Genomic DNA, 72,089 nt, shown 5'->3' with positions numbered 1-72,089 from the left:
TTTGACCCTGTCGCTCCGAGGACATGGACAGGTTGTTGGGAGGCTGAATGCCACCACGTGTTTACTGGACCCGTGCCCCTCCTGGTTGGTGCTGGCCACTCAGGAGGTGACACGAGGCTGGCTCAGGCGATTCTGGCGCTTCCTTGGTGGAGGTGTCTTTCCGGCCGCCTTGAAAGAGGCGGTGGTGAGGCCCTCCTCAAGAAGCCTTCCTGGACCCGGCTGTTTTAGGTAATTATCGTCCGGTCTCCAACCCGCCGCGCGAAGGTTGTAGAATATGGTGGCATATCAGTTTCCCTTGCACCTGGATGAAACTGTCTATCTAGACCCGTTCCAGTCCGGTTTCCGGCCCGGTTACAGCACGGAGACGGCTTTGGTCGCGTTGGTGGATGATCTCTGGAGGGCCAGGGATAGGGGTTGTTCCTCTGCCCTGGTCCTATTAGACCTCTCAGCGGCTTTTGATACCATCGACCATGGTATCCTGCTGCGCGGGTTGGAGGGATTGGGAGTGGGAGGCACCGTTTATCGGTGGTTCTCCTCCTATCTCTCCGACCGGTCGCAGTCGGTGTTGACAGGGGGGCAGAGGTCGGCCCCGAGGCGCCTCACTTGTGGGGTGCCGCAGGGGTCGATTCTCTCGCCCCTTCTGTTCAACATCTACATGAAGCCGCTGGGTGAGATCATCAGTGGGTTCGGTGTGAGGTACCAGCTGTATGCGGATGACACCCAGCTGTACTTTTCCACACCGGACCACCCCAACGAAGCCATCGAAGTGCTGTCCCGGTGTCTGGAGGCCGTACGGGTCTGGATGGGGAGAAACAGGCTCAAGCTCAATCCCTCCAAGACAGAGTGGCTGTGGATGCCGGCATCCCGGTACAGTCAGCTAAATCGCGGCTGACCATCGGTGGCGAGTCATTGGCCCCGATGGAGAGGGTGCGCAACAGCGTCCTCCTGGATGAGCGGCTGTCTCTAGAAGATCATTTGACGGCCGTCTCCAGGAGAGCGTTCTACCAGGTTCGCCTGGTGCGCCAGTTGCGCCTTTCTGGACGGGAGGCCCTATGCACGGTCACTCACGCCTCGTGACGCCTCGCCTGGATTACTGCAACGCTCTCTACATGGGGCTTCCTTGAAGGGCATCCGAGGCTGCAGTTAGTCAGAATGCGGCTGCGCTGGTGATAGATGGAGCCCCGTGGCTCCCGCATAACACCCATCCTGCGCAGGCTGCACTGGCTACCTGTGGCCTTCGGGTGCGCTTCAAGGTTTTGGTGACCACCTTTAAAGCGCTCCATGGCATAGGGCCGGGTTATTCACGGGACCGCCTACTGCGACCAGATACCTCTCACCGACCCGTGCGCTCTCACAGGGAGGGACTCCTCAGGGTGCCGTCAGCTAGGCAGTGTCGTCTGGCGGCGCCCAGGGGGAGGGCCTTCTCTGGGGGGGGTCCCACCCTCTGGGACGGACTGCCCCCAAGACTGCGGCAACTTCCAGATCTTGACCTTCCGTCATGAGCTCAAGACTCATTTATTCATCTGCGCAGGACTGGCTTAGATTTTTTAAATTTAGAGGGGTTTTAAATCGATTTTAATATTTATATTTCTATTTTTAACAATTGGTATTATTAACTATTGGCATTAGAATAAGTCTTTTAATGATTATTTTAATTTGTATATTGATGTTTTTTATATGCCTGTAAACCGCCCTGAGTCCTTTGGGAGATAGGGCGGTATATAAGTTTAAATAATAAATAAATAAATAAATAAATACAACCTTAAAATAGCAGCTGCCTCTTGGATGAGTTGCAGTTAAAAGGGGAAGCAATACACAAACAAAATCTTGCCATCTGTACAGCCCACCACAACCACGATACTGTCAAATCATTCTGTATGTTCTCCTTTTGAAGAAGGTCCCAATTTATCTTTTGACTCTGGAGAATTTTGCCAATGGGGACACAACTCTCCTTCTTTGTGTCAAAGCAACTTTATAGAAATTACTGACAAAGGATTTTTGAAAAATCCCACCGACTGAGGAAAAAATTGATTTCAGCCCAATCAGCTGGTAACATCATTCATTTGCAGAAGAAAGACGTGGCTTATAAAACCAAAGACAAACAAAGCAAAGTGGGAAAATCAGAATCCGGAATGTCAAGGCCAAACTTCCAATGTGATTTATTTATACTATTCTAGACATTTGATTTCTGAATTTGATCCTCAGAAGAGCTAATCAGCTACACGAACAGGAACAGAATTGTGAGGGCTGAGCCAATTTATATTGTTCAGGTAATTTACCCGCTGAGACTCTTAGATCACAAACTACCCAGAATCCCTCTTTCTGTTTTGCAGTAATACAATCAAGGGACAAGCCTGTCAATAGCAGTATAGCTCAGGGCTCTCCAACCTTGGCAATTTTAAGACTTGCGGACTTCAACTCTCAGAGTTCCTCAGCCAGTTTTGCTGGCTGAGGGACTCTGGGAGTTGAAGTCACAAGTCTTAAAGTTGCCAAGGTTGGAGACCCCTGATATAGATAATTGTAAAAGTTGCTTTCTACTAGATTTTTTTTTCATTTTTAGATACAGACATTTGCTGTAATATTGATTTGAAAGAAATAAACTCAAAGCTGCGGAATTTTTCTTCCATCCTCCTTCCAGGTCTATCAGTGGGGATGTTACTCAGTGGTAAATATTACTTTCAAGCTTTTCTTTAAGTGTGAAGGAACAAAGAGAGGAAGAAAAACAACAACAACAACAGCAATCTACTACAACTAGTACAAAGCATGAAACTTTCCCTGAAATGTGAAGCATAAATACAGAAGGAATATATTTCGGTTCAAGATCCATAACCGGGTGTTCTCATGCATTTCCAGAGAACGTAGGTGCCCAGGACTGGCACCCATCAGTGGCTTCTTTTGGCTTTCTCGACTCCTGACTCCTCAGCCCCACCTTCCTGCCGCAGCCAGAGCGTTCGAGCTACTTAATCTCCTGCAGCTTCAGTTTTATGAGCTTTGCAGAGAAACTGCCTGCTGCGCCAGCAATCAATCTGGCATCAGAGTTTCCTGCCTTTCCTGCCTTGCTTCTCGGATCGTAACCCTTCCCCCCCACAACCGAAGGAGGGACAGTATCCTGCAATGTCACACGGCACTGTAATGTTCTCTTTCCCCCCACACACACACACCACTTATCAGCAGCCCATGCCAATTTTTTTTTTTTTTACAAGAGTGGTAAGTTGCCCTGGCCTTGCCAGTGATGGATTTATTAGCCTTGGGAGCTCATTTCTCTTCTCTGCTTCCCTCATTTCTCACTTCAGGTCACACTGCTGCCATTGCGCCTCTCGTGGGAAGCAGTATAAACATTCCTGAGCCAGTGGTGGCCAGCCATTTCCAGCAAGAGAGCCTCCAAAGAGGAAGGCCAAGATTGATGGCATGGCAGCAGAACCGTTCTGTTCTACTTTTAAATCCCACAGAAGGGGGAGGGGAGTCTTTTTTTAACAGTAAAAAGGTGTTACTCTGAGTGACAGCTCCCACCCACCCACCACCCTTGTGTTTTTTACTTCTCAGAGATTGTGTTTTTCCCTCTGTTCCGCAGGCAATCATTGTGGGAGTATGGCTAAGTATATAAATTTAATAAATTAAACTAAATTATATAAGCGGTTAAGAAAACTACTTTGGACAATAGGTCATAGGGAAGTGAACTTCTGAAGAAACAGTTCATAGTCGTTAAACATCACTCTCCTTTTATTATTAAAAACTGACCCAATTCCCTCCTTCTATGTAGCTGGAATGTGTATATATTTACATTCAAGGAACTGCTGCTTTCATAACTTATTTGGTTACCAATGGAACTAATGTGTGTTTATGCCTTGATTTATGTATAAGCCACCTATTTTCTAAATGTCTTTGGGCATCTTATACTTAAGGAACTAATTTATAAATATAAAAGCATTTAAAAGATACAACTCACACAGTTGATCAGAAGAACAAAGTATTCAAAACAAGATTAAAACAATAGAAATCAAATCAGGCAAAGGAATGAAAGAGAGATCCTTAATCATCCTGTCCTCAACATCTGAGTCTTCAATAGTTTCCTGAGTGACCTAAGGGTGGGACCACACAAATTTCCTGGCAAGGAGATCATTCCAGAGGGCAGGAATTGCAAAAGACATGAGTACACATGACCCTATGAGATGACTCTTTAACCTGGACGACCTGGAATGCACCCACCTTACAGGACCATACTAGCAGGGGTGGGCTGCTGGGGGTTCACAGGGGTTTGTGAGAACCTCTAGCTAAGAGGTTCTGTGCAGTTTGGAGAATCCCCAAATCCCACTCCTGGCTGGCCCTGCCCCACCCCGCCCCTCCCACCCCTCCCAGGAGTCCTCACGCAGCCCATTTTGGATGCAGGTAAGTGCAGGGCATGCACAGAGACTCGAGGAGGGCAAAAAACAGGTCTACTGGAAGTTCGGGAAGGCCGGAAATGGGCCTGTTTCCGGCCTTCCAAAACGTCTGGTTCAGGAAGGCCTCTGGAGCCTGGGGAGGCTGTTTTTGCCCTCCTGGAGGCTCGAGGAAAGCTTCTGGAGCCTGGGGAGGACAAAAACACCCCCCATCGCCATGGTGCAGGAGGCTAACTAGGCCACGCCCACCATGGCCATGCCCACCCAGCAACCGTGCAGAGAACCCCTTGCTAAAAAAATTTAAGCCCACCCCTGCATACTAGGCAAGCAAAGACAAATGAAGATTGGTGGCCTGTCAGATAGGCCAACCTAGTTTCTTCTGATGTTTTGTAGTTACAAGTTCCAGACAATAGTGACGTCCTGATGGAGGGCAAGAGAGGTAGAAAAGGGATTGAAACTTTGCTTTAGCCAGTTACACTGACCACAGGTAGGTATGACATAAGTTTCTGCTTACCTGCCTCAACCATTTGTGACTTATTGCATTATTCAGCCTAATCTTCTTCAAATATGTTGGAATATACTTCTCAAATCCTGAAGCTGTGCTGAGTTGGGGTTATGGGAACCAAAATTCAGCAAACTTCCAGTGGTCAACAGGTTGAAAAAGGCAGTTTTAGGTTCTCACCTTGTCATATTCCTATCACACTATTGCTTTTGCTATTGCAGGGTAAGCAAGATTACCTGGAGTTCAAAAATGGAGGATGAAATAATCAAAAAAATTAGAGCTATAAAATAAGGAAAGATTTATTGCAGATATAAAGTTGGGAATCTTTCCTACCTACATAATGTAAGTTGCATAATTCATGATGGCTGATCCATCTTCTTTATCTCCTATGTAATCCTTTGCCTAACTGTTGGGCTCTTGATCTGTTTGGCTGGGAACCCAGTGATCCCTTTAGAGATTTTAATAAACTTTGCTTTGATTCTGCTTTCAGTGGATCATAATTTTTTTCCTAACAATTTGAACCGTTATGTCACCCTGTTTCTTCTCATTTTGACTTACATTGGTAAATTTTCACTGTTTATGAAACATATTATCTACTACCTTTTGCCATCATCCCTTTAAAATTATAATTAAAAAAAATAACCAAAAAATTTAGTACTTTTATTTTTTACATACTGCTTTATGCTTCAATGTTTTATTCTGTACTTCCCAAAGTCCTCTTTGAGGGTGAAGGGTGGTTTAGAAATATGAAAAACAAATAATAAATAAATGACTATTTGACCATATATTTTCCCATTTTGAGTAAAACAAGGTACCTAAATTCATCGATTTAGCCTTCAGCTTTTGTATATTACTTGCATTGTTCATTCTTGGGCCCAGATATCCAATTTGAAACTGCTGCAAACCTCCCATACAGAAATGACACTCAAATGCTCCAAATAAATGTTGGGATGTCAATCTTTTTGTCTGGAAATGAACACTGCAGTCTATTAAAACTACTAATTTTTGCAAGAAGAGACAATATCTAACATGAAAGTAACAACATATTTCAGCTCTTGGAAATTAGTTGTACCTTTAATATTAAATTTAAAATTTAAAGTCTTGTGTTTAATTTTTTTGTTGCTGTGACTAAAAACCTCATTTAAGGCAACCTGTTTGATGAAACGTGGATGTGTTTGAATAATCATTTCTCATCGTGAGAATTAATTAATGTACTTTGTTGCAGGAATATTGACAGTCTTGCTGTCTTAACATAGTAGGAGATATTAATAAGCAAAAAAAGGTGGGGGCTGTTCTCCATAGGGGAGATTCTGACATGGTTACAATCTTCATTCCTATTATTAGTATTTGGCATCAGCAGCCATACAGGTGAGGTAGAACTAGCCCCATCAAAAGCATCTAAATACATTTATTTAAGAAGCAAAAGATAAAAGCATTTTTAAAAAGAGGCATGCATACTCATTTCATTTCCAGTGTTACAAGTTAATGTTGAAGAAAATTCTGATAATTATGCCCATACAGATAATCCTCAATTTAGAACCATAATGGAGAATAATGGTTGTAATTTGTGTCACTCATAAACCACATGACCAGACTGGTTTTTATGACCTTTATTGTGGCAGTCGTAAAGCAGATGCCACAGTTGTAAAATGTACCCATTGTTCACTATAAGGCTTTTTTTTTTCAAACATCAGAAGTAAAAGGTGATTTCGTGACCATAGGGTGATGCAAATTTTCATAAATGTGGAGAGAGAAGCCATCGGAACTTCATAACCATGTCATAACTACCTTTGGTGAAGTCTGTCTTAACTTCGAACAGACACTAAGTGACTGGTCATAAGTTGAGAACTACCAGTAACGTTTATATCTAAAACTATAATTAATATTGATAATTTTTCTCTTACCTATATTCAATATTATACGGCACCCAAATAACAAAATACTAAAAAGCTTATTATGTAAACATCATTGTATCAAACTACCTTTTGCTACCAAAACTGAGAAAATGAAGATGATCTGTATGGCTAGATTTAATGTTAAAGATTGAGCTAGTTCTATGGCGGTGATGGTCCATTCCTCCTCGTGGTGCCACTGGATACAGCCCACCCATTTTATGTGGTACTAAACCAATCATGGACCCTTATGACAGGCCCAGATGACAGGCTGGTCAGAAATTTTGCCGCAACAAATGGATCAAAGCCACTAGGGTGTTGCTCACAGGCAGCATGTGATGGTCCCACCCAACCAATGTGAAAAATGGTTCAAGAGCGGAACCAGTTACAGAAACCAGTTAGCTCAAAAGAAACCAAAACCATTGAGCATTGCCATTCTCAACATAAGAACACTGACTGGACGCAGCCGCGAGTTAGTTGAAATCCTGAAACACCGCCATATTGACATAGTATACCTTCAGGAGACCAAATGGAAGGGACAGAAATTCAGAGACATTACAATGCTTGCTTCCACCACCAGAGACAAACTACAGCAGCAAGTTCAAACATGGAATGATTGCCTCAACCGTTTCAGTCTCCACCTCAATATCAAGAAAACTGAGGACTTGGAGACTGTCACCACCCCTGGAACACTTCAAATCAATGGAGAAAACCTAAAGAAGGTGGACATTTTTCGGTATTTGGGATCCCATTCCAAAGCAATGGTGACATCAATGGTGAGGTGCGAGCAAGGGTGAATGCAGCCTGGATGCGTTGGCGAGAACTCACTGGTATTTTATATGACAGACGAATGCCAGCCCGTCTTAAATCTAAGATTTACAAGATCTGCCCTAATGCACTGTATGGCACTGAATGCTGGGCAGCAACAACAGAAACCAAAATCTATCTCCATGCCATGGAAATGCGAATGCTCCTTGGATATCGGGCATTTCCCTTCTTGACCACATCACAAATGACATCATTTGAAAACATTTTGATGTGGCACCAATTATAGAGAAGATACGAGAAGATATGGACTGCTCATATGGACATGTCCTGAGAGCAGCACCTTTCACCATTGCCAAGACTGGTACTGACTAGAAGTCGATGGTCAGTGACCTCACAGGTGTCCAAAAGAGAGATGGCAAGACATCATCAACAAAGATATGCACACCATGGGCCTGTGCCTTGAAGACGCAGCTGAATGTGCAAAGTGGTGTTCAATGATCCAAAAAACGGACCCTGCACTAGCGGGAATATGCTAGGAGGAGGAGGAGGAGGAGGAGGAGGAGGAGGAAGAAGAAGAAGGAGGAGGAGGAGGAGGAGGAGGAGGAGGAGGAGGAGGAGGAGGAGGAGGAGAAGAAGAAGAAGAAGAAGAAGAAGAAGAAGAAGAAGAAGAAGAAGAAGAAGAAGAAGAAGAAGAAGAAGAAGAAGAAGAAGAAGAAGAAGAAGAAGAAGAAGAAGAAGAAGAAGGGCCTCTGGTGGCTTAGCAGACTAAGTCTGTCTGTTATTAACACAGCTGCTTGCAATTACTGCAAGTTAAAGTCCCACCAGGCCCAAGGTTGACTCAGCCTTCCATCCTTTATATGGTAGGTAAAATGAGGAGCCAGATTGTTGGGGGCAATAAGTTGACTTTGTATATAATATACAAATGGATGAAGACTATTGCTTAACACTGTGTAAGCCGCCCTGAGTCTTCGGAGAAGGGCGGGATATAAATTCAGATAGAAGAAGAAGAAGAAGAAGAAGAAGAAGAAGAAGAAGAAGAAGAAGAAGAAGAAGAAGAAGAAGAAGAAGAAGAAGAAGAAGAAGAAGAAGAAGAAGAAGAAGAAGAAGAAGAAGATTGAGCTAGTTCTATATTAACATTTTACAGATATACATTTTAATTTCTACAGATGTTCCTCATTTATTCTTTATTCTGTATATCTTCTTCTGATTTTATTAATACAGTTATCATTTTGGTTGTACTTCATTATATCTCTGGTTGTTACACTTACCAGTAAACTATATACACACTTTTTTTTAAAAAAAGTGACCTGTTCCAATAGAAAGCTTTTCTAATCTAATTGGCAACTTTTCCATCAGGTACAATCCATCAAATTCCCAAAAAAGGGAATTCTGCCCTTGTGATCTGTACCCTTTATGCTCCATTTCTTAACTCAATTGGGTAAAATGTGTACCTATTACTGCACAGTGCATCAGGAAAAGGCTGAATTATACAAACCTGGGTTATAGATATATATAAAAAGGGGCCTGTTTCCTCTTAGGCTACAAAGACAGACCAGGGAAGACAAGTTCTTCCTCTTTCTCATTCCTTTGAAATGAGAGCTCCTGCACTTGTAACTTTTTCAAACAATTGAGTAATTTTTAAACTATTTCCAGCATCTCTGAATGTAATGATTACTAGGTTTAAATTATCACCCCAAAAGATGCAAAAGAACTTTGGTTAACAGTTTGTTCTTTTCTTTGTTAAATTTCTTTCCTGGAGTCAAACTTTTAAGTGCCAATTTCCTTGTATAAATTTAATTACATTTGGCTTTTTTTTTTAGTTTGTGCTTGGAGATAATCTTTACATGTATCACCATTCTTCTTATACTATTGAAAGCCCTTCCTTCCTTCCTTCCTTCCTTCCTTCCTTCCTTCCTTCCTTCCTTCCTTCTCTTTCTCTCTCTCTCCCTGTCTTTCTTTCTTTCTTTCTTTCTTTCTTTCTTTCTTTCTCGGAACATCCATGGTAAAAAGGAGAAATTAGCTGAAAATTAGAGATTAGGCAGGCTTAAAACCAACATCCTTAGCTTCAGATATATTTTCCATGTTTAGTTTGTCTCCTGAACTCATGTAGCTAAAGGAGCGGGTGGGGGACAGAAAAGAAATTGTACAGCTCAAACATCAGCTGTTTATTAAGACCACTTTCCTTCCAAGAATGCTGCATCAAAGTAATGCACAGGCATTATTCAACAGTACTACATTTTCCCCTAAATGATGCTTTTAAACAGCATTTGAGTTTAAAATGTGTTGCAGTGACTTTTTCCTGAACAAATTTCCTAGTAGTTTGCCTAAATTCTTCTGCCTTAAATAATGCAGGCCTTTTCCTTGGTAATTTTATTTCCCCAATGAATGTTCCCCAGCTAGTCCTTGGTGTTTTGGGGAAAGTGTGGTAGAAACACAGCCTGGTAGCCATTTAACAAACAAATAATTCCCTCAACACTGTCAGACTATTTACTGAATCTGCACTACTATTAATCGTTTCATAGTTCCCATCACCAATCTCTTTCCACTTATGACTGTATGACTATAACTTGTTGCTGGCAATCCTTATGATTTATATTGATATATTGATCATCAATTGTGTTGTAAATGTTGTACCTTGATGAATGTATCTTTTCTTTTATGTACACTGAGAGCATATGCACCAAGACAAATTCCTTGTGTGTCCAATCACACTTGGCCAATAAAAAATTCTATTCTATTCTATTCTATTCTATTCTATTCTATTCTTTCTATTCTTTTTATTTCTTCTGGGTCCTCATTACCCTAAATTTTATTTTATTTTTGTCACAATAGTATATATAAGCATAAGCATGAAATAACTATATGATATATAAGCATATATATAAGCATAAATATAAAATAACTATACGAATTGGATACCTTCTTATCAAGCTTTGAGCACATCCCACAAAACACTTGCAAAAAGAGAAGTTGTTTTGACAGATGACTAAATCTACCAGTCTTATAGTTTCCGAACTATAGTCCTCTTACAGTCTTTGAAATAGTCCCTCTATCCCACCTTCAGCACCATCCTATATTAGAAATCCAATAAATAATTAAATAAACTTTAATTTTTAAAAAACCTTTATTCTATTTTAATTGGCACTTTTGTGCACTTTTTTATTACATTGCAAACTTCCCAGAGTCCACTATATTAGTGAGATGGGCAGCATAAGAAATCCCATAAATAAATAAATATTAAGGTACATGATTCACATCAGCTGGTGGCATTTAGTAGGAAAGGAGGAGAACAAAGCCCCCCAAAAAATTCTCAATGTACCCTGTACACCCCAAATAAGGACAGTACCATTTGCCTGTATTGTGACATAATATAGACCAGGGGTCTCTAACCTTGACAACTTTGCTGGCTGGGGAAATCTGGGAGTTGAAGTCCGCCAGGCTTTAAGTTGCCAAGTTTGGAGACCCCTAATATAGACCATTGCCTGTAGCACAATAGGATTGCCAACAGGGACAGCTGATGTTTTCTGCCACCTCAAGAACTGATGGATAGCACCACAGCATAAAAAAACCCAGATCTATTCTTCGCAACCGACCCCTGCCCCAGCCACTCATCAATTAAGGATTTGGTTATATCGAACCCTATTAAAAAAAACCAAGAAAGCAACAAGATTTTACATCAAAATAGTGTTTCTCTTGGGCTATTGGGAGGGTGTTTGATTCCCATTATAAGCATAATAATGTTAATAGTGAAAGAAATGTAGGTCAGTTAAAAAGAATGTGACACCCACCGAGTGGTGGTTTTTCTGTTAGGCTTCTGTCAGATTCTCTGTCAGTCTACAGCTTCTGACCAAACTCAACGGCTGGCTCTTTCTGATGTGAGGGGGAAAAATCTGCTCTCAGAAAGGGCCAGAAAGGGCTAATAGAGGAACCAAAAGCACTTTTAAATTGGTGAGAATCTGTGTCATCCCTAGAAGTGATGTGCAATAAATTCCAGTTTAATATATAGCTGGGATAGGAAGGAAAAATGCAATCTGAGAGGTAAGAAAAATATAATCCATTAGCAAAGAAAGACTTAAAATGTGGCTCAGATCTGAGTATCCTGATAAATCAGATAGCTTAAACCAATTCTTCTATCACGAAGGTTATTAATCTTGATATCTGTGACACAGATACGTTTAAACTTACGTAAAAAGCAGGCTTGGGAATGAATGTAAAGTGATAAGGGTTGAACTTTGTCCTCTTGTTACGGTTTTTTATACAAGGATGGGCTCTCGTCATCCAGGTGACAATTAATATTAAACTGAGGTTTTCCAGAAAAAAATTGGGCAAAGTTTTGTCCAGGAAATTGTCAGGAATTAAGTCAAGATTGACTCAAAGGCAAAACACACACACACACACATCAAACTACATCATGTGGCTGTAACTACCTATTGGGGGTGGGGGTGTCTGTCATGACTTCAAATGGTTATTAAGAGTCCAGTTGTTAGTCAAGGATTAGTACTTATTTCAAGAAGAAGAAGAAAAAACAACTAGAACCCTAAGCATACAAAGTAGTATAAGCAGACTACTTTTTGCCTTTATCTCATAAACCTTAATAAAGAAAAAGCAGTATTGTAGTACCATAAAATCAAACATTATATAAAGGTTTTTCATATATGTATGTATGGTTTTACATGACAGTTTCAGTAACGTTTGATCGTATTTCATTGTCCAGCTCCATATACGAACTACATCTGTAAGCAATTCATTTAAAAGTTACAAGTAACATCAGGTCTTCAATCCACTAATTAGAGACGTAAATTGGAAGTGTTAAAGGGTTAGTCCCTTGGCAATAACAACAGGACAGAGAATCCTTTTTTGTTTTTTAGCTGTCAATTTTAATGTTATATCATTCAAGCTGCCTTGATTTACTCATTCATTTTCTATACAAACACAATAGATTAAAGTTTCTAAATTGTTGTCAAGATTCCCAGAATGCTGGCACAAATACAGTAAATCCTTCATATCATTATACAACTAGTGGAAAACAAATTTATTTTCATTCTTGTATACCACCAGCAATAATGAAACAAGTTTCAGATTTAATCACATAGTGAATATGCTGTACACGAGGTGCCCTTGCTCAGATTTATTATTAATGGCACGAATTATGCAAAACATCAGAACTGAGATTTTATTAAAAGATGACTAAACGTCAAGGGGGGGAAAAAGAAAAGAAATGGGCAACCAGATGTCCCTTCAGTTGCTGAGAACATTGAAAGCAATGAATCAACTCAGTCAACATTTTTTCTATGGTGTATATCTGCAGAATTCAGCCCTTGATAAAATTCAGAGAAAAATCCAGCTAAACATGGATTCCTGACTACTGAACTCACAGGTTGCCTTGCCACCATTATCTTTAGGAGTTTTTCAGTAGCAGCTTGGATCAGATCTTAGGAATGTGTTCATGCAGATGCAAAGAAGAACTGAAAAAAAAGCTGCATTTCTTCTAGCCAAGCAGTCTTTCTGACAACACTACAGATAGTCCTCGACTTAAAACAGTTCAGTTAGTGACTGTTCAAAGTTACAACGGTACTGAAAAAAGTGACTTATAACCGTTTTTCACACTTACAACCATTGGAGCATTCCTGTTGTCATGTGATCAAAATCCAGACACTTGCAACTTTTTTTTTTATTTGCATTTATATCCCGCCCTTCTCCAAAGACTCAGGGCGGCTTACACTATGTTAGCAATAGTCTTCATCCTATTTGTATATTTATATACAAAGTCAACTTATTGACCCCAACAATCTGGGTCCTCATTTTACCTACCTTATAAAGGATGGAAGGCTGAGTCAACCTTGGGCCTGGTGGGACTAGAACCTGCAGTAATTGCAGGCAGCTGTGTTAATAACAGACTGTCTTACCAGTCTGAGCCACAGAGGCCCTGATTCATCATTCAACTGATTCATATTTATGACGGTTGCAGGGTCATGTGATCACCTCTTGCAAACTTTTGACAAGCAAAGTCAATGGAGAAGTTACATTCACTTTTTATTTATTTATTTACTTTTTCTTTCGTGTGTGTGTGGTTTAACATTTTTATAGAGTTATAAGATAAAATAAGATACAAAATGCAAAAGTAAATAGGAAAACGGTGGGGAGGAAGCGGGGGAAGAGAAGTGAGGAAGGGTAGGGAAAAAAGAAAAAGAAACATTGACTTCCGACTCTCTCTTGTGGCAGTAAAATAAGGCATTAACATCAAATCACAACTTTTTGTTTTTTCATAATAATATGAACAAGCCATTTCTATAAAGATCTATCAATCTAATCATCAAAACCCAAAATCAAAGTTTCATTCTTTTCCACTTCAAGCACAAAGTTTAGAAGCGGTCTCCATGTGGACATAAAAGTACTTATATTCTTTTCTTTTTTTTTTTTTTTTTATTCAAAAAGTTTTACAAAATTTTTTCCCCCCTTTCCCCCCCCCTCCCCCCTCCCTTCGCAACCCCCCTCCCCCCCCCGACTTCCCGGAACGAGCACAAGGTATAGTTAAAATAAAACAAACATATGCTAAAAATTTTCGTCCCAACTTAATTATACCCTACAATCATCAATTCCTAACTTCCCCAAAAGCAATCAAAATAATACATCATAATCATTCAAAACAGTCTGATAACTCTTAGTCTGATATCTCGTTGAATATAGTCAATCCATTTTTTCCATTCCTTTAAGTATCTTTCTTGCGTATTGTCTTTCAAAAAGGCTGATATCTTCGCCATCTCAGCCAAATTGGCAACTTTCAATATCCATTCTTCTATTGTTGGTACTTCTTTTTTCTTCCAATATTGTCCTATTAGTAATCTTGCTGCAGTTATTAGATTTAAAATCAATTTAGTCTCAATTACTGTACAATCCGTAATAATTCCCAGCAAGAAAAATTGCGGCAGGAACTTTATCTTCTTTTTCAGAACATTTTGTAAAATCCACCAAATTTTTATCCAAAAGGCCTTTATGTCCTTACAAGTCCACCAAATGTGAAAATATGTAGCGTCATCACAATTACATCTCCAACATTTTGCTTGCATTTCTGGATACATACTCATATTCTTTTCTTTAATCAAAATAGTCAATTCTGTCATTTCAGCCAACTACATCAACTTCACTTAAACTACATTCACTTAACAACCATGTTGCTTAACAACTGCAGTGGTTGACTTAACTGTGGCAAGCAAGATTGTAAAATGGGGCAAAACCCATTTAACAAATGTCTTTGAGGCTCAGTTGTGGTCATAAATCAAGAACTACCTACTGGTATATTTGCCCCTTCTTATGTAATAACCTTCTTCAATTTTCCTATTCCACTACCCGGTAATATCACATTTTTGCAGTCATAACTTGCCTACTGTCTATTGTTTTGGTCCTATAATTAGTTTCCACACCATGGCCACATAGTTTAAAAGACCATAAGCATTTCTAAAAAACTAATGAATCATCTGAAACAATAAATTTATGAGAAAGAACAACTAGCCAAAAGGAAGCCAGTAGAATAGAAGTGTGGCTTCTCTATTTTACTAACCCTGTCCCTAAAGATTGGTCAATTTCTTCCAGAAAAGATGCGATGTTCAATATATATGACATAATATGTTTGTTGAACTATTTATAATTTTACATTTATAGAAACATGATACACTTACAAAATAAGTATCTTTTGACATGAGTGTACTAGACATTCCAGTATCCTATTCCAAGCATCAGCTATGCTACTGAACATTTTAAAGTACTCTAACAACTGCTTATAAATAATAATAGTAGGCTCAGCATTTTATAGGGAGTCTATTACATCCTTTACAATGGGATTCTGAACCCCTTTTGGTTGAAAGAATATACAAGTAATTCTTGACTTACAACTACAATTGAGACCAGAACAGAAGTTGCAGTCATTAAGTGAATCACACCTATTTTTTGCCATAGTTATTAAATGAAATGCTGCCTGAATTTTGTTCATATGACTGCAATTATGCCACAATGGTTGTAAGCGTGAGGACCATTTATAAGTCACTCTTTTCAGCACCTTGGTAAAAGTCTGTATCCCGACATCAAAAAATGTTTTTAATGTTAATATTGCAACTTTGACTTTTTTGCAAATAATATATATATCCTTTAAGAATAGAATAGAATAGAATATAATAGAATAGAATAGAATAGAATAGAATAGAATTCTTTATTGGCCAAGTGTGATTGGACACACAAGAAATTTGTCTTGGTGTATACGCTCTCGGTGTACATAAAAAGACATGATATATTCATTAAGAATCATAAAGTACAACACTTAATGATTGTCATAGGGTACAAATAAGCAATCAGGAAACAATCAACATCAATATAAATTGTAAGGATACAAGCAACAAAGTTACAGTCATACAGTCATAAGTGGGAGGAGATGGGTGATAGAAACGATGAGAAGACTAAAAGCAATAGTAATGCATCCTTAGTGAATAGTTTGACAGTGTTGAAGGAATTATTTTTTTAGCAGAGTGATGGCGTTCGGGGAAAAACTGTTCTTGTGTCTAATTGTTCCGGTGTGCAGTGCTCTATAGCGTCATTTTGAGGGTATGAGTTGAAACAATTTATGTCCAGTATGTGAGGGCTCTGCAAATATTTTCACAGCCTTCTTTTTGAGGGGTCTGTAAATATTTTCACAGCCCTCTTTTTGACTCGGGCAGTATACAGATCCTCACTGGAAGGCAGGTTGGTAGTAATTGGTTTTTCTGCGGTTCTAATTATCCTCTGAAGTCTGTCTTGTAGGGTTGCAGAACCAAACCAGACAGTTATAGAGGTGCAGATGACAGACCAGGGATGAAATGTTCCTGGTTCGGACTGGCTCGCCCGATCCGGTAGCGATGGCAGCTGGTGATTTCCGAGAACCGGTAGCAAGAATCCCTGCCCCTGCCCCCTGCCCCTGCTGAGCCGCGCCATCATCAGAGGGGTTTTTTTTTTACTTTTAAAATCAGTTTTTCTTCAACCGAAAACATACCTTTAAAAGTTAAAAAAAAAGCCTTTGATGATCCCACGGCTCGGCTGGGATCGTCAGAACCCTTTAAACTCTTTTTTTAACAACCTCTTCGGCCTAAGAGGTTGTTAAAAAAATTGGTTTTAAAAGGCTGTTCTGGCGATCCCAGCTGAGTTCCTCATCACCAGAACCTTAAAAAACGTGTTTTCTACAAGCTCTTCAGCCAAAGAGCTTGTTAAAACAATTATTTTAAGAGGTTCTGGGCTGCTATGAGGCAACTTCAGCTGGGATTGTCAGAGGACCTTTTAAAATCTTTTTTTCCTCTGGTGATCCCAGATGAGTTGCCTCATTATCACAGGCTTTTAAAATCATTTTTAACAACCTCTTACAATAGTCCTCACCCATGCCCACCCAATGCCCCGTCCCCACTTGCCTTATTGCTGCTCCTTTCGGGCTCGCAAAGCCATGCTTTATATTAGTTGCATCAACTAGCAACTGAATCTGCCTGCCTGCAATCCATTTCCTCAGTGAGCAACTCAATCTGCCTTCTTTGCTGGCTGAAGAACTCTGGGAATTGAAGTCCACAAACCTTAAAGTTACTAAGGTTGGAGACCCCTGATCTTAAAAATATAAATAAAATAAAATAAAATATTTGTGCAGCTGAGATTTGGTGTGTTTCTGTAGTGTTTCACTCTAACTACACAAACCCACAAAATCTCACAAAGCTGTGAGAGAGTCAATTGTGTTGTGTGTGTGTAAAGTGTGAAAATTGGTTTTTGAGATTTTGTGGCTGTGTGAGGTTCCTGCATGTTGCAGGGGCCATTTTGGGTGAAGTGCAGCTGCTTTTACATTGTGTGTGAGTCAGTTGTGTTGTGTTGTGTGTGTATAAAGTGTGAAAGTTGGTTTTTGGTACCTCTTATTGTTTTGTATACTTTGTTTATTATTTTTATTATTTATTGTTATTGGCCACGCCCACCCAGTCATCTGACCACCAAGCCATGCCCACTAATTAAGCCATGCCCACAGAACCGGTAGGGAAAATTTTTAGATTTCACCCCGTGACAGACTCAATAATTCATGTGTAGAACTAGATCAGCAGCTCCTTGGGCAGTTTGAGTTTCCTGAGTTGGCACAGAAACAACATTCTTTGTTGTCCTTTTTTGATGACTTTTTGATGTTAGGTGTCCATTTTAGGTCTTGAGATATGATAGAACCTAGAAATTTGAAGGTCTCTACTGTTGATACTGTGTTGACTAGCATTGTAAGAGGTGGTAGTATGGGTGGGTTTCTCCTAAAGTCTACCACCATTTCTACGGTTTTGAGTGTGTTCAGTTAAATGGCAAAATGGCTCCTTAAATAGGAAAATTCATAATCTGACCTTATTAATTGATCTAAACTATTCCCGTCATATTCCACCAATGCTCTCCAACATCAAGATGATCATGTTAAAGACAAGCTAATAATAGTGATCATTTCTTTTACAAAAAACTTAATTATGTTGGTTAACAAGTATGATCCTAACAGCAATAAACTACTGTAGGGCATGTCATCACTATCCAAGTCCTACTGCCTTTAATGTTTTGATAAACAACTTTTGTTTATCGAACATCAATGAAGTTTGTAATAAAATTACTGATACAGTTTGAAGTAGAAGTAGTTCATCTAAAATGGTCTGCAGAGATCTACTAGGTGATCTACTCCAGCCTGCTTGCTTGTCTCTACCCAAATATCCTCATGAATCCTAACAATCAGCCAAGAAGCAATCGCTTACTGCTTCAACCTTGTTTCTGTACAAGCTGACAATCAACTTCCCCCCTCAGCTCCTGCCTCCCCTCAAACACTGAAAATCTGCATGCCTGGGTCTCTTCCTCCTCCTCCTCTTTCTCCCCCTCTTCCCCCCCCCCAACAGTTGATCTAAGAGAATGGCACAATGGCTGAAAATTGATATAGTGAACTGAATATCTGATAATACAAGGTGTAGTGTGAAAACACTTAGAAAACTAAAAATAGACAATAGGTTTCAACTATTATACCCCAGGTAATACACACACACCCCAAAAGGGTAAATAGGAAACACAATGAAAAATATCTAAGCATGAGATTTCATTGTGTTAGAAATCCATTTGCTCCTAACAACATAGTACTCAGAGATCCTCAGACAGTACCTACTGAATATGCTAAGAGTAGATACGATGGCATAGAGAAAATAAAACAATTCAAGTACTCAATACTTTGATTTTGCTTATATTTTTATATAAAATATGTTTGAAAATGGAAAGGGCAGAAGGCTACAAAAATGTGACCCTATTATAAAATTATATTATTTACTCCCAAATATGAATATGAGCTCTTTAGGACAAAAATGTAAAATTGCGGATGTTGATTTAATTAGATGGTTTCTGCATTTTCCAAATTGTTTTAGTGGTCCATGACTGTTAAAAGTTTGAAAAAGACTGATGAATGAAGTTGCAGTTATCAGTTTGATTATATGGAGAATCTATATATAAAAACCGGTTTTAAAAATGGTGGTGCTTACTGAATCAATTGACAGAGGGCATATTTTCCTTCCTGCATAAATCAACATTCATACATCTATTTTATTTTTTTCATAATCCTTCAGAATGCAATTAACTGCTGTATAGAAGCAACTGCAATATTTACAAGTAGGACATCTATTTGTAGATAAATGTAACAAATAATTACATTTTAATTTGAACCAGCAGCATTTTGAGATTTAAAGATTATTATTTCAGATTCAAAGACTATTATAAAAATTGTTTAAATAATTACTCATTTTTATAAAATTCCCATGAAATTTTTTTTATAGATATTTGTCAATAAATCAATTTGCCATGCAAATTATAAAGCGCAAACGGAAAAAAGAAATTGTTAAATCCCTCTTTGGTTTAAGTAATGGGAACTAGCTTAACATCTGTATCAAAAGTTCACTAAAACTTAGACTGCAGCTTATCCAACAAACATAATATTTCAGAATTGTTAAAAACCAGTGAAGCTGTACAGAAAAGAAATGAGTAATATTATTGGAACTACAACGAGAATAATGTGTCCTTAAAACACATGGTTTTGCAGTGCCCTACAGTTATCATATTTTGGAAGAAATAAGTACACATATCATTTGAGATAGGATTTAATATTTTCAGACGTTCATATTCTTTTGAATTATTCATCTATTGCTGGACAATTGAAATGAATTCCCCATACAATTCTTATTGCTAAGAGACTTAGAGTATTCTTCAACATTGGAAAAATAAATGTATGGTCCCAATTAAACAATGTACAGAAAATCTGGTGCTACCTGTAATTTATAAACAAGTTGCTTAGAGACATAGACAATATATACAAAATTGTAATGAAGTAAGTAATCCTTAATTGAAACATTTTCCGTATGTAGAATGCTATAAACCTATACATATGCATGATATGCTGTCATTTTTTCCCTTTCTTTTTTTCTGTTCTATTTAATTAAATAAAGGCAAAAAAGCCCAGCATCATTTTGTGTTATTGAGTAGGTAAGTACATAAGGCATATAACCAGGAGAAATCATTTTGTATGAGCATTTAAGTAAAAAAGAAAGAATATTAAATCATAAATTAAATTATTTTCTTTTTTTTTCAATTTGCTCTACAGGTTTTAACAGGAGCTGCAAGATGCCAACAGAATAAGTTACCTTTTGCTCTATTATGACTATATAGCAGAGGTATTAAGAACTGGGCTAATGCACAGGTAACATTTTGGCATATAAACTAAAGCAGCACTGAGTCAAGAGTTTTGCTCCAATAGTTTAGAGAATTGATAATTCATTTGTAATGTCTGAAGACATTTATTCAGAAGAATATTAAAAAATGAATAATGTTCTTTCTTCTCCTAGCTGAATCTTTGGATAATCCACAGAAAAAGCTACTTTCAGACTCTATTCAGGAGGAAGAAATCTAATGTATGATATACAGGATACAGAGACAATGGAAAAATACCATAGCCAGATGATTTCCCTGTAGAGCAGAATGGTATGAAGCCTACAAAGATGTTTTGACTGAACTTGGCAAGGCTTATGAGAAACTGCTTGAATTTGGTAGATTGCAGGCTTACATTAACAAATCTTTGAAAAGTAAACCCCCCCCCCCCCCGGCCCCCAGCCCCCAGCACTAGCAGACTCCTAGTGCTGTTTTCTTGGCAAGAAAGCAGAAAGGTTTTGCCAGTTGTTCTTCAGGGATCCATTTTGACTACACGGTCTAGCCTACAGGCCTGATTTTCTCTGCTAGTCTCCTGTCCAAGTTTTAATCGTGCCCAAACTCAGAGAAGGTCAGCCAGGTGCTGCCACCTGCTGAGATACACCAAGCTTCTATAACTTCCATTTCTAAACCAGATCCAGATGGATTTCGCTAATGAATGTAGATGTCAAAGAATATCTGGGAGTTTTCTTAGCTGCTTCCAGAAGATAATTCCTGCTCAATAGGGATTTGTTTGCTATAATCAAGGACCTGATCATTACATTTCTGAAGCACCAAGATAGAATATCTATGGAGATTCTCAATCATCCAGGTCATGGTTGTCTCAAAGGGGCTTTTTCCAAAAGGCAACTGGGCTTTCTTGTTTTCTTTTCCTTTGAAAATGTTTCTTTGAAAACATTTCACTTCTCATCCAAAAAGCTTCTTGAGTTCTAACAAAGCAATGTGATATATGCTCTGCAATGCAGCAAGACATATACAGACCTGGATATTGGGCAAACAAATACATGGCACATCACACTAGAACAAACTCATCAGGACAGGATTAGGCAATCCATCAGAATCTGAAAGACATGAATCACTCTTTTGAAGACAGCAAAATTCACATTCTGGACTGAGAAGACCATTGGTTTTAAAGAAGAACCCAAGAAGCCATCTGTGTTAAAATTGAACAGCCCTCTCTCAAAAGACGGGGAGGGTTATAAGACCACCTGTCTCCTGTTTACAGTGCAGTCCTGTCAGCAGTCCCAAGAAAGTTCCACATCCATTCTGGGTGTTCACTCTGATTCAGGTGACCCCCAAGTGGCCTCAATGGCTCTCAGAGAGCTAACAAACAGATGACTGCAAAGAATATAAATCCTTCCATTCCCCACCAGTTAGTTAGAACTGAAGAAACGTCTTGGATGAGAAGCAAAATATTTTCAAAGAAAGAACCAAGAAACCTCGGTTGCTTTTGGGAAAAAGCTTGCAACATCAAGATAGAACTTAAATTAACAAGTGGCTCAGCAGCCTTTACTGGATACACCCTTAACTGGTTTAAATAAGAACAATTGCCTTTGCAAATGATCAAGATGTCAAAATCATTTTCATTCAGGCGATTTTGCTGAAGCCAGAAATAATAGTTTAATTTAAATTGAAAATCCTGAGAGATACAGCTCAAATTGACAAACTGAATTTAAATAGATTGCTATCCAATTTGATCATCTGCAATGCATTTGGATAGGTGAGCTGCACTTAGAATATCTGGGCTAAAATTAACATATTACATCGGAGGAACCTCTGTTTTTTACTCAAGAATCTAAGAATCTCCAAATGATGATTAGAGTTAGAAGTTTGAATGGCAAGTTTGTCCATTGAACAGTTCATCTCATGGACTGTCTTAGAATCAGCATGTTAGCCACATCTTATAATTGCAAAGTTCTAAGGTCCATTTGTTTGTGGAAATTTTCTTCCCATATTGTTTCTATATTAGCAATAGCACTAATATACTTCTCCATAGTGCTTTACAGCACTATGCCCCCCAACAATCTGGGTCGTCATTTTACTGACCTCGGAAGGATGGAAGGCTGAGTCCACCTTGAGCTGGTCAGGGTCGAACTCCTGGCTATGGGCAGAGTTTGCCTGAATACTGCATTCTAATCACTATTAGCCACCAGAAAGGTTTAATGCTTATGAACATGGGGAATCCAAAACTATGAATGACAAGGTGTATGAATTGTCTTCATGGATTTCCATCACCATCACTCAGAAAGAATTTTACATGCTAGTTTAATCCCAAACTCCTACTCCTAATTATTCTAGATGTTTGTGAAAAATGTGCTGCTATATTAAGCTAATCAGAGCCACAGCTTTCAAGGGCTTTTGTTTAATGGTTTAATATTGATATTTCCTCACCAGCATTTTCCTAGAGAACTCTCTCAGAAGGGTGGGTTTGCAAGACACCATCAAATTTATTATTTCAAGATTCCCATATGGTGCTATTTAATTGGTTTTAGATATATGACTGCAGAGTGAGACATTTCGTTAAAAGGAGGGAAAGATTATATTGGCTTTTTCATTCTGTATCCTTCAGAACTGTTTACATTCACTCACTGTAAGTTATTTAAAGCACCATTCTGTTTAAACATCAGACTGTGCACCAATAGGCAGAGTGAATTAAATTGGAAAGTAAAACAAATTCTGTATCAAGAGACAGCATTGACCTCTTAGCAAGGTTCGGGTTTTGCCCTACATTTTTTCTTGTATAAGTACATTATATAGAGGTGTAAACCATAAAAGAAAAAAATGGCTGGAATTTAGGCTTCTTTGCAGAAACTCAGAACACAGGTCCTCAACAATAGTAGTGCTTCTGTAAGTTCATAGATCTCTCTGAGGAAACATTTCAGTAGTCCTAGCTTGAAAAGCACCAAGAGTATAACAATCGGTTTGGATTGATCAATGTTATTTTCACTGAATACTGAATTTAAATATTAAATGTAAGCACCTTGTTTATTGTTTCAATGTTTTTATTGCATTTTTATTGAATGATTGTAAGCCACCTAGACTCACCTGTGGTAAGAAAGGTGGCATATAAGTTTAATAATAAATAAATAAAATCAGTCTGACCCCCTTTTCTGAAGATTTTAGGTGGGTCATCTGGTTCATGTTGAACTTTTCAGCTCCATAGCTGTCCTGCTTTTGGTTTCACATGCTCCGCACACAATTGCTGTGATAGTTCACAGTTTACTTAAGGTCGAAGAGGTAACGAAATAATACCAAGTTAGAATCTTGCCTGAATGGTTTGGCTTTTAACTGCACCAAGCCAACTCATAAAGTCCCGTAACAAAAGCATATTACTCAACACCATAATCAATAGATTTTGCTTTCTGTCTACAATAAAAAGCAATCTTGTTAATATCAGATCATTACTGGGAAGCACCACATCTAGCCTGACTTAATATTAGCTCTGAAGACTCTGGAACAGTTTCCTGGTCTTGGAGGTTATTGAAAAGCATTACTCTTTTCTTCAGTTCTTGATAGCAATAGCAATACCAGAGATGGTGATGGCGCACATGCCAGCAGAGACGGCTCTGCGTGCCACCTCTGGAGCACGTGCCATAGGTTCACCATCATGGAGCTAGGCTTTCTACTCTTGGTTCAATTTCCTGAACTAGGTTCCTTTTACTCTTTTTTAGAGGAGAGCACCAGAAATATATGATTGCTGGATTTGAGGGGGCCATAAATTTAAATAAATAAATTACCATTCCTTACAGTCCAGAGGTGGCCTCAGAAGAAAAAAAGCACAGCTTTGCTCTCAATACAGGTAGTCCTTGACATATGACCACATCTGAGCTCAAAATTTTCGTTACTAAGCACGACAGTTGTTAAGTGAGTTTTGCCCCATTTTACGACCCTTCTTTCCATGGTTGTTAAGTGAATCACTGCAATTATTAAATTAATAACACACTTTGTTAATCTGGCTTCCACACTGATTTTGCTTGTCAGAAGTTCACAAAAGGTAATCACATGATCTTGGGACACTACAACCATTATAAATATGACACAAGCATCTGAATTTTGATCATATGACCATGGGAATGCTGCAACGGTCGTAAATGTGAAAAACAATCTAAAGTCATTTTCTTCAGTGTCATAATTTTGAACAGTCATTAAACCGTTATTGAGAACTACCTGTACTTGTCAACTGTTAAGGGTGAAGACAGAATTTGCCTATGCTGCAAAGTTGTCCTAATATGTTGTCTATTGTGTTTTTAAAAAAAAGAACATCCTTTTGCAAACAGATGAAGTTATTTATTCCTGGTTTCCTATTCCTGGTCTTCTATATTGGGTTTGACACAATTGTATGAGCAATATGCATAAGAAATTATAATTGAGAAGCATGAGCACTATCTGCCAAGTTAAGAGTCATCATTCCTTCTAATAGAAATAAGAGATTGGAAACCATTAACTATCAGTGTTATATGACACTGTATTCTCTACTCTGGGAGGTTTACTTGTTGTTGTTTTTTTCACCTTGAGCTCTTTCCAATGCACTATCTCCCAGGCATCCCAGCCAGGACACAGTCCAAATGCTCATAATGACTCAATCCTCACAATGAAGCTAAACAAGTGCAGAATATGGTTGTGAGATTTCCAGGTTGTCCTACAAACTCTGTTTTGATTTCAAAAAAGAAAAATGGATGATAAAATAATCCCTGCTGTTTATCATCCTAAAACATAGCAGTTGATTCTGTTCCCATAAGAAGTTCAGTACTTTTTGGACGACAAACAATAGTACAAAATACTATTTTAAATAACCAACAAGCCCTTTGTCTTTCAATGAACTGATGAAGTCTGGTGCAGTACAGAAAGTACCCAAAGACCGTAAGGTCTAGTAGTCCTTCCTTAGCCACAAAAGCCAACTTGCGCGACTTTGAGGCAGTCCGTCTCTTAGCCCAGCCCAGCTCAGGCTGGTTATTGTGAGAAAAATAAGAAGCAGGAACCTTACATATGATGCTTTGAGTTGTACAAAGTAAAGTCTGATTATAAATATAATAACAGTCATCATCTTTCCGATATTGAAGAAAACACAAAGCTTGCATGAACAGAAATACAATGCATCACCCATAGAACTATCTAAATATATCACGGCAACAACACACCCAAAACTGAGTAAGTGCATAGCTCATGCAAGAGAATTTTATTTAAAAATGAGAATGTTTGGACCACCCAAATAAAGTCTCTATGGACAAGACAGGGACTAAAACCTTTGCCCACAAAAACTGCAGACCGGGAGGCAAGCAAACAGTGTCCACCTAATTACAGTATTATCAAAGGAGTAGTCTGTGCTCAGCCAACTCATCTTGCACTCAGATAAAGACACAAACCACGTTTCTTCCTCAGCCCTTCTTTGTCACTTATCCTCCCAAGGGGGAAAAAAAAATGGGTAGCCCTCTTTATTGTCTTAAGTTCACTATAGTCCTATTTGGCAAAGTGAGAGTAAGGAGCCACTAATAGCGCTGGCTTTCTTTCCTTGAAATCATCCCCCAGCCTTAATCTGAGTAATTTCCAGATTGGATTTTCCACCCCCTCCCTAACAGCAGCGAGAGGACAACCACTTGGCATCAGTGAGAGCAAAGCCCAGGCATGTGTTTGTATCCCTGTTGGCGTAGTTTGACCCTGTTTACATCCAGCTTGCTATTCTCTGCAAGGCTACAATTAGCACTGGGATCCCCCCCCACACTCAGTGACCAGCCCCTCCCTTCCTGCTATTCTGTGGGATTCACAGGGAAGAAGCAAAGTGCCAGAGGTCCACACTTTCTGCCCGAGGAAACAGAGCACAGTGAAATATTTTTAGAACAGGTCTTGCAGAAGTGATGCAAAGAGTGAGAGATACAGCAGGGGTGTCAGCAGATCTAAGATCCTGGAGGTGAGGTGAAGGGGATCAGAAAGAGACAAATCAAGAAAAGGATTGAAAATAGAAAGTGAATCTCTCACTTTTTGTTTAGCATTTAGGCCCTGGCTGCAAACATCTGAAGGACCACCAGATGGGAGCAAAGAAATAGAGGTTTTTGTGTATCTTCACTGCTATCTAGTGGTCATCATCTTCATGAAGCTTAGAGTTGCTAGCCCTGCTAGAATGATACAACCCAAATCAGTTGTTCGTACAGAATAAATACACTTTAAAATCCTCTTAGTTCAGATGTTGCTTGGCACCATCAGTGGAAGCAGGTGCCCCTTTTTAGAGCAGTTTCCACCTTCACCCTGCACCTAGACGTACCTAGTCACACTCTAAAGCAGGGATCCTCAAACTTTTTAAAGAGGGGGGCCAATTCACAGTCCCACAGACTGTGGGGGTGTTGGACCGGATGGGTGGGTATGGGTAGGTGGTCATGTGGCTGGGTGGACGTGGCCAATTTAACAGGCCATTAAACAATACACCCAAAGTAAACTTTAATTTGTTATTAAAGTTTAATAACAAATGGGGGTGGAAAGCAGGTTAGTGAAGGGATGTGGTTGCCTTGGGATGTGTGCGAGGGACTTCTGGGGTGTGTGTGTATGTCTGTCTCTCTGTCTCTCTGTCTCTCTCTCTCTCTCCCCTTCCCTCCCTCCCTCCCTTTCTCTCTCTGGAGGCCAAAAACGGGCCTGTTTTTGGCCTCCTCAGATGGGGGCCAGTGGGTAGGTGGGGCAATGTGGGCGGGATAGCCTCGTGGTCCTGCATGGGCTGGTTTAATGGCTTCGGCAGACCGTATCTGGCCCGTGGGGCATAGTTTGAGGACCCCTGCTCTAAAGGCATGTTTCTGCTGTGAAAGGTGTGAGCAGTACTTTCTAAGGGCAAATTCTAAATCTGTATTAAGAACTACTGTATGCAGATTTACTATAGAAGCAGTTCAAAATCACTGATGGTACTTTCTTGTTTTTTTTAATCTCATAAGTCTAAAATTATTTGGGATTCAGACTAGCGCTAGGGGAAGAATTAAGCATTCCTAGAATCCAAACCAAAGCAATTCAAAACATAATGCAGAAGTCTGCATTAAATTTCCTGAAGTCTTCCACCACATGTATGCAACTCGACTGTTTTAAAATTTGCTGCAGCCTCCTATTATTCGTATCTGTACCATATCACTGTATCTGAGATGAAAATCCCCCCAGATCCTATCCACCATTAAGTACAATTATTATATAAGATCAACTCTGATCTTTAACTCTTTTAAAAATAAAACTTTACCTTCTCCTTTCTCCAGCATTGGGAATTAAAGACACATTCGTTAGGTAAGGAGCTTACCGCTTAATTCCCCTTGGACTGTATATGTCTGTCTCTCCAATTAACCTGCACTATATTTTGAACAGAAAAACAAACAAAATGCTTTTTTTAAAAAAAACTTCATCCAGATTCCTATTAAGCCTTAGAATATCGTCATGGATAATTAACTATCTTTAGTTTTGGGGTTGAAAACCCACTTTCAGGTATAGGTGGAAATTCACATTGTAGATTGTTCTATGTAGTGCAGCATTATACATTTGGGAAAAACAGTATGCTTTCTCCTTGACAGTTTTTTTTTCCCCGAGTGCCCCCATTTGAGTTGAGAATCACGTAAGATTTTGCTTACAGCATAAAGACATTTTGCCACCAGAGAGAAGTCAGCATGTTGTGCATAGTCCAGAATATTGATTCATTCTTCTGTAACATTGAGTAAGTTAACAGAACATAGATAAAAAGATTAACAGGCAGTTCCCTAAAATAGTTCCTCTCTCAGCCTTTTGTCATATTATATTATGGCTCTATATACTGATTATTTATTTATATAGACATAAAGAACACCTGACTCCAAATGACTCTGCACAATTTGTATTATAACACCTGGAACAATAGACAGATGATATACATCTAGAGAGAAAGTGTGTGTGTACACGGTGTGTGTGTGTTTGTATATGTGTGTGTGTACCGTATAGCATTACAGAATCTTACTGGGGCTCATCAGCGACCTACCCTAAAGCCTGGGAGAATAGCCCAAGTTTTCAGTGCCTTTCAGAATATCATCAGAGTGAGAGGCAGCCAGATCTCTGGGGGATGCTGTTCCAGAGAACAGGCACCGCAGCAATGACCTGTACAAGAAACAGTTTTCTGCATTTACATTCTCCTATTTGGGAAGAGTTGAAAGGACTAAGTGCTGTGCAGACATAGCCTTTCACTGCTTTAGCAAAGGTGGTTTCTGAAATTAGCATTAATGCCAATTGGGGGAAAAAAGATAATTCATTGTTACAACAGAAGGATCCTTATTGAACATACATTTTTGGAAAACCGAGACTTGATCCATTTCTGTGTTAACTGACTTTCCTCTTCAGGCATCACCCTGTTCTAGAATCTATAGAGTTTTTACATTTAAAATGTGTTTTCAATGCAACCAGGAGTTGAGTGCTCTCCTGCAGTGCTATAATTACAAAGGGTTCTAGGAAGGTTCTGTAACGTCACCAAGCTCATCAAGCCACTGATAGACTACAAGTGCTATTTTGTCGAACACGGGCCTGAGCCTTCTGGGTGATTTGTAGAAAGTACATGTAGTCCATACAAAATCCATTTCTTGAAAGCATAGAACTTAGCAAAAAAAAATCAACAACAACCACGCTTCCTATACCAGGGGTCCTCAAACTATGGCCCGCAGGCCAGATATGGCCCACCGAAGCCATTAATCCAGCTTGAGTGAGCTGCCCCGCCCACATCACCCCACCTACCCGCTGGCCCCCACCCGAGGAGGCCAAAAACAGGATGCACAGAGTCCTTGGGAGGCCAAAAATGGGCCCATTTTTGGGCAGCAGTGGTAATGGAGGCTAAGGCCTCCCCTGCCTCCAGAGACAGAGAGAAGGAGACACACACAAACAGAAGTCCCTCACACACACACACGAAGGCAGCCACATCCCTTCACTAACTTGCTTTCCACCCCCAGGAACATAACAAATTAAAGCTTAATTTAGGTGTATTGTTTAATGGCCTGTTAAGTTGGCCACATGACCACCTACCCATGCCCACCCAGCCTGTCCAGCCCCCCAACAGTCTGAGGGACCGTGAATTGGCCCTCTGTTTAAAAAGTTTGAGGACCTCTGCCCTATACCAACAGCAGTGCTGCATGTGAAAACATGCAGTTGGATAAAGAGACACTTGCTAGTCTATGTATGACAAAATTAGTTTCATGTGGGAATTCCAATTAATTCTGATTATGTTCTGGATGCACTTAGTGATGATTATTGAGTAATAGAACTTTATGATGTTTTCGGTCTAATTCTTAAAAAGTGCTTTGGAGACTATTTAATGGCCCCTTTGTGTCTTCTTTGGGGATCACACAACTGCCTTCTGTAGTTGCCATATAATCCTAAGAAAAGGTGCAGCTGCTTTAAAGAGTTGCAGACCTTGCATAATATCATTTGCACTTGAAGCATCTTTTGAAACTGAATCTGAAATACTGCAATGTAAGAGATGACCAGCCTGAGCCTGAGAGTAGGATCAAATGTGTCATCAGTTTGGAGTTGCTATGCTCCCACAGACTTAAGTCCTGCCCCCCCCCCTCATGATTTCCTTATTTAGTGCCAATTTGCCTTGGCTGTTAGTAGATCAGATTCTTGTGTATAGGTAGCATGAAATAAACTCGCAGTACTGGTTTCTTGTGCCTGACGTGCATGGCCCTATTCAATAAGCTTCCAAAATATATATATTAGATTTGCTTGAGCATTTACAAGCGCCTATCAAATGAGATTTGGCAAATAAAAGAACAAGCCAAGGGAAAATAAATGGGCATGTCTGCCAAATAGACTGTAATTAATCCTTAAACATAGGGATGAAGCTTTAGGCTACACTCCGGCTGTTCATGGGTAACTTTTATACTGCAGATCTAGATCAAGTTTTAAAAATGGAATGAAAATAAAATTTAGGGGGAGAAATGGTTAAGAATCAGATATAAATAATTGCTTATTTGGAGGAAAAGATTAAGTTCATCGTTCATCCATGACAGTTCTAATTCAGGATCAATTTATCTAGAATATAGCAGTCAGATCCTTTATGGGACTTTACTAAAGAGAACACAGTGTTGTGGTGTGGTGAACCTCAGCTTAATTCTAGGACCAGTTCAAAGTTCTACTGTCAACTTTTAAAGCTTGAGTCAATACCTGGTGTGCCCCATCCTTGCTAAGGAAGCACAGTCTCTTCCCAAAATCCCCAAAGCTTCAACCAAAAACTGTCTACTATTGACCTCACCCCATTCCTAAGAGGTCTGTAAGGGGCGTGCATAAGAGCACAAGCGTGCCTACCGTTCCTGTCCTATTGTTTCCTTTTGTTATATTCAATTAATATAGTTATTACATACTCATATTTATAGATATGCTTATATATTGTATAATTATTTCATACTTATGCTTATATATACTGTGTGACAAAATAAATAAATAAATAAATAAATAAATAATAAACAAATAAACAAACAAACAGCTAAGCATGACATGACTACCTGTTGTGAAACAGGCAGCAAAACCTTCATGGATAAGGTACTTGCCCTGGTTACAGAAGCTGATTTGAATCATTCATAAAGGTCAATCACGAATATGTTAAGAGAAGAGTGTGCTACCTAGATGCATGCTTGCTATGGCCGGAGAAACAGATGAGGGAAGTCCATGCAAATGTAATGATGTTGATAGGGCCAAGGTGCTCTGGAAGGATGACGCATTAAGGATGATGCAAAGCTTCAAAGGGGCACATTGTCTCAGCACAGCTGTGACTGGCACATGGCTTCAAAACAGCTCCCTTCTTTGGAGCCAAGAGAATGTGCCACTGCCTTTCTGCAAATACACAGGACACGTGCAGAAGCCATTTGCCAAGGCAGGGTGATGGATCGAGATGGATTCAGCTTGACCCTTTAGCAAGGCAGAATGGCGCCACTACACATGTGCCTATTAAGCATTTTTCCCTGCCTGAGTCTTCTTCCCTCAAGAAAGTACATTTTTTCAGTTTTTTTTTAAAAATTCAGCATTGACTAGCTCCCAAATTTGGCTTAAATTTTAATTTTGCCTTATGATGGAAGAATTGTTCCCTGCCTGCTGACTATTTTTAATGACAGTGGTAGTTGTTCAGCTAATTGGATTGCTTAAGATTACATCGCTTTGCTTATCCTTGTTATATAGCTGCCATAGCTAGGTCAACGGATGGTTCATAAGTGTGAGTATTAAATAGTAAAACTACACACATGAATTTTTTAAAAACATCAAGACAGAATTAAATATGAACTTGAAAGTCATTTGGGAGGGAGGGATTGTTTCTTTACCGTAAGAACACTCTTTTCCCATCTCATCCCTAGCCACTGTTTCTCTCCAAGGATATTCTCAACACTGCCTTGAGGTTTTGGGGTGTTTTCCCAACTGTTCTTGTGCCACAGGAAGGACAGCTATCAGGAAGAAGAGGCTGCAAAGCTCCCTTGTATTTTAGGTGGGCAATTCTCTTTATGTTCTCTCTGGCCAGAGGTTATAGCTGAGCAGTGGTTCTCATAAGGCTCCAGTCAGACTTGCACACAATAATAAACAATGCAAACCCCTCTGATCATATGAGTCATTTAATCATCTTGCAGAATACCAGGAGAGCCACAAACACAGCAAAGATTGTAGCTCCTCTTCAATGAAAAGCCATATTAATAAGTTGACGGATTTTTTTTTCACCAAATATAAGCTATGAGCTTGCATATGCTTTCAGTGTGCATGTTAAGTTGTGTATTCCAGAGTTCAGAGCTGATGTTTTCCTTAAAAGCCAATATGGATCCTGAGATAATGCCACACACTGACAGCATCTAAGCAATAATGTGCCTGTTGTTTCTTTTCCTAGGAATTAATCATCAATTAAAGACTGAGTTCAGACTACCCCCACCCTGGTGGCGTTTAGGAAGCTATTAAAAATGGAACTTTTTCTAAGAGTAACCTCCAACCTCTTGTTGTAACATTTTTATCATACGTCAGTATTGTTATTGCAATTTGAGTTGTACGTTGTTTTAATTCTATTGTTTTTACTGTGATATTAAAATCCAACCATTAAGAATTACGAGATTTCAGCAGGATGAAAACTGAGTACCATAAGTTAGTAAATGGTAACCAAAGATTCACATGATTTCAAATGCAGATATTGTTGATGCTATTGCAGAAGCCTCTGAGCTGTCCGGCCAGCCTTCCTCATCCAGTGAAGCCATATCACTGGAGAGCTGCTCCTGGACTACGCTGAGGCTATGCCTCCAGGGAGTCTTGCTCACTGCTTACTTCACCCAACTGGAAAGCTGAAATCTGAGTAAAGCTGGCTGACTGGTAAGTCACCATCAGTGAATTTTTGCCTTTAAGAAAGGGGGTATCAAAATTACAGTATTGAATATTATATCTGAATATATATATATGCATAAATATCCTTGTCATAGCATACTTTTACACAGATATGGAGCTAATCCATCATTGGTCATCCTTTTGGTCCTTCTAGCCAGCCAATGGTAGAAGGCAAGAGGCAACAGCTAGACGGCATCAGATCTCCATCCTTTCTCTCTGCCAACCATATTTGCTTTTAAATAGAGGAATGGATTGAGTGGTAGGGAGACAAATCTAACAGAGCAACAACCAGCCCTTGTTGGAGTATGTGTGTGGAAGTAACAGAGAACTCCCTCAGAAGGACTGAGAAGGACGGCATGGCCACTAGAAAGGCATCTTATGGGAATTTCAGTCAGTAGGAAAATATCTGCCCTGTAGCTCCAGAGGAAGCACTGAAAAAGTGTCATTATAATATTAGTAGAAGACACTCAGCCAAAATTTAATCAGTTCAGCCTGCCAAGATCTGAACAACTCCTAGAGCATCATAGACACCCAAAGCACAACCGCAATCTAAGACTGACATCGCCTCTGGGTGTGGAAGGAATTGACTGTTTTGGAGAGGCTGTTCAAGGCACATCCTGATTTCAGAGCCATTATCTTGTCCAGCTAGATGCTTCTTTCTCCAATACCTGAAAGATTGCCATTTTTACAATAATTTCATTCTATTCTCCAGCAAATATTGATGTAAATACTCTTTTTCATTTTTCTTTATATACAATATATACACACACACATTACCAATGGGGTTGGGATTGCTCTAGTTTCAAAGAGAAAACAGTGGCAAAGTGTCCAATTATAGCTAGGAGAGAACTGGATATGAATAAACCAACTGCAATAATGAGAATGGCCAAATAAATTGGGGTTTCTTAAATCAAGAGATTTAAGTTTCTTAGCCATACTTCCACTGGTAAGCATACTTTACAGAACTCAGTTGGAAGTACAAGTCACCTTGCCTTCTCAACATATTTCCCAAGAAAGGATATAAATTGGCTGGGAATATCCAAAATGGTTGGGGTGAGTGATTGCTTCTTGAGGAAGGGATATACCACCATCTCTTTCAAAACAAGCTACTGATTACTAACATCTTTACCCAGCCTTGTGTCACCTCCTGGAAGGTTTACCAACAAGGAAGAAATCCTGGACATAGTGATGGACTTGCAATGGTCAAGTATCCTTTTAACTTCCTCAGGAATAAGAGATTAGGACTTCCATGGGAGTTAAGGTGAACTGAAGATGGTTCCGTAACACAATAAAACTGTTATGAGTTATTAGTGAATTATAGCTTGTCAGAATCATCTTAATAATTAACTAACATGTCCAAGAATTGCATGTTTGGGCAATCTCATAATGAAAACATGCAGAAGAATATGAAGTTTATATGTGTGTTTCTGGTTCATTCCCATGTTATACATGACCTTATATTATTGCCCTATGGGCATGGGAACTCCCTTGCATCTACCAACCACATCTGTCCATATATGCTGTGCTGTTTATTTCAATAGAATGGAGCATTATATCTATGTCAGGGGTGAGCAATTAATTTTCCCAAGGGACCACATGAGAAACTGGGACTGCTGTGGAGTTGAACCAGTGTAACTATATTCAAAGTGTGTCACCTCAACTCCTCAGAGGGCCAAGCACTGTGCAAGCATAGAAAAGCGCCTTTTCTCCTTACCTCCTGCAGCCACCAGCTGACTGAGGGAGCGCATGGGAGGCTGTGCAGAGTTTGACCTGACTTGGCTTCTCTCTTTCCCTCTGTCCTCTTTACATCTGATTTCTAATTTCCAATTGACCTCAAATGGGCCAGACAGGAAGAACCAAACAGCCAGATGTGGCCCGGAGTCCATTAAATGTCCAGGTGAGATATATGCCATGGACTGATGCAATTCTTACTTAGCATAGTTAAAATACAAGAGTCCTATAATCTATTTCGTCCAATGTCTTGCTCCAAGAAAAGACTCTATTTCACTAATAATTGAGGGGGAATATCTCTTCAAAGATTTCAAAGCCACAAAGAGAAAGAATTCCAACATCTTTGTCAACTTATTCTTTTGCTTGATTATACGTATCAGGCCTCATTTTTTATATTTCTTACACATACACACACGGACACGGACACACACACACATCCCACTTAAAGAGTTTTTAAAGTGGCTGTCTAAGTATACAAAACCATACGAACAGTTTGAGAAGCCCATGAAAAAGCTACACTTGTCAAAGAAAGTTTGGCTGTGCTTCAGGGCTACATTGCACTTAACAAAACTAAGTTAGGATACAGCCTGTTTATTCCTAAACCTAACCAGACATCTGTAATATTACAGGTTATTGTTTGGTGTTTAAATCTACACTTATCTAGTAGTATTTGAACATATATTGTTTGGGGATGGCTGGATGATACACAATGTGCTCACCGGAACACTGAAGCCACTGAGGCTATGACTTATATCCCACAGAATTCTATTGTTTTAATGTTTCTGCAGTGGGAATGTGTGATTAGATTAATCTCTCACCAATATCCTCTCAAAACAATTGATAAAATGGCTAGATTAAAATCCAAGACTAGACTAGCAAAAAAAACCCAAAAACCTCTGGTAAGATCACTGCCAGTCAGAATAGCTAAGTCTTGGCTAAAATTCCATCTTCTTTCTTGTACTGTTTTCTGATCAGGACACAGACTTTTCTAAAATAAATGTGGTTGCTGAGAAAAAAGCCAAATAGTTCCAAATAGCATTAGCTAGTTAGGAGCTTAAACTAATGATTACTTCAAAACAAAAGTAACAGCATAGCTCCCAACATTTTTAGCTGGCACAGCTGTTAAAAAATCCAAAACTGAAAAGCTAGAACATTTCTTTGCTCTGCAGCAAAGGAACAAATGCATGTAAACAAGGGTTGTATACACTACAGATGTCAATACTGATCAATGAAGTATCAAAACAAAAGACAAGAGCAATTATCAAAGCAGATTTCATTATCAAGAACAATGAATTGAGTCTTCCATTCAAGCACTAACTTTTCTTTTGCTAGGAGTAGAGGGTCAATGGGGAGCCTAGAGCATCTGTTTTCTTTGCCTCAGCCAGGAAGCTAAAACACATCAATTCTGATTTTATCAACAGTAACCATAATTTCCAAAACCCAAAACCAAGCCAAAAGTTGCCTTCAAAGTCAATTTCTGAAATATTGGAATTGTGTGCAGTGTAGAGTGGTCATTTTTTCCTCTTCAAAATATCAAAAGCACTTTATCTAGAAAGTAGGAATGATAACATTTGCCATCTACATTGATTTGTCATGATGCTTGAATACATGGAAGGTCCATGCAATGGATTTTAAGTCCTGCTCTTGCAAGTGAACGGTAAATGCCAACCGTTAATTTAAAGGTCTCCAGCTATAGCCTGGGGTAGACGAGAGACAGTAAAGGAATACCACTGTACTCACCAGTGATTGCTGATACCATAGTGTCCTTTGTAGAGGGGTATTCCCAGTCATATCCAAGATTTCCAAATAAGGAAATTGGGCATTGTGGGGGAGATGCCTTCCCTTTAGCCTCCCTGTAGCAGGTTCATGGAATAAGAAAAAATAGATGTCTGTCTGAGTGCTCTGGTTGAAGGCTGCTCTATGTATGTATGTGTGGGGGGGGAGGGGGTTATGTAACCAGAGACCCCCACTTGTTTGTTTATGCTGTGACACAGGCGTCATGGCTTTGCTCAATAACTTTTAACTGCTGCCCTGGCATTCAGTCAGCCCAGTAAATTAAAAGGTGGTAAGATTTCTTTCTCCTGGCTACAGCAAGTTTGTTTATGTCCATGGACATTGATTTTGGAATAAGAAGAGAAAACTATCTGGGGTTTGGGGGGAGGAGAGTAAGAGGATGTCAGTTGTTTCACCCGTAGAGACAAACAGAACAATGAATTACCATAATTACTATATTTACAGGGATATTGTGGTGGCACTGCCAACTTTTCCCTCGGAGAAATGCAGGATCATTATCCACTATGTTTAGGGTATTTTGAATGCCCTCTCAGCCCTTAATTCCCCTAGGAGGCTGAAGTCCAATCCCACAAGCTTCACAGATGTGAAAGAAGATTGTGGTTGCAATTCTTGTGGGCAAACAGGCACCAATGAAATCAGCAAGACATAATTCTATGGTAAACTTAATAAGAACACCCATAATTTCACCCCATGAAATCAATTCTACCTATTTCCCCTGAGGTTATCATGTTTACAATCAGTAGAAAAGTCCCAGTTTCTCTCAGATTTCTGCTAAATTATGTAAGTCATGCCAGAATGGGTAGTCAACCTTTTGAGCCCTATTGGCTACATACGTAGTTTATGAGATTAGGAATCAAAGCCACAAAAGCATCAATACATCTTACTAGTTATTGGCTTGCATAGTGCATCCTTCCTGCTTTTACACAATCTAATTAAAGAAAGCTCAGATAGTTCTGAAATAGTTTTTTGGTTTTCTAAACCCAACACCAAGGATACTTTTATATCTAATAAACTGACTTTAAAAGGAAGCAAAAATATATAACATAATCTTCAGGGAAAATATTAGAGTGCAACCCATATATTCTATCCTTCGCACAGAAAACAAACATGGTAAATAAAAACAGCAGGAAAGATGTCACTTTTGCTAATTGCAGTAAAGATAAAAATAGCATCACTGGTTCGGTTGGTTAATGTGTTGTTCTTGTTTCAATGAACCTAGCGACTCTGGACAGTTGAAAGACAAAAAAAGATATTGCATTGGACCTTAAGCTGTTTCTTATTCATAGCTTTCCAGTCAGAGCTGTCCAGCCCAAAAGCTCCATGCTTCTCTCCTGCTTTAAGGTAAGAAATATGGCTAGAGAATGCTTTCTGATTTAATTTCAAGGATACCTATCAGGAATACTTCCAAATATATTAAATGTGCAGAATTCTCAATGCTGATCTTTTTTTAAAAAAATTGTAGCATTAACCTTTTCTTTTTTAAAAAAATTGCAGTATTAACCTTTTCTTATCCTATCATTGTTTAACAGTAGCTTCAAGAATATGATGTTACAGGTTTGCAGGAAAAGTCTAGATGTAATTCTCAGAAGTGAAAGGAAAAAAAGAGGCACAGAAGTAGGAAAATGAGATTACTTTTTATTTTGGCATATATCAAAGCAATTTATATACAATATATAGGCAGTGATTTAAAAACTTGTCACTTTGGTTGCAGAAACACTTTTTTTAAAAAATAAAAAAATAAGTTTTTCTTAAAAAGAGCACAAAATATTCTAAATGTATTTTCAAAAGTCTCAATTTAAATAAAGGAAAGATAGCTATTTCTCAAGCACTGCAGCAAGTCCAGGGGCTACCAATCTAATTACTGGAGCAACTGAGTGCCTGGATTGTTACGTTACTAAAGAGTATATTCACACATATCAAGAAAACTTGATATGCGTCTTCTTGTCCTTTACTTCCAAAGGCCACTGGAAAGTCAAAGACATGATAGGTCCTACCCAAGGGGCCATTTACAGTAGTAGATCTAGATTCTGAAAAATGATGGCATTAAAGTCTTCCTCTCTACTTTCTATCCTGTGCCTATCCAGGCATCCTTACAAGCAGAAGAGCAAAATATTTCCTGTTCTACATTAAAAGAACAGGCAATCAGAACAGGATAACGGTAGGTTAATCCATGGCAGCATACAGTACTTATGTTGTCTAGTGAAGTCTTCAGTATAACTTCAAATCAGCATTAGATAAACAGGTAGTATTATGCACAATGGAAATATTATGAACACTCTGAATCACAAGCTAAAGCTATTACATTTTAGAAACATAGAGTTTTATGTAACCAGAAGTATCTTGGAGAATGAAAAATCACTGTGATTATTTCCAAGTCCTGCTCTCAATTTTCTACAATAATGATCAAATTTCACTGTAGGAAATATTGTAACCAGCAAGCATATATTAAAATTTTTGTAACAAAAACTAGTGACTTAAGTGATTGCTTGAATATCTATACGCATAAAGCAACGTTAGTACTGGCCTGCCATTCTAACTTGGCCTTCATAGTCTGCAAAGCCTTCATTTTTAGAGTTAAGATTCCCTTTCAAGGCTACTGCTGTGGGCAACCAAACATCAATTCAAATTAAAAAAGAATTCAACATGTAACTTTTAAAAAATGTTTTATCTCTTTTCCTTTAAAAAAATAATTACATTCTTTTTTCAAACTCACTTTTTCTACAAACACTCACATAAAATCATTAAAGTGCTCCCCATCGATCTGTTTTTAGCACATGGGGAGAAAAACCCCAGAACAATGGCCAAATCTTACTCTAAAGAGTAATTTTAGCAAACTCTGCAAACAGCGTAAGAAAATTGGCATGGCCAGGCATTATTTACTTACAGGTTATAGCTTAGGATATCTCAGGTTTAAAAAACAAATAAACAAACACGAAAGCAAATAGCATATGCCATAGCTCATCAAATTTTCACTGTCATACAAAGTTTTAACTCATCTTACAGCCGTGAAGGAAGGTACTGTAGATGATAACATAAATATAGTTGAAGTATTTCATGTATACTGAAGAGGAACAGGAAAAGGATTCCATTGGCAAAAGGACAATAGAATTAATTCTCAGCAACTATCCCTGGAAATAGGTAAAGATCTTGGCAGAGAGTGCTACAGTACTCTGACATCTCCTTACAACGATGAAACTCTGTGCCAGGGGCATGGCCTTCACGGTGTTTGATCAATCTGTTCACCTGCAAGACAGAATGTAACGAAAGATTATCTAAAAACGTACACAGCTGCAAAAAAAAGAAAATGTACTTTGTTTCACACCCATTACATTGTGTCTCAGAAATTCTGCCGGACCATTTTGGGTGTGCTGCAAAACTGGGCCAAAGAACAGCTTGATTATTTTAGGTTTTGGCTGAGATAAAATTCAGTGGGGAATACAGTAAGTATTGTGCACCTTTTCCTCTGCACCTTCTATGCTTTGACAGACTTATCTCTCCAGCATCCTCTTTTGCTATGTCTCTTATCTTGCTCTTGAAGTCAAGGACATCAGCAACAATTATAGCTAGATTGGGGGAGCAACATACTCACCCTATCTTTCCAGGACTTTCCTTTCCATACCTTCCTTAGTTACCATGGCTGATATCCTTGACTTTAAGAGCAGATAAAGAAAGAAAAGCTCTGAGAAGGTAAGAGGACAGAAAGGCAGACCAGTTGGATATGCTACCTTTAAAGCGATGGGACGCTGGCAGTGGTAGTGATTATCCAAACAGCATTTCCCACTCCATACTCTCTCCTCAGTGCCTTCCTTCCCCCTACCTGTCATCCCCCTTCTCATACTGCTATCTGGAACACAAGTGTTTTGATTCATGTATGGACTATTAGAGACTAGTTGGGTTTTTTTTTTCTGCATATCCTTAGTGCAAACTACTTTAAATTTAGATAGAACATAAAAAGAAATGAAGCATAGTATCCCTGCCCACCTTGACTAGCATGTCAGCCACATGCGTGTTTCTGGCATCCTCAGCAAACACAGAAGTGAGAGCTTCTATATACCATGATCCACGTTTGGTATTTCTCATAGCAGCTGTACCTATAAAAAAAGCAAACCCAATTAAAGGGGAAAGAAATAGAAATACCTTAGCTGCATAACAGGAGAAATAATGTGATAATATGACAGCACTTGTATTATCTAAAATACCTTTCAGGCAGGCATATCCACAGATCATATCAGAGCAGGTGGGGAGGCGTAATTTAGGATTTTCCTTCTTGTTGGCATCACTCTCTTCACAACCAGGAGAATTGGCTCGGTCATTCCCATCTATCTGATCCACTCCCCGGTCTGTCTCATCTAAGAGAAAAAAGATCAGAAGATCAAACCCATGCAGCTCTATTATATATCTTTGTTAAATGACATGCATACTCATTTAATCCTCCATTAAATGAGTATGCATTTCTTAGATACAGACTTTCATATATGTATTCACTAGTCGTCCTGGTGTCGCAATGGTTAGAATGCAATATTGCAGGCAAACTCTGCCTGCAGCCAGGAGTTTGATCCTGACAGGCTTCAAGACTGACTCATCCTTCCATGGTCAGTAAACTGAAGACCCAGATTTTGGGGGGCAGTACGCTGACATTGTAAACCGCCCAGAGTGCTGTAAAGCACTATGGAGCAGTATATAAGTCTAGGTGCTATTGCTGTGTGCGATATAAACCAACTTTTCTTAAAACAGACCTCTTATTAAAGGTAAAGGTAAAGGTTCCCCTTGCATATATATGCTAGTTGTTCCCGACTCTAGGGGTGGTGCTCATCTCCGTTACAAAACAGAAGAGCCAGTGCTGTCCCAAGACGTCTCCGTGATCATGTGGCCAGCATGATTAAACCCCAAAGGCGCACGGAACGCTGTTACCTTCCCACCAAAGGTGGTTCCTATTTTTCTACTTGCATTTTTTACATGCTTTCAAACTGCTAGGTTGACAGAAGCTGGGACAGGTAATGGGAGCTCACCCCGTTACGCAGCACTAGGGATTCGAACCGCTGAACTGCCGACCTTTCGATCGACAAGCTCAGCATCTTAGCCACTGAGCCACCGCGTCCCCTAGCCTTCTTATTAACCTTATATAGCATTCACAAGCACAGAAATACAATGTAGATAAGATTAAAAGTATATGCAACAAAAATAAAAGTAAAGAAGAGATATGACTGGTAAATTGCAGTCCTTTAGTTTACTTAGGATATTTTCTATCAGAAGCTTTTGTTGGAAGTTAAGAGATTGGCTAGAAAAGGGAAGCCACCTACTGGAGAGACAGGCTGGCTTTAGGGAGAGGTCAATCCATGACTGATCAGTGCTTGCAACATCTAATCAAGAGGTACTCTACACACTACAGGGTTTGCTCTATGAATTTTCTCATGACTTAAGTCCACGCTTGACTCTATGATTTGAGTTAAACTCTGAGAAAAACCAAAAGCCTCCCCAGTTAATTAATAATTTTTGTTTCTTAGTCATGATCTTCACAATAGCAGATCCCTGAAAGTCAGATGCAACCCTTAAGGCCATTTATCAAGTACCGTTCTAACTCAGAAGGGTATTAAACATAATTGTCCCATTCCTCCTGCATAGCTTTTTTCTGCTCTGCCCAGATGATGTAAGAATCCTTTCTAGAACCCCAATGGGACTTACTTGTGTCTTGGTAACCCTGGTATATAAACAGGACTATCATTGAGCAGGTCTCATATTTTAAATATCTGGGCATAGTCTCTCAAACTCGGGTACCCAGAATGCTCATGGAAGCTATTTTGCCCAAAATGAGCAAGCATTTTGTTGCCACTGGGAATTTTTTATTTTTAAATAAAGAAGGATATTGTAGCTCCAACTACCGGTAGCTAAAGTTGGTACAATTTATAGAGAAGAGGATATTTGTAACTCAGAGTTGGAACTATGAGGTTCTTGATGCTCTCTGAGCTTGATGGATTTCTTGCAGACATTTCATTACCAAACTAGGTAACATCATCAGTGCTAGAAGACAGTGGGATTTGCTCTCGTTTTATATACTAGTGGCTTGCCCTGTCAGTATTGGTGGGAATGATCCTGGTGGTTCCCTGTTTACTGTTAGCTTGTTTGTCGGTGCTGGTACCGCAGTCAGTACATCAATCAAGGAACTACCAATGCAGACAAATAAGTTAACACAATGCCTAATCAAGGAACTACCAAGACCCCTCTCACCAACACTGACAGGGCAAGCCACTGGTATATACAATGAAAGCAAACGCCATTCTCTTGTAGCACTGATGTTATCTAGTTTGGTAATAAAACGTGTCACAAAACCACCAAGTTCAGAAAGCACCAAGGATCTCACATTTGTGGTGATCAGTGGAATTCATTTTCCAACACTGTACTTGTGGACCTTGTCCAGTTTAATGCTGGGAGATGAACCTTAAACTAAAGCAATTTTACTGAAGACACCAACATTAATTACTCTTCTCTATCACTTATTCTCCCTAGGCCAGTGATCCCCAACCTTTACAGCTTGGTGGCCCAATGGGGGGAGAACCGGCCCATGCAAGCAGAGGGCTGCTACACCTGTACATGCGTCGACCTGCCACTTATGCAAGTCAATGCGCATGTGCACTGGCCAGTTGCTTTTGCAGCCCAGTCTCAAACAGGCTATGGCTTGGTAGTGGGTCACAGCCCGGGGGTTGGGGACTCCTGCCTTAGGCTATGAACAAGTCAAAACCATTAATAGGCAGTATACAATGGATATTGGGTGCCAATCTGATTTAAATGCATCACTTTTTTTAAAAAAATCATGAAAGTCTAAAGGGCACAGTAAAACTCAGTACTTAGTTTTTTCTCATAGAAGGGCTTTTATTTTGGCTCAGTGCAATACTTTCCCTTCAACTGAACTTGACGGAAGATCTTTCCAGAACAACTGTGGCCTTGTGATGATGGACAAGTTAAAACTATTAAACATAACCTTCTCTACTGCTCATTCAACGGTGTTCGCAGTATTGATATTCTTTATTCTCTAAATTGCCAAGCCATACAGATCAATTTTATATTTCTTGATTACTTTCTGAGTATCTCCTATAATACTGCACCAGCAGTAAGATTGGGCAAGAACTGATTAATGCTACATCTGTATTTTTACTCCAATTTTTTATTTTTAGTTTTGCAGTCTCTAATGCTGTAAACTTTTTCAGTATCATCTTACTATACAAACTACAATTGTCTTAATTTTAATTGAGCATTATTTTCAGCTGTAAAAACATGAAATCTTACTCACTGGAATTCAGTCATTTCATCTTATACACACCAGTTATCTTAAAACTATAAGCTATTAATTTTGCAGCTAGTTCTGTAATTTTTAACATTTTCACTTTATGCTAGACTTAAACATCCTGTTGTATTGTCAGAACCAGCCATCATAGATCAGGTTGTAATAATGGGAATTCTGAAGGCACCATATATTCCTAATATAGTATGAACTACATGGAGAGGAGCCTACAGGCTACCTTAAAATTACCAATAAAACTGCTGCCAACCTCCCTCCATACTTATTGTATCCAATTTCCAACAGTTAAAGAAAGGTCACCAGTGTTTCTAATACACTCTTTGTGGTTGCTATTTCCAAGACAGCATTAGGAATTTTCAGCTGTGGGAAACCCTCTATACTTATTTTTTTTAAAAAGAATATATGAAGGGAAAATTTTCCAATCAGTATGGCGCTGGTTAAAGAATGTACACATGCATGAAATCCTACATACAGGCTTTTTACAAATAAGCTAAGAATACAACTGGAATTAAAAATAAAAGTTTTCAATACTGCTCAGATTTATTATTGCATCATGTATGCTGAGAATTCAGTTTTGAGTATGTATACAGAAATACTTAAAACAGTCCAGAGCACTTCAATCACCTGTTTTCAAGAGTATACGTAACTAGATATATGTATCATCATAAATGCCATTATCTCCTTTAATACTCATCTAACAACCTGTCAGTTTAAGCATTTATTTTAAATATTGTTTTAATAGTTTTAAATACCAATAGTTATTAATGTATGGTACACTTTAAAGACATCATAGGCATTCTTGAAAAATGAAAAGGTAAGCTTTTGAGGGCTCTAAAATTGGAGGCAGGATTTAAAAAAATTATTTTTCTATTTATGGAAAATATATCAAAGCGAGAAAAATGAGGGGGAATAGCTGATTTATAACCATAACTTTCATCAGAGGTTTCAAATATTAAGTCTTTCTTATAGTCTTTGCTCCACACAAGTGATTTTTTAAACTAAGTAACCATATTTTCAAGAGCTTCGGATGGAGAGAAAACTTATACTCGGTATACCTTTATATTTCCTTTCTTTTAATTATTCTTTCAGCAAATCCAAATTCAGCTAATTCTGCTCCAAAAATCTTTCCTTTTCTATTCAGTCCAGACAAGTGTTCATTTTACTAATAGTGTAAGTTCCTCCCCCACCCCAAAAAATGGTTATTAGGCTATTAGGTTATTTTCAAAGCTAGTTTTATCATTATTTACTTCCATTTTATCTTGGGGCGGGTTTTTCTTGCCCATTGTTCTTGTTGCATGCTAAGTATTAATAAGGCTATACATACAGCTGGACCCACAGTGCCAAGTGTTTTGAAATTGCTTTAGGCACATATTATTAAATTGTATACTTACCCTATTGCTATTTATATTTAATATAATCAGTTTGAAACCAGTTCATAATGGTGAAATCATAAGATGCCCCTAGAGAAAGTAAGGAGCTGTTGCTGACCTTTGCTATTCTTAACTAAATTAACCTTCCTTCTTTTCCCTTTCCCTTTAAAATGAAATAAATCCAAGCATTCAGTATTTACTGGCAGCAAGACTGTAGAATAGACATAACCACTCCATTCCAGCTGCAAGGTTACTAAACAGCAGGAGCCAGTCCACACCTACTGGGAAGGAAACAGCAGCTAGTGGACAGATGAACGCCTCGCAGTAGGAGTTGCAATATTGAAGCAGCAGCAGTGTGCTATGGAAGATTGGATCAAAGTAGGACAAGCAAGAAGCCTCCATGCATTTAGACAATGTAACAATATGGTAATCAAAATAAGTATCAAATATCAGGTTTGCATAATGACATAAAGTCGTTCTTTATTTTATAGTTTTAGTAACATAAAGCTAAACAGACCAGCTAACACAGTTTCTAAGTCAAATGTTTAATTTCTTGGAGATGAATTCACATGTACATGTGTACAAGCTAGGTTATAAAAAAAATCTTGATTTCTCCCCCCCCCCCCTTTGGTACACGAGCAAATAAACTGTTTAAATAAAATAAATTTCCATAATGAATGTCAGAGAAAAGGAACATAGATCCTTTGTGTGTTTCTTCTAAGGCCTTCCATTTCAACCTTAACCCTAATCGAAGAAACTGAGGCTATGTTCACAAATCATGCTATAGCATAAAGTCGTTTGGAAGATTCTAGCTTAGCACAAGATGTTCATCTAATTACTCTGGCTTCTGAGTCATAGTTTACGGCTTAGCACACTATGCAAGTCTACTTTCCTGACTTCTGTTACAAGTTCAAGCCATTAAGTGATTTAGGGTTTGGCTTGGGCTATCTTTCTGTACATTATTTCCAACTAAATTAAAAGATTAGCCCTGAGTTTATTTACTCATGTTGTCCTAGCTAAATTTCTTGATCCAGTTTATTATTCACTGAAAAACATTAACACAGGTGATGTAAAAAGGAAAAACAGACTAAAATAGTCAACTTTAAAGTGCAAATTAACAAATTAAATTAAAATTGGGTCAAAGAAACAAATGTAAATTCTACTTGCTTTACTACACCCCAAAATTATCTTCAGGATAATCCGCAGAGGCATTTTTGAACAACATATTTTATAAGCCTCTTCAATTTTTATAATTATACCAAATAAATAATTTTGAAATGTTTAAAGTAACCTGTTTAGTCAGAGTGCTTGATTTCCCAGTGTAAGGATATGATGAGGTCCTTTTTTACTTATACCCTTGGTCATTTCCTAAATACTTCTAGAGAGATTTCAGAAAATATTCATGCTAATATGAATCCTGGCATCAATGGGTTTAGATCTGTATTTGAAAGCAAGACAGTGCATAAAGCTGCTATAAATAACTGAAGGATTCTCTTTAATAACGTATTTTATCCACAAAGTATAGTATGCTTTTTGGCATTATCAGAAGTCTGAACTGTTTCATATGGCTTTTAATTCACAGCTTATTGCTATTAACAGACACCACAGAGAATTTGGTATTCATGTATTTTATGTACTGGCTTTATTATTTTTAATAGAGATACTGCAACCTCTAGGAGTTGTGCGGTAATGCAGCAGTACCAAAATACTGTAAAATACTACAATAATAAAAAAATATCATTTATTTAACCACAAACTAGTGCATAGCCCAAGGGATTTGCATCCAGTTCACGGTTGTTCTGTGCAAGGCACACACTGGATTCCTGCTTTCTCTGATGAAATATCCCTGGTTTTAGCGGTAAATTCCACTTAGTTATGATTTGTAGCACTTGAATTTCAACACAAAAGGGAATATAATAATTATGTTACAAATTAGTTCAAATGTTTATGCAACAGATAGATATTATGAAACTTTGTGTGCCTTAAATAAACTTTGCTTAAGTTTAACAGGTTTATTTTATCAAGAAGTGTTATTGTAATACCAAAGTTTTCTTTACACATACCTCAAAAGCATATATTACCTTAAACAAGGTGTCTGCAGCCCTGGCATAGTAATAGAACACTAGCTCTATTCTGGTTTTGCACATCAGAGCAGCATCGGTATTCTCCTAAGATCTGAAACTTGGCTAAAAAAAATAAATTTAAATTTAAGGACCATTTAAGTGCCCTGTTAAAAAGGTCCAATCAGTTTTTCAAACTTTATTCCCTATAAAACCCTTTTCAAGCCTAAAATGTATTTCCTACAAAAGGCAAACATTTAAGGCAAGCCTCTGGGGAACTACATAAACAGATTTTCTAGGCGCTGGTTTCTAATTTACTTCACAGAGTTCATCTGTACTGCAGGCATGCTGTCTGAAGGTTCATCAGAGGGAAATAATCTTTAATGCGAAGGGGAGAAACTGCGGCCCTCAAGATATTGCTGAACCCAATTCTCTAGAATCTCAACCTTCATAAGTAGCAATGGGAGCGCTAATGTTGCTGTAGGTATAAAGGATGGAAAAAACAAAGCCTTAGATATGTACTTACGTAAGATGGAGTCAATGCTCTCTACTTGGCTTCATGGAGAAATTTAATATGGCTGCCTAGATGAAGTTAGCTTCATCTCGGCAGCCTTGTTCAGTTTCTCCATGAAGCCAAGTATCCTGCTGACACTACTAACAATTTCTAAATCTGAATCACAGAAGAAAATTTAGACTTATATATTTATTAAAACATTATTCCTTTCCAAGATAACTCTACCCACAGTTAGATAGGGGTCCTAATTTCAAAATATACATCCAGATTCTTTCACCAGAATCATCCTGCCAATACTGGCTTTCTAGGAAAAAGTGATGGTTCCCTACTTTTTTGAGATGAGGGAGTTGAAGTCCAGAAAATCTATTTTACAACAATGGCCTTATTTTATAGAACAGCCTCTTTCCAGAAATTAGGTGCACCAGCTTTTATCTTTCCCTAAGCTGGATAAATTGAAGCCTTTTATAAGACAGCATTTAGGGAATAATTTGGCATTATGACGTCTGTTGGCTTATTGGTCCACATTATTCATGTTGATTTTATTTTTCACTTTGGATGTTTTTACTTAAAATCCCGGGAATTCTTTAAGATTATGTTTGTGTTTAGGAACCAAAACATTTCCTACAAATTCTAATCAGCTGAAATATCTGCTGAATCATCCCCAGCCCTTACATCAGTTATAATCCTTTGATTATAATATAATCTGGCTAAAATCAGTCTTACATTCTATATCCTTTTTTTCTTACATTCCTATAACTTGTTTAGATTCAAGGAGCTTTGATTAGAAGTGACATGTTTTAAGATGTCTCTGGATCTTAACAGTATTTTAAATTCAGCTGCTCCCCCATGCATCTGAATCAAACAAAAATGCAAAATAGCAAACTTTTTCAAACTATTCATAATGTTTTACACAAGGTGATCTCAGATTATTATTTATTCAATCTATCAAAGTTCAGCACAGGTAGGAAACACCAGAGTCCAGGCCAAAGAGAGAAAGAGAGAAAGTTCCAGCACACAATCTCACTGGAGTGCGGTTAGTAGGGCTAAGCGCCCCCCATATACATGCAAGAAGTGGAGATTACAAATCTCCTTCTTCTTTTTTCCATGTTACTGTAAGGTCTGCAAGTTGCTGACCAAAGCCATGCACAGCGAGAACCACTTACAGAGAGAAGTAGTGGCAACAGCAAGGCAGGGAGGTGAAATGGGTTCCGCTTATACCTGAGAGAAGTAAAGAGGAGAGGTGAGCACAAGCGTGCACAAAGGGGAATGTTTGTCGTGAATCACAGGTCACCCTCCCCAGTCACTTACCTCCCCGACACGCCTGGATGAAGAACATTTTAGGCTTATTTTGAAGACTAGGACAATTTGCATTGTCAAAAAGACTGAAAATTTCCTGCAGCTGGAAAAGGAACAAGAAGAAAAGGTAACTGAGTGTTTTAAAAGGAAATTGTTAAGTTGATTCTTATCATTTTACATTTTTTATTTTATTACTTTAATATTTTACTGTATACTGATTCGAAGAATATAAAGGCTGCCCTATTTTTTAGTTATTACAATGCAAGCATAGTATCTACTCTGCCCAGTTTTTCCCCCTCCATTTGTCTCCCCTTCACCAAAATGAAGGGGAGACATTCCATTCTACTTTAAGGCAGAATCTCATAAGAGCAGCTAGAGCTGTTTAAGGCTTGACTATTTCCATGATAGCCAGTCTGATCCTCAGATTCCCTGCATGATCACATTCTGAAACAAAGAAGGGATCTGCATATGACTGAGTTACCTGAAGTAGCTTCCCATCCACTCCGTAGACTCCACCCTCTCTGCCATGCGAAAGAAGTGATACTATGCAGGAGTCTACGTTTTGGTGAACTGGATGCTTGGAAAAAATTTCCAACTGTTCTTTCATTTCCTGAGGACAAAAAATTATCCCTAATCAGCAATCTCTTGAACCATATAGGCAAACAAAATTGGAAATTAGAGGAAATAACCGCCAAGCAACATGATAACTAGGAGATAAAGGATTCAGGAATGATCAAAATTGAAAACGTATGAGCATAGTTTCTAAAAGTGCTCATGATGCTATATCATTTTTAATCAAAAGACTCCAAGGAAATTTTAATTTTTTAAATTTAAATCTGAAAATCTTTGTTAATGATTCAAATATATATTTATATGGAAATAAAGAAATAAAGTTGTGATAATGAAACAATCAAGAAATGAAAGTCAAAAACAGTATTATAGATAATTAATTTTAAAATTTTAAAATATAAAAAGGAATTCTAAGAAGGTATGTTTACTCTAATATAATCTAGATGCCATCTTAAAAACAGCCAATTCTGGAAAATAAATTCCATGAAACATATGCAAACACTTGTCACAACTGTCACATTTTTCAACTTACCTGTGCAGTCTGATCATGTTTTACAACCACCTGGTATCCAAGATGCTTGAATAGTATATCTAGAGCAGCATTGTCTACTTTTCCTCCAGACCGCAACTCTAGATCAGTCTCACTCTCACTGCTGAAATTCACATTGCTAAGGATAAGAGCCAGGCCTCGTGGGTGAGATTTCAACTTGTACGCCTATTAAACACAGATTTTATATATATAAACCTCAGAAAACATATATATATATATATATATATATATATATATATATGTATGTATGTATGTATGTATGTATATGTATATATATGTATGTATGTATGTTACACACACACACACACACACACACACACAGAGAGAGAGAGAGAGAGAGAGAGAGAGAGATAGCTTCGAAAATATACCACTCTCTCTAGCAGGGGTCAAAGCAAGTCAAAATAGTTCATATTTCCAGACTGTACAAAACTATTTAAAAAAAAAAAAACAAATACCTGTAATTTTCAATACATGGAAATAAATAGTCCATGTTTAACCTTAACGGGAAATAGAGTTTGGATATGATTGTGTACTCATTTAGGTCTGGAGTAAGATTTGTTAAAGAGGATCAGTATAACTGTTTATTTTTATATTTGATCTTAGTTAAAGCAATTGCTGACAATTTACTTTTGCAAAATTATGTTGAAAGAACATGCGGGAGAACCCCCAATGCTTTTATTCAAAAGCTCATTATCTATAAAAAAGCCTTCCAAGTCTTCTAGTGATTATTTTTTTTCAGCTTGCAGAACTTTTGAGGGAACAATGGCAATCTGTGGAACAGAGTTTGAGAAACATTCTTCTTGAGTCATCAAATACACAATTAACAGAGTTGGAAAGGACCTTAAAAGTTCTTCTAGGTGGCTCGAGTAGAAGACCCTATCAACCCACACTGATTAACCCTACCTCCCCTCCATTTTTACTCTGATTTTCAGTTATGGGGATACTCAAGTTTTCCACATAGCCCATTTATTTAACTGTTTTCCTGCAAAGAAAAAACTCCTGACATATTAATGCAAAACAGCAAAAGAAATTATCAATGTCCACTTTCCAGTTTACTTACCAAGTGTGCATGTGTGCGATAAAATTCTAGAGTGCATGGTTTCACCTGAGAATAGTGAGGGCCATCTCCATCATCTAATGAATGCTCCATAGGCAGTGCTGCAAACCAAACACCAATATGTAAAGGGGTCAAAAGCAAAGCAAGCCACTGTATAACAGCATGCTTTAGATTTACAATTAGGTGAGAATATTTAAGAAAAAAACTACACAGTATATGCATTTCTTAATCTAAGCATTTTACCTCTATCGAAAGTATTAAAAAATATTCTACAGATAGTCCTCAACTTTCAACCATTTGTTTAGTAACTGTTCAAAGTTAAAGCAGCATTGAAAAAAACTGACAAAATTTCACACTTACATCAGTTGCCACACCCCCATAGTTATAGTCATGTCAAAAAATTCAGACACTTGGCAACTGGCATAGATTCCTGTTGCATCGTCCTGGGGTCATGTGATCACCGGTTGTAACTTTCCCTGCCATTTCCGACAAGCAGTCAATGGGGAAAGCCAGATTCATTTAATGACCAAATGATTCACTTAATAACTATGGCAAAACTGTAAAATGGGGCAAAAACTCACTTAACAACTGACTTGCTTAGCAATAGAAATTTGGAGTTCAATTGTCATAAATCAGGGATTACTTGTACTGTAATGCAATGTTTCTTATTGAAATACTGAAATCTAAGTGCTTCAAATTTAACCATCTCACACTCTATTGGAGTTCCATCAAAAATTATTTCTCAACTGACCTTTCCTTTAAATAACAATAGCCATTTGAACTAATTGAGCTATTTTGAATATCAATAGAGTAAGGTTACCATGGATGAAGTACAAATTGAAAATGTGAAACTTCAACAAAATTTGTGCAGAGTATGAAATATTTTAAAATATTGTATATTATAATATCAGGAAGGGATAGGTCTTCTCATTGGGAGTCATTAATAAAGTCACTGCACCACCTTAGGACAAACTGGTATTTCACCAACACTATCTTTCTCCTCCTTGAGGACGAGACACAAGCAAATCAGACAGAAGTATCGGGCAACAAGGATCAGGATTTGGGGGTGGGGGGGAGGAGAGGAGATCTGTAGTTGGATTCAGCACGAGGGCCCAGTGTTTTCTTCCTTGATTTACGATGGTCTACAGCATTAAACAACTCTAACTCATGTATTCTGAACACATGTATAACTTTTAACATTCTTTAAATAGCTTCATATTCTTTCATTTTCTGCAGTATATATCTATATTATTATTATTATTATTATTATTATTATTATTATTATTATTATTATTATTATTATATTTGTATACCGCCCTTCTCCCAAATTTATATCACAACACGTTAACAACGAAAAATGACTAACAACAGCCAATTAACTTTTGTGAATATGTCTAGGCTACAGTCATAGCCATGGGATATGAATAGTAGACTCATCCAATGAATAATCTATATAATTATTAGCTAGTAAAACAGTTTGCAATTTAAAATCTCAGTGGGATACAGCTAAATCCTGAGCATTAAATTTGGATTATTTTTCATTATTTTTCCATTATTCCTTCAAAAGCTATAATTTTATACAGGATATTGATTTCTGTATATCCTTCAGTCAGGACTCTAGTCTGGGAGTTCCAGAAATAACTCAACCAGGATCGGTATTAAAAGAAAAGGCATGGGCAACAATGTGAAAAGATGTCAATCTCCAAAGTATTTTCTCTTTTTTAAAAAATAATTTATAAAATAATTTAATATTTTATTTTTAAAAAACCATCTTTGAAAGAAACACATTGGAAATCGAATTTTAAAAATTATTCAGATGAATCTAATACCAAAAGAAAAAAGTAAAAGAATGCCTTTCCTCTCTTAGAAATTGCAGGCAAACTTTTTATTCAAAAAATTGCATTAGGCTAGGATGTTTCAGGGACTAAGCCCGAATAATACTTTACTAAATCCCTATCCTTGATTTCAGAATATATGTATTGCATCTCTTTCACTTAGGATATCTTTAAAATATTAAATTATGGGGTTTTTTTCTTTTTGTCAAAGAGCCAGTACACAGTCAATGCCTCTTTGATTTTACAAGCAACCCCAATATCTCTGAGCAAACTCTTTCACAGAACTGCAGCACAGATTAGAGAACCATGAGATTTCAAAATGCTTGAAAGGTCATACCTATCTTGTAAAGTTAAGAGAAAATAATTTATGTAACCAAACAGTAAAAGTAAGTAAGAGTATTAAAAAAAACCACCTAACATTCATTGGTGTATGAGTTTTTATTTATCTATCTGCTAGTGCTATTACATGAACTTTACAGTATGGGGAATATGGTATAAAGCAAAAATTATGTAAGATACTCCCACATCTTACCACCCTCAGACAGAGAAGACCTAAGTACACAGACCACAGGACACAAAGGTCCAGATTTGTTCAAGGAAACAGACTAACACACGGAACTATTTTTCACGGCCTGGAATGAAAATAATAATAAAACTTCCCTGAATATCTCTTGGGTCTATTGCCACTGGCCTTTTAGAAACAAACAGTACTTCATGCTCAATGTTCACATTAAAAATACTGAGACTAAATTTTTTCAGACTTGTTCCTATTAAAAGATTTGGAGCTTTTTTTTCTAATATACTAATTTTAAAAATTATTCAGATGAATCTAATACCAAAAGAAAAAAGTAAAAGAATGCCTTTCCTCTCTTAGAAATTGCAGGCAAACTTTTTATTCAAAAAATTGCATTAGGCTAGGATGTTTCAGGGACTAAGCCCGAATAATACTTTACTAAATCCCTATCCTTGATTTCAGAATATATGTATTGCATCTCTTTCACTTAGGATATCTTTAAAATATTAAATTATGGGGTTTTTTTCTTTTTGTCAAAGAGCCAGTACACAGTCAATGCCTCTTTGATTTTACAAGCAACCCCAATATCTCTGAGCAAACTCTTTCACAGAACTGCAGCACAGATTAGAGAACCATGAGATTTCAAAATGCTTGAAAGGTCATACCTATCTTGTAAAGTTAAGAGAAAATAATTTATGTAACCAAACAGTAAAAGTAAGTAAGAGTATTAAAAAAAACCACCTAACATTCATTGGTGTATGAGTTTTTATTTATCTATCTGCTAGTGCTATTACATGAACTTTACAGTATGGGGAATATGGTATAAAGCAAAAATTATGTAAGATACTCCCACATCTTACCACCCTCAGACAGAGAAGACCTAAGTACACAGACCACAGGACACAAAGGTCCAGATTTGTTCAAGGAAACAGACTAACACACGGAACTATTTTTCACGGCCTGGAATGAAAATAATAATAAAACTTCCCTGAATATCTCTTGGGTCTATTGCCACTGGCCTTTTAGAAATAAACAGTACTTCATGCTCAATGTTCACATTAAAAATACTGAGACTAAATTTTTTCAGACTTGTTCCTATTAAAAGATTTGGAGCTTTTTTTTCTAATATACTAATTTTAAAAATTATTCAGATGAATCTAATACCAAAAGAAAAAAGTAAAAGAATGCCTTTCCTCTCTTAGAAATTGCAGGCAAACTTTTTATTCAAAAAATTGCATTAGGCTAGGATGTTTCAGGGACTAAGCCCGAATAATACTTTACTAAATCCCTATCCTTGATTTCAAAATATATGTATTGCATCTCTTTCACTTAGGATATCTTTAAAATATTAAATTATGGGTTTTTTTTCTTTTTGTCAAAGAGCCAGTACACAGTCAATGCCTCTTTGATTTTACAAGCAACCCCAATATCTCTGAGCAAACTCTTTCACAGAACTGCAGCACAGATTAGGGAACCATGAGATTTCAAAATGCTTGAAAGGTCATACCTATCTTGTAAAGTTAAGAGAAAATAATTTATGTAACCAAACAGTAAAAGTAAGTAAGAGTATTAAAAAAAACCACCTAACATTCATTGGTGTATGAGTTTTTATTTATCTATCTGCTAGTGCTATTACATGAACTTTACAGTATGGGGAATATGGTATAAAGCAAAAATTATGTAAGATACTCCCACATCTTACCACCCTCAGACAGAGAAGACCTAAGTACACAGACCACAGGACACAAAGGTCCAGATTTGTTCAAGGAAACAGACTAACACACGGAACTATTTTTCACGGCCTGGAATGAAAATAATAAAACTTCCCTGAATATCTCTTGGGTCTATTGCCACTGGCCTTTTAGAAACAAACAGTACTTCATGCTCAATGTTCACATTAAAAATACTGAGACTAAATTTTTTCAGACTTGTTCCTATTAAAAGATTTGGAGCTTTTTTTTCTAATATACTAATTTTAAAAATATTTGACATTTCTAAATTTACAGGCCCAAACTAGTAAATAGATATATTACAAAAATAGCAATTTTTTATTTTACATATTTGTTCTTATGTCAGATTTGGTACATTCTGCTAGTCTATGAAATAATGTCAGTGCTGTGGCAGAGGCAGATTATATTATAAATTTACCATTATTCTGATATAGTCTTTTCTGGGATACACAGGATTCAGGCACTGGAAACGGTAAACTTTGATCATAGCAATGAGGTCGCTGAAAAAGACCAGAAAGAACTATGAAAATATCACAAAATATCACTGTGTTCATCAAATAAAACTTCAGATGAGAGATGGGGACAAAAGATAAAAGAAATTCCACTATTTATGATAGTGCAAATATGTGTACATATGCACAAGGATATAAATTATTCCGTAAAGCCAGTCACTTCACAAAATATAGTCATAGAATGAGCAATAATCAGAAACTATTGATAGTTCTGCCCACAGTACTTACCATGCAATACAGATTCCTATTGAATTAAATTTGACTGCTATACTTCATCATATTCCGTCAACCAGATGCATGCACAATTGTATTTATGTACTGCCTCCTATAATTCTGTAATGACTCAGATCAGAGTTATCTTTGTATAAAAATATATACTCTTAATCTGGATCTTTTTAGTTTTTACAGAATCTCCTCAAAGAACATTTCTAACAAATGCATTTAGATAACACATATTTCATATATGAAGAAAAATGTTATTTTTGTCTTGTTCTTTGTTTTTCAAAAGTTTAAACAAACCACCTAGAGTCAGTGGGAATCAGGCAGTATATAAATGTAATCAATATTTATTTATTTAAATAAAAAAATATTATTATATCTGTTCAAAACCTGGTCACTGCTGCCAATTCTTCAGCTGGTATTGGCCTTCATATGCACCGAAGTAAACCTCCATTTCTGCAGAACAGATATATTCTATTTATTTATTAATTAAATTTATATGCCACCCTTCTCACTGTTGAAGCAACTCTATCAATGTCTTTATGGAGATGTAATGCATAGCGAATGGTCAGTTTTCTTGTTTTTCAGTCCAAACTGTCCAGTTCAGCTTGTGTCCAATTACTATCTGTTCTCAATAACGTGAACAGTAAAGTTGCCGTTCTTTAGCTGGTGTTGTTATTATTAAATTAATATTAATTAGTATTAACTAGTAATAGTAGTACTACTAGACAGTGCTCTCTGACCTGTCCTAACAGAATGAAAAGTGAGAATGCAGGGTTCATGTTCATTCTCTTCAAAAATCTCAAATGGAATTCTCTAAATTTTAAGCAAGTCACTCCAGATTTGGAAAAATACATTACAAGAACTTTACTGAACTTGCTGGTACCTTCCATGTAACTTTAGTTCTGTTCATTGTCAAATCTGTCCTGATAAGGCTGAATAGCTGTAAATATAGATTTATTGCAGAAGAATTCAAAAGTATCCCTACTTTGGGTTATTTTCACTATCTAAAGTAAAGAGTAAAATGCTATTTCTTAAATCTACTAATGATAAATTCATATTAAGCCAATATACAAATAAGAATGGCTGAAATACGGTTCTTTCACTTATAATCTTAAATCACCATAATAAGTTTCAAAATAATTTCTGGTAAATACTTCTCAAATATAAGAAAAATACCTTCACAGCAAGAAGTGTGTGCATACCATTGTACAGTCCTAATGAAATACATCAGTTCTAAAATTTGCTTGCCTGAAGATGCAATGAGATCCAAACCTCTCAATGCTTGTAAAACTATTTATAATGAAAACTAAGCCAAATATCTTCTCTATGAAACATTAGCTTTCTAAGTTTAGGAAGTTTAATACACAGGATCAAAGGGGACTGAAAATATCATACTGGTATTGCATGAAAAAGCAATATGGAGTCATTAATGCTAAATGTGCTCCTTAATTTTATATTTTCTCTTTCCTTACCTTTACAGCCTCAGTCCTATGGCAGGGGATAGTGCTCAAGAGCATTTCTTCCAAGTGCTGTTGTTTAGTTTCTCGTAAAGCTTCACAAAAGGCTGAAAAGGCTTTGGGGCCCCTCTTCGGAAGCAAATTCAATAATTCTATGTTTTGGCTAAAATTTCCAGACTTCGCCTGTATTCATGCAAAAATACATACCATTCAAAGAATATTAAACAGCAGCAATAACAACAAAAATCTATCCAGACCTAGAGGATATTATCACTACATTTGCCATCAAAACATTGCTTGCAATGATGAAATTTTGACAAAGTTAATTTATTATAGATGGCCATGGTCAGCCAGATATTTAAACTGGATTTTGCATTTTTATCACCTATCAAATCTTTCCCAAAAACCTGGGTTAGGCAGATGATGTTGTTTGATGGTGTTAAATATATGGTTGTTATAGCTAAAGTCACAGTCTAAGACTTAACAATAGAAGTTATAACGGCCTAAGAATGATTAAGATAGTCTCTATATAGGCAGTTACAAAGCAGGGTAGTATTTATTATTACGTTAGGTTGCAGTCAGTCATATGTTTAGACTGGATTTGGCATTTTTATCCGACTATCAAGTCCCTCCAAAGGATATGAAGTAGGCAAATTTTGTTTGATGGTAGTGATTATTAATGTTGCTGTTGTTAGTAGTAGTAATAGTAGGCAGATTTTGTTTGATGGTGATTATATTATTATTACTGATTTAATCTTCAACTTAATCATTGCACAATCAGCCAGATTTCAGACTGGATTTGGCATTTTTGTCTACCTATCGAGTCCTTATCAAGGATAGACAGATCTTGGTGTTACAATTACCATCGCAGGATGGAAGCTACTCCCAATAAAGCCACCTTTACAATTTTGCAATTGACTGATGGCAAATTTGTCAATGCTAGTGGTATTCAAGTGGTGCTCCAGTTGTTTTGGGATTGCATCCAAAGCGCCTATTACTATTGGTATTACCCTTGCTTGCCTTTGCCACAGTCGTTCTACTTCTATTTATAGGTCTTTGTATTTAGATAAAATTCTTTAGATAGAATTCTTTATTGGCCAAGTGTAATTAGACACACAAGGAATTTGTCTTGATGCATACACTCTCAGTGTACATAAAAGAAAAGATACATTCGTCAACAATCATAAGGTACAACACTTAATAACAGTCATAGGGAACAAATAAGCAATCAAATCATATTAGGAAACAGTCAATATAAATCTTAAGGATACCAGCAACAAGGTTACAGTCATACAGTCATAAGTGGGGGGAGATGGGTGTTAGGAACTATGAGAAGATTAACAGTAATGCAGACTTAGTAACTAGTTTGATAGTGTTGAGGGAACTATTTGTTTAGCAGAGTGATGGCATTTGGGAAAAAACTGTTCTTATGTCTAGTTGTTCTGGTGTGCAGTGCTCTATAGCGTCGTTTTGAGGGTAGGAGTTGAAATAGTTTATGTTCAGAATGTGAGGGGTCTGTAAATATTTTCACAGCCCTCTTTTTGACTCGTGCAGTATACAGGTCCTCAATGGAAGGCAGGTTACTAGTAATTGTTATTTCTGCAGTTCTAATTATCCTTTGAAGTCTGTGCCTGTCTTGTTGGGTTGCACAACCAATTTTGTTATCTTCTCCAGTTTTGTCTCTTCTATTCTGCTGTTTCCACATCCACTATGCAGACTTTTTTTGTCTTTCTTATTGACAATTGTTACGTCTGGGATGTCATGTGAAAGTGCTTGTCTGTTTGAATTCTAAAGTCCTACAGCAACTTCATTTTCTTTGACTTTCTCTATTTTATGGTTCCACCACTTCTTGCCTGCAGGCAAATGATATTTCTTGTAGATCTTCCAATGTACCATTGTTGTTACTTTGTCATGCTGTTGTCTGTAGTGAGTCTGGGCAATCTTCTTACAGCAGCTTATCTGGTGGTCCACTGTTTCTTCAGTTGGTTGCATAGGCAGCATTTACTGTCTGTTGTCGTCTTCTCAATTCTGGCTTTGTATGTATTTGTCCTTAAGGTGTGGTCTTGTGCAGCCAGAATTAGTTCCTCGGTCTCTTTCTTAAATTTTCCTGCTCTTAATCATTTCCAGATCTTGTTATCTGCTTTTCCTGGTTTTTTTTTTTTTAATGTACTGGCCATGTAATGCTTTGCCTTTTCATGCTTCCATTCTATTTTTCATTTGGTCTTTCTTGTAGGCCAGTTTGGTCTCTCCAAAAGTCAGTAAGCCTTCCTGGTGTACTAATTTTAGTGCATCTTCTTCACTGCTTTTAGATATTCTTCCAAAGCCCTTTTTTCGTCTTCAACCATCTGATGTACTTGCAACAATTCATGCCCACCTATTTGCCTTGGTAGATAGAGTCTGTCAATGTCACTACGAGGATGAAGGGCATGATTCATTGTCATTGTTTTTCTGACCTTCCTATCCATTGTTTTTAGTTCTGCTTGAGTCCAGTCCACTATTCTAGGAGTGTATTTAATGACTGGAATTGGCCCAGGTGTTGATTGCCTTGATGGTATTTCATCCATTGAGTTTTAAGATCTTCTTCACTCTCTTGATGTATTCACCGCTAATCTTTTTCTTGACTTCAGTGTGCTTGATGTTGTCAGCACAAATACCCAGGTATTTGTGGTATTCATCTATACCCAGACTTTTAATGTTATTTTCCGGGGTCATCTTGATTCCTTCATTTTTCACGATTTCTCCTTGTTTGATAGTGAATGTGGCTCATTTGTCCAATCCAAACTTCACTGCAACATCTTGGCTATATATATGGACAGTGTTAAGCAGCTATTCTATTTCAGATAGTGTTTTTCCAAACAGCTTCAGAACCTCCATGTAAAGGAGGAGGGATAGTCTGGCAGATGTTTTTGATTTATTATTGTTGTTGTTATTGTTAATTGTTATTACCCATCCCACCAGGTCAGGTAGGGAAGGCATATCGCAGACACCTTACGTTAAAGAATTTCGACTGGCAGAGTCTAGGAAGAGTATTCTTTGCACCAGCCCTGTGGAATGATCTCCCCACTCTCCTGGCCTTCTGAAAAGGAGTTAAAACATGGCTCTGCACCCTTGCTTGGGGGATCTCAGAACAGCCAGCAGCTGTGCAGCTGGTTGGAGCCCTGAGAACTCTCCCTTCGCATTTTTGATCAATTTGCAAACATCCTTGCTTCTTTTCAAATTCTGATTATATTTCATTTTTAATTCTTATATGCTGGCAGTTTTTTTATTTTGGCAGTAAGGTCTGCTCCTCCTATGGTACTGCTGGATACTACCCACCCATTAGGGCAGTGATAAGATGAGTACAGACCAAACCAAGGTCAGGTGCAGGCAACAAGCCAGTCACTCAAGGTGGTGGGTTTTGGGTTTTTTTTTTGCAACCAATGGATCTATAGCCATCTCTGTCAAAATGCAGACATGATCAGGATGCTGCATTTGATCATGCAATATGACATTTGTCAATCCAAAAAGCAGACACTGTGCCTGTGGGAATAACACTAGGAAGATGATGTTGTGTTATTTTTATATTTTAGCATTTTATTGTATAGCAACCAGAATCCCTCTCTGAGAGCGAGAGTTTATAGTTTACTTTATTGTCATTGCACATGGTACAATGAAATTAAATGCCATCTTCAGTCTACATTATAACTATAAAAATAAAAACACATACATCCTTTACATTCTATATAATTGAAATTGAAAACCCGATATTGCACTATAGCGTAGAATTCAATGTGGTTATTGCCCTGGGAAAGAAGTTGGTTTTCAGCCTATTTGCCCTTGCTTTATTGACCTGTACCGTCTGCCAGATAGTAATAGTTCAAAAAAAGGGTGCCCAGGATGAGATGGCTCTTTAAGAATGTTTTGAACTTTCTTAAGGCAGCGGGAGATATAAAGCTGTTCCAAGGAGGGGAGAGGGTAACCAATGATCCTCTGGGCAATGATGTTGACCCTCTGAAGTGATGTCCTATCTGCCACTGTGCAATTGGCAAACCATACACAGATGTAGTAAGTTAAAATACTCTCTATGGTGCAGAAGGCCACCATTTTGATAGGGATCAAAAAATGTGAAAAATCAATTATTCCATCTAATTATATTTTTGTCAACTCAATACACAGTTTTCATTCATCTTTTTCCTATACTATTTTTTGTCTCACAAAAAGCAACTTAAGTTTTTTGTTCTTCTGTTGAATCATGTTCTATTCACTGAGACTACCTAAACAAGTTTTCTCAGCAAGGTTTTTCAGAGGTGGTTTGCCACTGCCACCTTCCTAGCGCTGAGAGAATGACCAGTCCAAGGTCATCCAGCCGGCTTTGTGCCTAAGGTGAGGCTAGAACTCACAGTCTTCTGATTTCGAGCCTTATGCCTTAACCACTACATCGAACTGGCTTTCAAATATTATATACCAACAAAAACTCACAGGGGATGAGAAATATAAATATAAATATTAAGTATTTATTCTGTTTCCCTGAACATACAATGCTTAAGATAGTAACAATAAAAAACCCTACATAATAATTTTAAAGATTGTCATGCAATTAAGCACACTGACACATAAATAAGTTCAGATCAGATCTCATAAATATAACGTTCTATATAACACAGTTTTTCTTTCTTTTAATAAATAGGAATAGAAATAAATCTTGTTGTTATTGGTGAATTTGTCTCCCAGCTTGATAGTTAGAAAATTATATTGCTTTCCAACATTTACATTCCTACAATATATTGGTCAAATTTTTATCATTCAACACACAGCAAGACAATTGCAATTTAGGAAAAATATGGAATATGAATATTTCAAAAGCATTCCAATAATTTAAGTTACTATGTTTAATGATGCAAATGATTTTAAAAATTAACTTTTGAGAACTACTGAGAAAAGAGGTTCTTACATCAATAGCTATATTTTGATTACTTATGTAAGCACTGCCTGCTAAAACTTATTTGTTCTATTTCCTCTTCTACTACTTACTCTGCAATGTGGCTTGTAAGACAGAAAATTTATCAAGCAAACCTTCTCTTACTATTAGTTTTAGTACTGGTGGACTAAAAGTAAAAAAAAGAGAAATATCTGTTCCACTTATAAAGTATTCCCATTTATATTTAGAAGCAATTCTCACCACAGATAATCAAGCAAAATACTATAAACTTTCATTTCTTCTATAAGGATTTAATTATACCACTATATGCTACCCAGAACTGCTGGTATTAATTCATGAAGAATGTAATGTTAACATTTGAAAGCATAAACAATATGTTAGAGCAAAGGTCACTTGGAATAATTAAAATTAAGCCCAGTTATGATAAAGCCAAACACACCTGTACCATCTCCATCATTGTTTCTGTGATAATATCTTTTTCTATAAGATGTTCCATTAGTTCCTTCAATACTAGTTGACTTGCTAGGGATACGCGGTTCTTTCTGAGAATTTCTTGGTGACATTTCTGCATGCCACATGCACCCAGCATCCTAGAAACAAAACAAATCTAAATGAAAATCTGCTCTTCCCATCTTGCATAATGCTTAAAACTTACAACAAGCACATAAGAGGCAAGTGTTTGAACATTTAATTTAATTAATCATTTTTGTCTAAAATATAATTCCAAACCTAATGGTTATAATAGGGATATTTCCAATTTAAGTTTTAAATATTTAAATTTATCTTTAAGCATTGGAATACACATATAGGTTCTGGCAAAATTACTCAGACCTGCAGTCAAGTCAGGTCAAGGAATTATTGGATGTTGGGACCCGCCAGCAGCCAGCAGAGCTGGCAGCAGATTCGGACAGTGTAGAGGTTGGGGAGAAATGTGGGCCAGTCCTGGAGTCTGGGGAAGGCTCTGACAATGGCCCTGAGTCGGAGGCAGAGAGGGGGCCAAGGCCATCTGGTAGTTCTTTGCTGCCTCCGAAGTCTGACATCAGTGAGGTTTGGAGAAGACTGGCCCCTCCCATAAGACATAAAAAAGAAACGAATGGGATGTGAGCTTTTGCAGGAAGCAATTAGTTCATCTGGCTGATTCAAGATTTGAAACTTCTGTTTGAGACTCTGTGCCAAGTTTGGTCTTGCCCTGCGTCTGGAAATTAGCTCTTTGGTAACGTTCCACGTGAGATAGGTGGGTGTTGATAACCTTCCTCTGAAAGAGGAATCAAGCCTTGCAGACTGTAAATGAAAGTAATTTACAGCCATATGAATTAAAGAGGTTTGCCAGGACTAAGTTTGTGCTGTTTAATTTCTAAGGAAGCCTAGGTCAGAACATTGGACACGTATGAAACCATTCTTGCAGTACAGTAATATACCCAACTAAAAGTCTGTGAACTATACAGACTTTTTTCGATTACTTCTATCACTGTTTTCTATTACTTCTTAATAGGATAATTCTTTTATCTCATCTTAATCACTGAGCTGCTCCAATCAACCAACAGCTACCACACAAGTGCAAATCAGCTACTGAAACATTTCACAGCAAACTCTGTGGTATGTTATTACCTGATAATATTGGACGAATACGTCTACTCAAAAATAGAATGGTGGCTTGAAATGTTGGTCATAGCTTTTTCCTTTCCAAAAAATAATTTTACATTTTGTTATTTAAGTCAGCATCAAATCTACATAGCTTTTGGTTGTTTTTAATGGGGTATTCATTCATACAACAGTGAAAAGCATACCAGAGAGCAGCCAACAACTTCAGGCAAAGAACAAGTTTTCTTCATAGCTTTCCCTTTCCAAATGGGTGATTCCTATTGAAAAGTATATTTAAAAAATGTGTTCTGCTATATTTATGTTTATATACTACCAGTCAACAAAGATAACTCTCAGCAGATACAATATTCTATGTGGACTTAACAATTATACCAGAATTTTTATAAATATCTCACACATTAGCAAGGTACACTTGTTAGTAATATTTAAAAGCTATACCCTCATTTTCGAAATAAACCCTAGCAAGGTAACGAGAGCTATGTCACACCAAATATTTATGAATGATGCATTCATGGCTTTATGTAATCCAGACATGGATCTTGCTGAACTGATTTTCATTTTGCACAGAAAGCATGGAAAACTCCAGTCATATAATAACTGACATCCATGACAGTAATACCACAGATGCATATAACCGGTATTCCGTAATCAGATAAACAGAAAAGAGCTTTAATTTTGTGCAAGGTTCTTTGCACAGAGAGAGAGGGGGAGAAAAAAACTTCCAATGCTCTTCAAGTCCAACTATCTTTTGTAACTATAGAATTTCTAAAGCTGATTTTTTTAAAAAAAATTAGAACACCCCTTCATGCAAATCCCGCCTCCACCCTCTCCTATGCATGAACTTTTTGTAGTCCTCAGGTGACCTCCCAAAGGAAGTCATCCTTTCCTCTCGCTCCACTTGCACTTAAAGAGGGAGAGGAGAAATCCAAGTGATGGGACGGCTTCAAATATCATAGTTAAACCCTGAACACCAAAAGAGTTTCAGAAACTCAACGTGCTCCTCCCACCCAGGCTGAGCCGAAAACAAACGGGCGAGAAAGACAAAAGGCGAGGGGAACCGGGGCAGGCGGGGCGAGGAAAACAGGCAAAGACCCTCGGGAGGAAACCTCAAAGGCCCAAAGTGGCAACTCAGCCCCCAGGAGCAGCCTCGCCCCCCCAAGGCACCGCGCCGCAATTGCAGAGCGGGCGGTCCTTCGGCTCCATTCCCGCAGGCGGGAGGCTTCGCCAGGCACCCTCGATCTAATTCTACCTGCTCCGCTCCCGTCCCTTTGGCGCCGGACCCTGACTAAGAAGCGCGCCGCGGGAGCCACCGCCGAGCAACGCACGGCACGTTCCGGTCTTTTCCCTTTGGCGGCTCCAGCCCTGCTAGGCCCCAGGCGGAAAAGCCATTTCCCGCTCAAATACTTCGCTCTTTAAGCCAGCAGGAAAGGAGGAGGGAAAAAAAACAACAGCATCCTTGGTCACGTGGGCACGCCCTCGCCTCCTGCCCTTTGTGCGCTTGCGCGAGTGGCGGTTTCACACACACACCCCGCCATTTCGCGCGCGCGCGCAGTCCTTTCCTTCCCCAGGACAAAGGGAAAGGGAAAAGATTTCCCCCAGATTTGGATGTGTTGTTTTTTTTTGCAGAGTTCAGGATTTTCACCTGTTCTCGATCCAGGCGGCGGTTATTTTCGCAGTCTTTGGACTTTCTTGCGACTGCGTCCCTTATGAAAAAGATGTCCTTGTGGCTTTCTTGCTGGTCCTTCCCCTACTGCACATTGTTTACACTGAGTTAAAACGAGACTGGAGAATCACGCTGCGCCGGATGCCGCTGAACTACAACTCCCAGCAACCTCAGGCTAGGAGGTTCAATAGTGAAGAGTTTTGGGAGTTGTAGTTCAGGGACGATAAGGGAGTTTCACAGATTAATAATTCCTCCTGTTTGTACTTACATTATTATGCTACCTGCTTGTTAGCTGTCGTTAACTAAGCCATAAGTAGACACAAGAACAGTTTTTTCCCCGAAGGCCCTCACTCTGCTAAACAAATAATTCCCTCAATACTGTCAAACTATTTACTAAGTATGCACTACTATTAATCTTCTCATCGTTCCCATCACCCAACTCCTTCCACTTATGACTGTATGACTGTAACTTTGTTGCTTGTATCCTTACGATTTATATTGATATTGTTTCCTGATTGCTTATTTGTAGCCTATGACTATCATAAAGTGTTGTATCATTAAATGTTAAGTTTGTACACTATGACTATCATTAAGTGTTGTAAGTGTTGTACCTTGCTGAAGGTATGTACACTGAGAGCATATGCACCAGGACAAATTCCTTGTGTGTTTAATCACACTTGGCCAATAAAAAATTCTATTCTATTCTATAATATATTGAAGGTACAGGAATTGCCATACTAATTGTTAATATATCTTGAAGTCTGTTGAAGTCTGCCAAATTATTCCTGAAGCCTCCACAGCCTCTTAAAGGCAGCCTTTTGCTCTAAGCAACACTCTGCAGACCAGCGGGAGAGGCCTTGTGGCCCATAGGATGAATTTGGGAGAGGCTGTCCTGCCTTCTCCCCCACTCCCTCCCCCACAAGCACAAGCACTCCTGTCTTGAGTTTTCACCCCACGGTTACTTGTCAGGGTATGGGAAGAGCTCAGCAAACCTCCAGATGACAACTCCCCTGGCTTCACTAGCTCAAGGCTCATACTTTAAGACCCTCAGACCCCCGGCACAACTAGATCAAAAGGCATTGCCTACTAAGGCAACGTCAGGAGGATTGATTGATCGCCCTCCTCAACATGGAGACATTTAATTCTGTGGTTACTTTTTCCCCGTGTCCTTCTTCCATTAGCAGACATTTTGCTATGCATTTCTTGGCCTTGAGATTGAGTGTTTTTGCCTGACATCTCTTTCCAGAGAAACTCAAATTTGCACACTGGCTCTCCCAGGGCAGAGGGTCAGCCTGACCACTCACATCTTCTGTCTCTCTTGAATGTGGCAGTGGACATCAGAAGGCCAAAGAAGGCTAACCAGAGTCCTGGAGGTCTCCAAGAGAGGCTGTTGCTGCCCATGAGCCGTGCTAGGCATTCACTGTAATGTCATCTGGATACCACTCTATCCCAAGCAGAACCCAATATGGAAGCCAAGGAGAAAGACCCCCTCCTCCCAGCCTCTCCCCAGTGGCCAGCATTACCGTTTGCCTTCTACTCAAGCGGCCATGTCTTCCAGTAAGCTCATGTAGCTTCCCCAACTACACCTCCTGAAGTCAGTGAGTCATTGCTAGACATCAGAGCTGCCTGCTCCACATTTAGTGTACTGGAAAAAGGAAGTGGTGAATGAGGGGGAGCAAAATGTCCAAGCCAGCTCACCTTGCAACGCACACGCAGCCTCTTCAAATACCAGACGGCATCCCAGGACTGCTCAGAACCACTGCCTGCCCTCAGCTAAGCAGCTACTGGGCTCACTTGGAGGCGGAAGCTCTGGGATTCCAGCTGCAGAGGAAGGATGGCCACAAGTGCATCAAGGAGGGCTATGAGTGGAGACAATGTCCCCTTCTGTGCTATTTGCAGACAACCTCCCTGCAACTATGTGTGGCTAGCATGAAACTGGCCAGAAGTGTCCTCTACAATGTAGAGTCTATATGGCCATCCACAGTAGGTCAAGGGCCCCACAGAGACAACCTTCCTATCTAGATCTGAAGGTTCACAACTTTCATCCAGGGCCTTGAATGATCTAAAGCAACAGATTAAATGCAGGATCGGATCACTATTCTCTGCAGAATTAAGTGTTCAGTGTTCGTTTTAGCCAGTGAGGTTATAAATTCTCCGTTCTTCTTTCAGAGAGTGAGTTGGTACTATTGCCTTCTCTCTAGGTAGCAGGAAATTAAATGCAGTCCTAAACATTAACCCTGCTGGGAAGCAGCCAGAGCGTAGCTATTTCCAACCGCAGCTGGGAAGATCCATGGCTGCAAAGCTGTTGCTGGAAAGGTCACGGTGGGCCTTGCAAGCTTTTCCTTAGAAGTAGCTGGGGATTTCCACCCCTGCCGGGGATTCAGCGCTTGCAGCCAACACATTGTGGGACCCGGCATGGAGCACAGAAGGGGCCTCCTTCAGCCAAGGGATTGAGACTGACCAGGGGCTTATTTAGGAGATTAAAAGAATCACAGGTGGGAGGGATTCATCTCCCCCACTGTGAAATACCAAAATGCCAGGGAAAGGGAATGGACGTTTTCCTGGCCATTTGGGATCAGGCCCCAGGATAGGCAGTACGGGTGTGCAGCCTACACTAATTCCAGGCATTATTGGTCCTGATGGCTGTGGCTTCTAGCCCACACTTATTTTTATTGTTTATTGATCCATTATTAAAATATATATGCCACCTCACTATACAAAGTGACTCTGGGTGGCTTGCACTACAGTGCAAGTACAAAGATAAAAACATTAAAATTAACAGGAATTAGTTAAAGTTAGGAAAGAAGTAGACAAGCGGTAGGTAGGAAGGCTTTCTTCTTTTCTCTGAAGGCTGATTTAGTTGCCTGCAACAGCACTTGGTCATCACTGCCCACCTATGCTGCAAAGGGTTGATGGGTAAGCAGACGGCTGCAGGCAGATTTACGTAAACCCTGGCCAAATCCCAACTGCGTATTGTGCAAAAGTGCACATCCTGTCTGCTGATTGGCTGGTCTGACTTCCTGTTCTATGCTTTGCTGTTTGAGAGCAAATCCCAATTCTGTATTAGACAGGAAAAACCATCGCTCACTGTGGTGAGAATTAGAGACCTAATTGCCCTGGCCAACAGTCTGGGAAAAATTCTACAGGGAATAGCCTTTGAGGTGATTATCTGCATTAGCAGGTACCTGCCCAAACAACTTTCCCTCTTTGCTTGAAGCTGAGGGCCTAAGGGGTTTATTGTTTGTTTGTTTGTTTGTTTGTTTGTTTGTTTGTTTAAGAACCAATCCCCCTTACCAGAGGGAGCCCCCTTATGGAGTACAGTGAAGCCGTTACCATAGCAACTCCATTGTGATGTACATTAGAAACCATTTTAAGGCACAACAGGTGGTATCTTAACAGAACTTGAATACAAAATACACATTATCACTGTCAAAAGTACTGTGATTTGACACTATAGATATTATTCATTCCTTTTCATTTCAGCAGCCCAGGCATTCCAGAGTTATGCTGGAACACACAGACACCCACACACACACACACAGACACACACACACACATCCTGAGGGGTGTCAGGGGTGTTTTACCCCCACAGTATTTTTTTCCAGAGCGATCTGTCCCTAACCTGGTCCTTCCCAGTCTTCCAATTGTTTTGCAATCCATTGCAATTGTTGAGTCCATCCACCTTGCTGGTGGTCTTTCTTTTCTCTTTCCTTGCACCTTTGTCAACATTAAACCCTTCTCCAGACAGCTGGTTTTACCATTTTCATTACCATTGTTTGTAAATTAACAATTACAATTTAGTGTGTGGCAGGAACTGCACCAATTGTTTTGTTCAGTAAAACATGACAAAACTATCCAGAATTTAGCATGCTGTGTAAGCACAGCTTGTCACTCATAAAATAAACTCTATAAGTAATTTTTGTCTCTGCAGGTGTCCTTGATTTACAATCACAATTGAGCCCAATATTTCTGTTGTTAAGTGAGTTTTGCCCCATTTATGAGTGTTTTTTGCCACAGTTGTGAAGTTGATATGTTTGTAACCCAGTTGTTAGGTGAATTTGGCTTCCCTATTGACTTTGCTTATCAGAAGGTCGCAGATCACATGACCTTGGGACGCAGAAATTGTCATAAATATGAACCAGTTGCCAAGCATCTGAATTTTGTTCACATGATCATGGGGATGCTGCAACGCTCGTAACTGTGAAAAGCTGTCATAAGCCACATTTTTCAGTGCCATTGTAACTTTGTAGTTGTAAGTTGAGGACTACCTGTATTTATATGAAAGCTCTCAAACTTTCACTTACTTTTTCTTGTTCAGAATTAGAAAAATGATGCTAATAAATAAGAAAGCCTTTTAACCATTCAGTCAGCAGGTGGCAGCAGCAGTCCACCTTCAGCTAGGTCCAGGAAAAAATACAAGCCTGTGGATAAGATTGGCTTGACAGTAGACTTTAGTTAGTAGAAGAATGCAACCCCAAACCATATTCATATTCTTGTCAAGCAAACTACATGGACTTGTCCATGAAATCAAGAATTGACTGTGACATGAATGAGACTTCTTAAAAAGAAGGACTAGGGGAGACATGATAGCAGTGTTCCAATATCTCAGGGGCTGCCACAAAGAAGAGGGAGTCGGGCTGTTCTCCAAAGCACCTGAGGGTAGAACAAGAAGCAATGGGTGGAAACTGATCAAAGAAAGAAGCAACTTAGAACTAAGGAGAAATTTCCTGACAGTTAGAACAATCAACAAGTGGAACGACTTGCCTGCAGAAGTTGTGAATGTTCCAACACTGGAAATTTTTAAGAAAATGTTGGATAACCATCTGACTGAGATGGTGTAGGGTTTCCTGCCTGGGCAGGGGGTTGGACTAGAAGGCCTCCAAGGTCCCTTCCAACTCTGATGTTATGTTATGTTATTATTTTAATGAGTTATGAAAATCATGTTTTTCTCTAAAAGCCCCTGGGAATCAATTTATAACAGGAAAGGATAGCTGAATTACAGCTTTTTTTATTTCATTAACAGGAAAAGATTTAATTAAATGAATTAATAATTTTAATCAATTATTTTATTTAACTAATCTGTAATGTAATTGGCAAAGGGGGTGGGCTCCATCTTCCCAAGCTACTAAAATTTTTTGCATAGAATAAGAACAATAATGTGTTTTGTAGCGTAGAATGATGGTACACTAATATAAAAAATTGCAATCACTAGGTAAGCAAATAGTTTGCCTATCAACTGAATCTGATGTGTTACTTAATACAGGTAGTTCTTGACTACCAATTGAGGCCAAAATTTCTCTTGCTAGGTGAGACAGTTGTTAAGTCAGTTTTGCCCCATTTTATGGTTGTTGTTGTTTTTGCCACAGTTGTTAATCATTGCACTTGTTAAGTTAGTAACACAGTTGTTAAGTGAATCTGGCTTCCCCATTAACTTTGTTAGAAGGTCACAAAAGGTCACATGACTTTGAGATACTGCAACAGTTTTAAATGTAAACCAGTTGTCAGATATCCGAATTTTGATCACATGACCACAAGGACGCTGCAAAAGTTGTAAGTGTGAAAAACGGTTATACCTCACTTTTTCCTTGCTGTTGTAACTTTGAACAGTCACTAAATGAACTGTTATAAGTTAAGGACTACGTACAGTCCAGATTCCCTGGGAACATTCCATTGAGCAACACGTAGTTCTTAACATAGGCATGTATGTACAGGAAAATCCATTAAAGGTAGTAATGTAGTGTCTTTGACCTACATTGCAGATGTGAATGTAGAGTCTTTGATCTCTTCCCTCTTACTCATTGTTTGTTTTCCAATGTACAGTCCCCAGTCAAAAAAAGTAATGAAATCCCCCACTTTTCTTAAGCAAATTTGGGGGAAACGTTTCCTAATGGAAACTGGATAGTAAGCTGCTATTCTAAAAGCAAATGATATAATTGCACTCTTCTTGGCTTGTTTAGCATTAAGCAATATGAATCATAGGCAATATAGGGTTAAGTTCTGTATGGTCCAAGAATATTTGCACGTGCCTTCCACCTGAAAGATTAGTAATGTTTCCAAAACAAAGGATTGTTTTATATTTTACAGTAAATATAAAATCTGTGCATGTCATTTTCCATCAGGTAACATTTATTTATTTATTTATTTATTTTTTATTTATTTATCAAATTTTTATACCGCCCTTCTCCCGAAGGACTCAGGGCAGTGTACAGCCTAAATAAAACACAATATATATACAATTAAAATCAAAATTTAAAAAAAACATATTACAAAAAGGCCAATGTTTAAAAATTTAAATTTTAAATTTTAAAAAATTTAAAACCCTACAACAATAAAACCCAATTAAAATATTAAAAAACCATTATGCCAGTCCAGCTTGAATAAATAAGTATGTTTTTAGCTCACGGCGAAAGGTCCGAAGATCAGGCACTTGGCGTAGGCCAGGGGGAAGTTCATTCCAGAGCGTCGCTGCTCCCACAGAGAAGGCCCTACTCCTGGGGGCCGCCAGCCGACATTGTTTGGCGGACGGCACCCTGAGGAGACCTTCTCTGTGAGAGCGTACCGGTCGGTGGGAGGCATAAGGTAACATTTCATTTCTCATAACAAGAAAAAAAATCTGTTTAGTGGTTTGTCTATGATTTCCATCTATCTTGAAATGTGTCATTTAGGTTTTCAGAAACAGATTAAGATTCAGTTCATTGGGTTAATTGAATATTACTTGCAAAAGTTAGAAGTGACAGGGATCAATTCTGTGCTATTACCTGCCTATAATATGTGTGCGCTTTATCTAAAACCAAGATTTTTTATTT

The 72,089-nt window shown here is 38.3% G+C and overlaps 1 protein-coding gene across 15 annotated transcripts; it reads right to left on the bottom strand.

The window, feature by feature from the left end:
• Window positions 1-37,734: 37,734 nt before the first annotated feature.
• CASP2 (caspase 2) lies at window positions 37,735-65,361 on the bottom strand. 15 transcript variants are annotated; one of them, XM_058169193.1, is made up of 13 exons: window positions 64,870-65,069; window positions 63,806-63,877; window positions 63,627-63,697; window positions 62,458-62,625; window positions 57,116-57,283; window positions 55,328-55,409; window positions 50,834-50,931; window positions 49,756-49,938; window positions 49,135-49,263; window positions 48,666-48,756; window positions 40,319-40,468; window positions 40,101-40,210; window positions 37,735-39,362 (listed from the first exon to the last, which is right to left on the bottom strand). In XM_058169193.1, the coding sequence occupies exons 4-13, from the start codon at window positions 62,605-62,607 to the stop codon at window positions 39,228-39,230; spliced, it is 1,296 nt and encodes a 431-aa protein (XP_058025176.1). In that variant the 5' UTR covers window positions 62,608-62,625; window positions 63,627-63,697; window positions 63,806-63,877; window positions 64,870-65,069; the 3' UTR covers window positions 37,735-39,227. The 15 variants fall into 15 exon arrangements, 13 of the variants coding, with proteins under 13 accessions (XP_058025176.1, XP_058025174.1, XP_058025182.1 ...); XM_058169191.1 differs by having other exon boundaries at window positions 62,458-62,608; XR_009153452.1 differs by lacking the exons at window positions 37,735-39,362; window positions 40,101-40,210 and adding exons at window positions 46,865-46,969; window positions 48,521-48,575 and having other exon boundaries at window positions 40,331-40,468; window positions 62,458-62,608; window positions 64,870-65,072.
• Window positions 65,362-72,089: the final 6,728 nt, after the last annotated feature.

The sequence above is a fragment of the Ahaetulla prasina genome, chromosome 2 (genome assembly GCF_028640845.1).
Source record: "Ahaetulla prasina isolate Xishuangbanna chromosome 2, ASM2864084v1, whole genome shotgun sequence".
Taxonomy (NCBI): Eukaryota; Metazoa; Chordata; class Lepidosauria; order Squamata; family Colubridae; genus Ahaetulla; species Ahaetulla prasina.
Note: the sequence above shows the minus strand (reverse complement) of the source record. Positions and strands in the feature narration are given on the sequence as shown.

What these genes read in the sequence shown, in the direction of transcription:
- CASP2 (XM_058169198.1), bottom strand. Translation starts at nt 62,607, where the DNA reads ATGCTGGGTGCATGTGGCATGCAGAAATGTCACCAAGAAATTCTCAGA. An exon ending in ATAGGACTGAGGCTGTAAAG is followed by an intron (nt 55,410 to 57,115) that starts GTAAGGAAAGAG and finishes GGTCTTTTTCAG; the next exon opens with CGACCTCATTGCTATGATCA. An exon ending in TGGATGGGAAGCTACTTCAG is followed by an intron (nt 48,757 to 49,134) that starts GTAACTCAGTCA and finishes TTCCTTTTCCAG; the next exon opens with CTGCAGGAAATTTTCAGTCT.